We start from the raw sequence: 70847 nt of genomic DNA on the forward strand, positions 1-70847 counted from the left end.
TCCTCTTTGTTTGTTGTATCAGATTTTTATTTAAAGTGTATTTTATCTGGGATCAGAATAGCCACATATGCTCTCTTTTGGTTATCATTTGAATGGAACATCTTTTTCCCTTCTTTCATTTTCAGCCTCTGTATGTTCTTAGATGTAAAGGGAGTCTCTTATAGATAGCATATAGCTGGATCCACATTTTCAAAAAATCAGTTAGCCAATTTATATCTTTTTATTAGGGAGTTTAGTCCATTTAAATTCAAAGTAATTACTAATAGGGAAGGACTTAACTATAGTCATTTTGTTCATTGTTTCCTGCATGTCTTGTACCTTTTTTTGCCCTTTCTTTCCTCTCTTACTGCCTTCTTTTGTTTTTCATTGATTTTGCAGTGGAATCCTTGGATTTCTTTTTCATTTTGTTTTGTCTGTATTTATAGATCTTTTCTTTGTGGTTACCATTGCAAAAATACCTTAAAGTTATAACAATCTATTTTATTTTATTTTTTTAATGTTTATTTATTTTTGAGAGAGAGAGACAGAGACAGAGACAGAGACAGAGAGGAGAGAGAGAGTGAGATGAGGAGGAGCAGAGAGAAGGAGACACACAGAATCTGAAACGGGCTCCAGGCTCTGAGCTGTCAGCAGAGCCCAACACAGGGCTCGAACTCATGAACTGCGAGATCATGACCTGAACTGAAGTCAGATGCTTAACCGATTGAGTCACCCAGGCACCCCTACAACAATCTATTTTAAACTGATGGCAACTTAACTTCAATTGCATACAGAAATGCCACCACTTACATCTCCACCACCCCAACTTTGTTACTGATATCACAAATTACATGTTTATATATTGTATACTCAATATAGATTTATAGCTTTTTGTTTTTCTCACTTAAATTCTGTACAAGAATTAAGAGTGAACTTATGCACCAAAATTACAATAATACAGATTACTGTGTTTGTACATGTATTTTCCTTTTACTGGAGAACTTTATAGTTTTGTATAGCTTCATTTTGCTGTCCAGTATCCTTTCTTTTTAAAAAAAATTTTTTTTAATGTTTATTTATTTTTGAGAGACAGAGAGACAGAATGAGTGGGGGAAAGGCAGAGAGAGAGAAGGAGAGACAGAATCTGAAGCAGGCTCCAGGCTCTGAGCTGTCAGCACAGAGCCCGACGCGGGGCTCAAACTCATGAACCATGAGATCATGACCGGAGCCAAAGTCGGACGCTCAACCGACTGATCCACCCAGGCGCCCCTGCTGTCCATTATCTTTTTACTTAGACTTGAAGGGTTCCCTTTAGCATTCTAATAGGGAAGCTCTAGAGGTAATGAATGCTTTCTACATTTGTTTAATTGGGGAAGTCTTAATATCGCTTTCATTTTTGAGGGACAGTTTTGTTAGATATAGTATTCTTGGTTGACAGATTTGTTCTTTCAGCAATCTGAATATATCATTCCATTGCCTTCTGGGCTGCATGGATTCATCCAAGAAATTCACTAATGATCTTACAGAAGCTCCTTTTTATGTAATGAGCTGCTTTTCTCTTGATGCTTTCAAGTTACTCCCTTTGTCTTTGACTTTCAATTGTTTGATTATAATGTTTCTCCTTGTGGGTATTTTTGGATTTATCCTGGTTGGAGTTATTTGAATTTATATGTCAATTTATTTCTTCAGATTCAGAAAGTTTTGGGGCCATTTTTCCCCCCAAATAAATTGTCTGCTTCTTTCTCTCTCTCGGGATTCCTATAATGTGTATATTGGTCTGTTTGATGGTAACATAAATGTTTTAGGTTGTCTTCACTTTCTTAACTCTTTTGTCTTCTGTGACTCAGTGATTTCAAGTGAATTGTGTTAAGGTTCTCTGGTTCTTTCTCTTACCTCATCAAGTCTGCTGTTTAACCCCTCTGGTAAATATTCAATTCACTATTGTATTTTTCAGGTCCAGAATTTGTTAGGTTCTTTATTACAGTTTTTGTTGTTGTTGTTGTTGATATTCTCATTTTGTTCATATGTTGTTTTTTTTCATATGTTGTTTTCTTGATTTCATTTCATTGGTTATCCATGTTCTCTTTTAGTATATTGAGTAGCTTTAACATAGTTGTTTTGAGTTATTTGGCAGGAAGTCCAGCCATCTGAGTTTCTTAAGTGGGTTGGCTTCTGGAGTTTTATGTTTTTCATTTCATTGGGCCATGTTTTCCTGGTTCTTTGTGTGTTTTTTTTGCTCTTTTTTTGGGATTTGGGCATTTGAAAAAACCATGTTTGCATCCTCCCCCAAATTCATATGTTGAAATTCTACTCCCCAAAGGTGATGGTATTAGTAGGTGGAGCTTTCAGGAGGTGCTTAGGTCATGAGAGTGGATGCTTTATGAATGAGATTAGTGCCTTATAAAAGAGACCCCACAGAGGTCCCTAGCCCCTTTTACCATGTTAAGCCACAATGAGCCTCACCTGACCATGCTAGTGCCATAATCTTGGATTTCCAGCCTCCAGAACTGTAGGGAACAAATTTCTATTATTTATAAGCTACCCAGTCTGGTATTTTGTTATAGCAGCCTGAATGGACTAAGATAACCACCGTTTTATGGACTGGCTTACTTCCTCAGTCAGCCTGGCAAGAAGTTCTGGGACCTTTCAAATGTTTTCTGGGGATGTAACTTCTCTGGGCTTGTGTATGGTTTTTTAGCTGCCTGAAATTCTCTAAGCAGCTTGCCTTTTCTTCTCGAAAGATCACAGTCTCTTATTCTTCCTGGTGTCTTCTTGTGGAGCTGCATAACATGTGTAGCTCTAATAAGCCATTTTGATGGTCTCTGTTTTCAGCACTTCTAACCTGCACTGCTGTTCCTTTTAGTGCACTGAATCAGATGAGACAGAAACCATCCCCTCAGGCAGTCCCCAGACAATCCAGAGTGTTTGATGTATGATCTGTTCTGTTTCCATCCTGAGGGTGAAACATGTATGGGAGGTTTCCTCCTTAACTGTGCCCTATACCAGGTTGGGAGTGGGGTATGAGTATACAAAACATCGCAAACTTTACTACAGCTTTCACTGGAATCCCTTCCTGGTTTTCCATTGGTCTGGGGGCTGCTGCTTCTCAGCTGATTTCTAACATTCTTACAAAGGTATTCTGGTCCATAGAGGGTTGTTGTTTGGTTGTCTCCATGGGAGAGGAAGGCTTGGGGACTTCCTAGTCTGCTCATCTTGCTGATGTCACTACTTTAAATGATTAAAAACAATTTCTTTTCACCAAATTTTTTTTTTCTGGGAGTAGAGGCACAGAGCTCCTCACACTGTCATACCACTCACACAGGACTATTTCTGTTTTAAACCCCGAAGTTTGTGACAGTTAGTTATAACAACTACAGCAAACTTATACTCAGCTCAGTATTTCAAAACTGTATGTATACATGCTTTTTATTTATTATGTAGAAATGGTATAAATTAATACATTTCTGACTCTGGCTTTTAACAGGGAGCTTGAACTCATTCACAGTATTTTTTTGGTAAATTATCTTTATGCACATCCACACCCCCACTCTAACTCAAGTCTTCTTATTAGGAAGAAGATAAAGTCATAAACCCAAGGATTATGGGAGTAAGAGATCAGAGTTCTGTTAACCGTTGTGACTTTAGGCAAGCCCAATCTCTGGGTCTCAACTTCTTAATATGTTACATGACGGGTTTGGACCTTGGTGGGGACACACATCGTCTGTTGGACATTCATTTCATTGGGTTGGGTTGATGGATTCCCTACCTAGCACCTTCTTTCCTTTGTAATAATGGGTAAGTGGAAGGCACAGGAAAGGCAATTTCAAATGATTCTCTGGGATTCATTTGTGGAAGCTGGGAAGAAGAAGCTCTCTTCCCATCCTGGCCGCTGAGATGACATAATGAATGTCAACATTTATCCCTTATCCCTTCCGTTATACAGATACTTATCCCTTATCCCTTCCGTTATACAGATAAGGCCTGTGTGCATCAGGAGAGACAAAGCCAGGCAGAGATGAATAGAGATGAGAGAATTTAAAAGAATAAGATTCTTGGTGGCCCTGAGTCCTTAGTCCTAAAGCTCTGCCTTGGATGCCGGGAGGAACCTAGAATCCTTCTCAGCTACTGGATCACTTTAAACCAATATTTTGGGTTCTTATTTCTTGTAAGGAAAGGCTCTTCACTAATAGGTAAAGTGAAGAGAGAGAGCCGAGACCAACCTCACCTCTTTCTCCTACTCTCTGTACCCCTGATTCCTCTGGAGCCCCAGTTTTCACATAAGTACAAAAAGGACAATCCCTCTTCTATTCAAGTTGCTATGTAGGTGAAGGCAGTAGTATGGGAAAGGTAGATCCTTGATATATAGTAGATGCCCCCAAAATAGTAGTATTGTAGTATCACCAATATAACCATTTCTCAGGCTGGGTATTACTCAGAGTTCAGAGATTATCACAAAATAGAAAAATAAAATTAAAAAGTAAGGCTTTAGGAACAGAAAAAAACCATGATTTGAAATCGTACTTTAGTGCTCTGTGGACGTGGGAACTTTATCACCTGGCATCCCTTAGGACGGTGCTAACTTTCAGCAAACTGGATTAACAAGGAGATGTTTTCTCTCCCATAACTGGAGGTCCAGAAGTGGGGTTGGAACCAGGAACAACATGGCGGTGCAATGTCATCAACCCACATTCTTTATATCTTTGCACTTCTCTAGAGCAGATTTTTCCTCAACTTGGTTCCCCTCATGGTCATAAGATGTCTCTCAGGAGCACCTGGGGCAATATGACTGCTTGTTCCTAGCCAACAAGAAAGAGAATTGCATTAGTTTCCCAGATTTCTCTGCAAGCCTATTCTTTTCTCTTAGGGACACAAACTGGCTTAAGACAGTCTCATATTTGAGTTAATCACTGGTAGGGAGTCATGAAATTACCCTTAACTGGTTTAGTCTAGGCTATTGGGGGTGGGTTGAATATTGGGATGTCAACCAAAATGTCCTTCATCACTCAATTGACCTTTCTGAATCCGTTTCTTCTCCTGTAAAACACTTAATTCACAAGTTGCTGAGAGAATGACAGAAGAATGTATATTGCACCTTCAATAATATTTAGCATAATCTAGTTGTTCGATGAGTAGAGGACTTGGTTAACTGAGATAGCAGCCCATAACAGGGGAAGGAAGAGACAAACTTACTAGTCACAAACACCTCAGTGCCTGGACCTGACTGGAACTCCAGGTCAGGTTTCCCCTCCTTGAACTTCACGCAGTAGTAGGTGCCGGTGTCTGCAAGAGAGATTTCACTGATGTGGATGGAAAAGTCTGTGTTGCCAGCTTTGGTGGTGCGTCCAATTTCTTTTACTCTGGGAAAGATGCCTCCTTTGAAATTGTAGATTAATTCCCGGTGTGGCCCAGTTCCCTTGAACCATAAGACAGGTCCTTTGGGGAACGAATCTGGTACCCTGCAACTCAAGGTGACTGTGTCTCCGGTCGATACAGTCTGTGTCATCTCAGCTTGTTGCACCTGGAATAGCTCATGTGAGGCTCCTGCAAAGAAACTCAAGATCATTTCTTACTTCCCATGCTCTGACCTAGAGAGGATGGGAGAGAACTTGGATCCAGATCATGGTCGGACCTCATTCATTAATTAGTTCTTTTAATGCCACATGGGAGCACGCACACGCTGAGTTTAGAGGGGCCTCTGCAAGTGGTGGAAGCTCCTGACCTCACCGACTGAGGGGGGGTCAGTGCAGGGGATCAGATGTGTCACCTCCCCAGTTCCACGTCTCAGCCCCTAATCAAGGTAAGAAGACAGGGAGGAAGAGGGCTGGGATTATGAATTGGTAGTGTTCATGGAGAGAGACTAGTCCCTCCCCCATCTAAATGCCAAAGATCACTCAGTACATTTGGAGATGGGTCCAAGTACTCTCTGCCCACCTCATACTTACAGTGAGTTTGGGATTGACCTTCATCTCTTTTCTGAAGGGTGAGCAGCCACGGAATTTGTGGAGATATTAGTGCTGACGGGTATGGAGAAAGGGGAAGTCGAGAGAGAGTAAACCTAAAGAATTGGGGGGGCATTTAGGATTACTATATGTGCATGCAGGCAGGGTGTGGTTCCTCTGCTTATCTCTCAAGATAGAAAAGAGAGACAGTTTCCTCTTCCCAACAAAAGAGAGTAGAGCCTCAAGGGACCTTGTCAATTTTGAAGGGTCCACGACTGACCCCTGACACCCACTGCCACCAACATCCCTACCACATGCTGTGTCAGGTCCTGGTAATATCTCTCCTTTCAGGTTGGCAAACCATCAACGTCACTGATGGGGTGAGGTGCAGGTTAGAGAGACAAGGGAACTCCTGGCTGGGGAGGCTGGGAGAGAATGGCAGGTAGGCTGCCTACACTCACATTTTCTAGCTTGAGGGAAATGTGTAAATGTTCCATGGCCAGTTGGATGGCCTAGAACGTGGGTGGACTTGAGGAGAACATGACTGGGGAAGACTGGTTTTCCTAGCAGAACAGATGGATACCCTAATCTCACTGTATTTAATGGAATTAACTCAGAGAGTAGGAAGAAGCAGGAAACACTGCTTGTCCTCAGAGAATCAGAGAACAGCAGAGCTGAGGGTAGCCCAGGGCAGACCAGGGAAGGATCAAGTGTGAGGAGAGTGAGTCAACCCCGTCAGGACAGCTTTTCCAAACAAGACCTGGGAGTGGGTGACACACAAGGACACTCCGATTGGTCCCTAGGTTCCCCAGAAGCCATAGTAGGAGACCACACTCACTCATGGACTTCCTGTGTGGGGAATGAAGTCCCTGACTGCATTGTGGTGGTTGCTCAGGAACCTTCCACCAGGCCCCAGTGACATTCCAGTTAGAAATGGGCAAGTGGAATTGTGCAGGCTTGTAGAGGTTCTGCCTGGCTGTGGCAGAACCTTTGTTTTGGCTCAGGAGATATTAGGCTTGGGGCAAACTTCAACTGGGTTGAGATTCCATCCAAATCCGGAAGCTAATATGTGGCTGCAACTGTCTGGGACTGATGCTTAGAGTCAGGATATAGGCCACAAGAGACACAATGCATATTCTTGAGCTCAAGTTTGTCCCTAAACCTCTGAAAGGGCACTCAGACTTCTAGGCCCATTTTACCAAGTTTTTGGACGATGAGGTACACACATGTAGTTGCATTTTACCTACTGAACATCTTTTTATTTTGGAGTATCTCTGTGTTCGGGTTTTAGTGGTTGGGTCATCAGAGAAGGACCTGGTCTGTAACAAGGCTTGATTCAATAGTGGGCTCAGGGTCCCAGACTAACAGAAGAGCCATGTATAGAATCCCAGCCTGCAGGGTTGTTTGTGGATGAAGGGACACAGTACCCAGTGTGTTGTGATGATTTGGTACATGTTTCAGATTTTGGAGAATTTAGTTTTACAAACCAAGGGGATGGAAATCGTCAGACCTGTACTCACCATTCACAGACACATAGGTGCCTGAACCAGATACATACGCCATGTCAGGATGCCCTATTGTTAACTTCACACAGTAATAGGTGCCCGTGTCCTTGGGTGACACATCACTGATGCGGATGGAATAGTCTGTTTGATTGACCTCTGTGTTTTCCACTTGGTTTACTCGGGGGAAGTGGCTGCCATTGAAACTGTAGATTAATTGTTGTTCTGGCCCATTCTTCCTGAACCACAAGACAGGCCCTGCTGGGGAGTGAGCAGACACGTTGCAGGCCAGTGTTAAGATGTCTCCAGCTCTGACTGACACTGAACTCTCAGGCTGGTTCACCTGGAACTCTTTACCTGCAGTTCCTGGAAAGAAACTTTGCATCATTTCTCGTGTTCTTTGTCTTGGCCCAAGATGTTCTGAGTGTCTGGTTCTAGGTCAAGGTGGAGTCTCATTACACACTCTTTCAGCTGGCACCAAAGTATGACAATTACAAATTGGGTTGCCATATGGGATGAGGGGAAGGGGACCATTGCACAGAAAGGGGGCAGGTACCTTCTTTTCTGCATCACGATATGAGGATGCGCTGGAGCATAGTAGGCTCTAATAAACAAGGGAACTTGCTGAAAAGCAAATGACCCAAACTTAGTGGTTTAAGAAAATACATACGGTTTCATAGCTCATGTGATCCAGGAGTTGAAGCGCAGCTTAGCTTATCTGTCATGCCCAGAGGGAAGAGGGTGTGAAGTCACAGGGAGAATGCCGTGTACCCTCTGAGGACCATCTGAGGCTACCAGAGGTTAGGAGTGAGACCGGGAACAGATTCCACCTCATAGTTTATAGCAGCTTTATTTATAATTGCCAAGCTTGAAAGCAACCAGGATGACCTTCAGTAGTTGAATGGATAAGGAAATTGTGGTACATCCAGACAGTGGAATATCATCCAGTGCTATAGAAAGAAATGAGCTTTCAAGCAAGCCCTGAAAAGATGTGAAAGGACCTTGAAAGCTTATCATTAATGCAAGAAAAGCCTACATACTACACGATTCCATCTGTATGACATTCTGGAAAAGGCCAAACTATAGAGACTGTAAATACATCAGTGATTGTCAGGGGTTAGGGTGGAAAGAGGTAAATAGAGCACAGAGGGTTTTTAAGGTAGCAAAACTATTCCGTAAAATACTACAAAGGCGGATCTCACTATACATTTGTCCAAACCCATAGACTATACAATACTAAGAGTGAACCATAATGTGTGCTATGGTCTTTGGGTGTTAATGACATTAGTGTAGGTTCATTGTTTGTAATATACGCACCAGTCTGGTGGAGGATATTGATAATGGGGGAGGCTGTGATGTGTGGGGGCAGGGAATAGTAAGGGAAATCTCTGCCCCTTCTCCTCCATTTTGGTGTGAACTTAAAACTGCTTTAAAATACAAACCCTGTTTATAAATGAAAGTCATTTCCATATCAAAGATCATCTAGATTTTCTTCTAGGATATCTTCTAGGAATTTTATAGTTTTGTGTTTTACATTATTTTTATGAAGCCTGTTAGGTCTGTGTCTAGAATTTTTTTTTTTTTTTTTGCACGTGGATGTGCAGATCTCCAATTGTTATAGCAACATTTGTTGAAAAGATTATCTTTGCTCCTTTCCAACAGATCATTTGGCTGTATTTATGTGAGTCTATTTCTGGACTTCCTATTCTATTGCATTGATTTGTGTGTCTATTCTCTCACCAATGCCACTGTTTCTATTACTGGAACTTTCTAGTACGTCTTGTAGTCGAATGGTGTCAGTCCTCTGACTTGTTCTTCTCCAACGTTGAGTTGGCTATTCTGGATCTTTAACCTCTCCATATACACTTCAGAGTCAGTTTGTCAATATATGTACTTTGCTGGTATTTTGATTGGAATTGCATTTTTCCATAGATCAAATTGGGAAGAACTGACATCTTGGCAATATTGAGTCTTCCTATCCATGAACATGGAATGTATCTCTATTTTTTCTTGATTGCTTTGTTCAGTTCTCTAGCTTTCTTTATATAGATCTTGTGTGTGTATATATATATTTTAATTTTTTTAGTGTTTATTTTTGAAGGAGAGACAGACAGAGCATGAGTGGGGGAGGGGCAGAGAGAGAGGGAGACACAGAGTCTGAAGCAGGCTCCAGGCTGTGGGCTGTCAGCACAGAACCTGAGGTGGGACCCGAACTCACAAGCTGTGAGATCATGACCTGAGCCGAAGTCAGATGCCCAACCGACTGAGCCACCCAGACGCCCCTAGATCTTGTATATATTATATGAAATTTATACCTAAGTATTTCTCTTTTTTTGGGTGCTAATATAAATGGTCACGTGTGTTTTTAGTCTATGGAAATACACTGATTTTTGTGCGTTGATCTCGTTTCCTTGTTGAACTTGCTTATTATCCTGAGTTTTTTGTTGTTTTATTTATTTTTTTTTAGGAGATCCTTTTGGGATTTTCTATGTAGGCAATCATGTCATCTGTAAACAAGGAGGTTTTATTCTTTCCTTTTCAATTTACACTCTTTTCCTTTCCCTTCCTTCTCTTCCCTTCCTTCCTTCTTGTCCCTCTTTCTGCTACAGCTTCCAGGACTATTTTGAACAAGAGTTGTGAGAATGGACACCCTTGCCTCAGTCCTTGTCTTAGGAAATACATATAGTGTCTTTCACCATTAAGTATAATGATAACTGTGGGACTTTTTGTAGATGTTCTTTATCACATAGAGGAAGTTCCCTGCTATTTATGGTTTGCCGAGAGGTTTCATCATGAACGGATTTTGGATTTGTCAAATGCTTCTTCTGCATCAAGTGATGCCGCTATGCAGTTTTTCTCCCTTAACGCTTTGATCTGATGGATTACAATGACTGATTTTCAAAAGTTGAAACAGCTTTGCATGCCTCGAATAAATCCTACTTACGCATGGCATATAACTTTGCACATTGTGAAATTCTATATGCCGACACTTTGTTGAGGATTCTTGCCTTTAGATTCGTGAGGGATATTGGTCTGTAGTTTTCTATTTTATGTAAAGTCTATCTGGTTTTGCTATCAAGATAATAATAACCTCATCAAATGAGTAGGGAAGTGTTTCCTCCTCTTCTTTTTTCTGGAAGACGTTGTACAAAATTGGTGTTAATTTCTCTTGAGATGTTTGCTGACATTCTCCAGTGGGCCCGGGTGTCTCCTATACGTTACTCTCAGCTATCCAAGCTTTCTTCCTCTTCCTTAGACTCAGATAATGGTTTTGGCTTCCTCTTTCATCTGATGTGAACCCCTAAGGCCATGTGCTCTGGCACTGGGACTGAAACCTCTGCTAAGATGAACCAATGGCCTTGGGGAAGAGACTCCATATGCTTGCTTGGCTTTTTCAGCAAGCAGAGGAGACCTGCCCAGTCCTGTTGTTGACGCTGCAATGTTCACCTTCCATCAGTGACCCAGACAGACCTCTAGTGACCACTTCTGGCTAAATTCCATGAGCACACACACCTCTGCAAATTTTTAAAGGTGATCATCTTTGGATGGAAGCACCGTGCTTTCTTTCCTTGCTTTATACTTTCATGTTTTCCAACACGTTTTTTTTTTTTTTTCCATTGAGAGGTAGCATCTGTGTAGGGGTGATAAGTGTAAAACTCAGGTTCTCTGATCCTAGGGGCTAAGGGATGAGAACTCTCAGGTATGCTGTGCTGAGCCCTGTGACCGTTGGGGGGGTGTATCCATTACCTGAACAAAAGGGTGTGGAACAGAGATGACCACTGGGAGATGTTGTGAGCTGGGAGCCATTCCAGTCTAGTTCTATAAATTCTGGCTGGGACAGAAAAACCTTCCCCCAAGAAATTCTAGGGTGATAGGTGAGGAGAACACAGTAAACAGGCATAGGGGAGCCCCCCAGAAAACACACCTGAGGCCCCCCTCACCTGTGAATCCCAGAAGCAGAGTCAGCAGCAGGGATGGCAGAGTTGGGCAGTGTAGGGAGGAAAGGACAGGCATCGTCGTGGCCCCTGGAGCCTTCTCTGTCTTGAGTGTTGTCCTGGAGAGGTCCGGGACTCTGTGCTCTGAGGAGAGAAGACACTCCCTGCTTCCATGATGTCAGAGGAAGGGGATTGTGATGAGAGGAAAGACCATGGGACTGTAACACTTTTTAGATGATCAGCTTAACAGACAAGGCGGCTGTAAGCTGAGAAGTTGCTGCTGGAAATGCTTGGGGTTCCCAGAGTTAAGGGCCTGACACCCACAGGCTTGTGCTCATTCCTGAGCCTCGTCCCATCTGAGGTTCTCGCCAACCTGCCCACCTGCCAGTTTACAGATCCCAGAGATACGGTGTGGGAAAGAGGTTAGAGTTTTGGAGATTGTGAAGATGTGTGCTTTAGAAGATGGAGGGAGTCACAAGGGAGATGGGCTGGGGTGATACTCTGCAAGAGGGAAAGCAACACACCTAGACACATACCTGGGCAGTGGAGGGCTGTCCTGCTGTCTGTGTTGGGTCTTGGGCCGGCTCTGGAGGAAAGGAGTGGAGGGACACAAGAAACACTCTCAGAAAGAGAGAGGACCCAGCACGTTTACTTCCTTCTCTCTCACTACTGGATTGCGCTCTACCCAAGCACACAGGTTGTCTCCAGGGACTCTCAGCCCACGCTCCGCCGTTGACCCTTTAATGTCCAGGAATCTGTAGTCACATGCTGGCGGCTAGGGCTATTTCACTACTGCTTCCTTGGGAGCCCCACCTCCTCTTCGGGATCAACAGGATGTTAAGGCCAAGAGAGGTGTTAGAACAAGAGGAGAGTGCAGAGCGGGCTGAACGTCCTGTACGAGATGACAAGACTCCCCCTCCCTTTGTGATGTCACCTCTGCATCATCTTGTTCTGGAAAGATGAATTCCATGCTGGGAGGCCATCCACGGTTCCTGCTGAGGGATTAATGGGATCTTTCCTTCAGTCTCCAGCCTCTTACCCTTTTGTTCACCTCTGGTAGACTTCATACTTTACAGCAGACTCTAAACTCTTCAGAGATGTGGATTTTTAGTGCCTTGAGGGTCAAGAGCAGTGGATTTGCAACCAGATGCAGTCAAGCTCCTAATCCTGAATCCACTTCTTGGTGGCTCAACCTATACATCCTTTGACGTTGAAATTTTCATTTGTAGAGCTCAAGTATTCAAAACTGAGTTCGTAGTCCCAACTCGGGTGTTCTCTTATCCCCTTCCATCCTGTTCGGTACGTGGCACATCCTCTACCCATTTGGTCAAACCAGAAAGGGACCCATGTTCTACACCCTCACTTGTCCACTCTTGTCTGCCTGCTACAGGCCCTGTTTTACCTCCTAAATACCTGTTGAATCTATTTCTCCATGTCCATCATCATCTCTTGCCTGAATGAAAAATCTCCCCACCACTTACATCTTTCCAGTGTCCCCCAAGGGCATGCAAGAGGCAGAGATCAAGTTGAAGACAAGATGTTGAGATTTTTTTTTTAATGTTTATTTATTTTTAAGAGAGAGAGACAGAGACAGAGACAGAGCACAAGGGGGCCCAGGTGCAGAGAGAGAGGGAGACATAGAATCCGAAGCAGGCTCCAGGCTCTGAGGTGTCAGCACAGGTGGGGTTCGAACTCACGCACCGTGAGATGGTGACCTGAGCCGAAGTCGGACGCCCAGCTGACTGAGCCACTCAGGTGCCCCTTGGGATTTTTTTTTTAATGGACTTCAGTTTTGAAATTTGGAGAAACTTGTGACAATCATACAGCGTTTCCAGGCACAGCTGCCCACCGTTTCCCCCTTATTCACTTCTCACAGTAGTGTGGTGGATCCGTTAAAATTAATGAACCAATATTGGTACATTGTTATTAAAGAAAGTCCATAGTTTATTTAGATTTTGCCTTAGCTTGGGCCGCTATAAGAAAACGCCATAAACTGGATGCCTTGAATAACAGGAAATTATTTCTCACAATTCTGGAGGCTGGAAGTTGAGATCAGGGTGCTAGGATATTATGCTGTGATTAGAACACTCTTTCCGTTTGTAGAACACTCTTTCCATTTGTAGAGTGCCCACTACTTGTATTCTCACAGGGTGCACCCAGGGAGCTGTCCATCTGGTATTTTTCATAAGGGCACTGATCTCATTCATGAGGACTCTACACTCAGGACCTAATTAACTTTTCAAAGACCCACCTCTGTATCCAATCGCACTGGGGATTAAATGTCAACACGTGAACTTTGGAGACACACAGACATTCAGTCCAGAGGAGATTTCCTTAGTTTTTAACCATGTATCCATGCAGCATCCCACATTACACTGTCTTGTCATGTCTTTTTAGGCTCCTCTTAGCTGGGACAGCCTCTTAGACTTTGCTTGTTCATGATGGTCTGACAGTTTTTAGGAGCGCCGCTCGGGTATGTTGTGGAATGTCCCTCTTTGCCATTTGTCCGATACTTTTCTCATAATCAGCCAGGGGTGATAGGTTTGGGGAGGAAGGTCACAGAGGAAAAATGCCATTTTCATCACATTACATCCAGGGTGCACAGTGTCACCAATGGTGTATGACTGTTGGGGAGATCGTGATCACCTGACTGAACTCTGTCAACTGTCTCCACTGTAGTTACTTTTTCCTCCTTCCATTCTGTCCTCTTTGGAAGGGAGTCACCACAAGCAGCCCACACTTCAGGAATGGGGAGTTAGTCTTTCTCACCCTAGAGTGAAGTATCTTTGTAAATTATCTGGGACTTTTCTGCCCAGGACATGTTTTCTTTCCCTCCATTTATTAATGTGTTCGGTTATTTGTTTATAGCAATATGGACTCATTGATATTTATTTTACATTGGCCTTATCAGTCGTAGTCTATTGAGGCAGCTATAGCAAAATATCCCAGCCTGGGTGGCTGAACAAAAGAAACATCTCGCTCGCACTTGTGGAGGCTGGAGTCTGAGATCAGGGGGCCAGCATGGTTGGGAGAGGGACCGCTATAGAATTTCTCATTGTGGCCTCACAGGGAAGAAGGGTCTCGGGAGCTCTGGGGCAGGGCGGGGGGGGGGGAGGCGGGCGTCTCTTTTATAAGACTGATCCCATTCATGAGGGTGGAACACTCATGACCTACTCACTTCCAAGAGGCCCCCCCCACCTTCTAACACCATCACGTGGACCAGAGGGATTCTAACACGCGAATTTTCTGGGGACACCAACATTCAGGCCACACCGGAACCAGGCACCACTTTACTTATTTTTCGCTCAGACTCTTGCAGCTTTGGCCCCTGGGGGCTCTTCCGGGTGGTTCCTGTGCTTTACTGTTTTGTTTCCTGAAAATCCGCTCGCTTGCCTCCTGGAGGATGTTATGATATAATGTTAAAACACAAAGAAGACAGAGCAGCGTTTAACAGAATGGTTTTGGATACGTGCACCAGCTGATTAAATAAAGAACAATTTCATTTTAAAATCTGACATCTAGTAGAAAGTGAGGTCCTCCGTGAAGCAGTTGCTAGTTTATTTATTTTGTAATGTGATGGTTTAAGATGTGGCGGTCGTTGTTCTGGGAACTGAGGACACAGAGGCCCTTCTCTGTCAGAGTCGACGTCCTCCTTGCGGAAGAGACGAACACACGGAGGCAGTTCTCGCTTCGTATGGTGTTGATGTGCACAAATGTCAGCCAGTCCTTTGACACACGCTTCCAGTTTTATTTACCCCAGGGAATTTACCACGAACAATTGCATGAAGTATAAACGTTCCCGCTGGGTCTTCTTTAGCCACAGGTCCCTACGTAACTAACAGATGCACATTACGATAAGTCAGCATCACGTCTTTCAAAGCCCACAGGGGTTGATCACTGTGACTCTGTCACTCGGTTTACCACAGCAGCAGAGCAGGTGGTCGTGTTGTCTCCTGGTCTCCCGGCGATGAACCTGGGTGACATCGTGCAAAAGTGAGTGATGGCAAAAAGGGAATGGGCCCAAGGCAGACAGTGCAATGGAGAAATGAGAGGGTTGGAGGGGAAGTTCAAACTCAATGGGAGTGGGGTTCATGAAGGCACAGAGACCTTCATGGGAATGCGGCCCGGGATACTGTTCCCAAGCATCCAGATATGCAGCCAGAGGAGGAGAGTGAGGATAAACTTACCACGTCGCTGACGAAAGTGGGGGAGGAAGGTAGGGTGACAATGTCCCAGACGAAGTGATGCCAGCAAATATTCACATTAATGTTGTAAAGATTTCACAGCATCGGAAGTGCCAAGGGTGGAGTGTTGGAAGCTGATCCCAAGTGAGAAAGGAGGGAGATAATCCAGACGCTTGCTCTATATGGGGAACTGTGCCGTCAGAGGAAGGCAAGCCCTCTGCAAACTACTCTTGATAAGTCTTTGCAAACAAATAAAACTCTTCCCTTTTCAACGTTTCTAATATTTCAAAAGCCCGTATACCAGGTGAATAATAGTTTCACTGTTTTTTTATGTCCCGATACATTCCTAACTGACAGTTGGTGGGCTTCCGATGTGTTGAAAAAAGTTTTTCAAGGACACAGAAAATTGTTATGCTTCCCAGTGATTATTGAGATCCCTTTGCGTGGTTTCAGCTGCGCCGTCATTGCTTGGGTCCTGCATCACCGTGCAGAGCGAGCACTGCCTTGTTTATCGTGTCAGCTGATCTTAAGTTCTAGGGAAACAGCTCAGTTTGGGTATGAGCTGTGAAAACACAGAGTGAGAGTGGAATTGATATTTTGCATGGGGTGGCTTTTGGAAGGTGCTTCTCGTAAAGGGACATATCAGCAGAGCTTGAAAGGGGGAGAGACTGAGCCTTGCACGGAAGGGAGACAATTTGACCTCCATTTCCATAGGATCACTGTGGCGGAACCCGGAGAGTCTGTTAGGCACGTGGCAATAGCCCAGGAAGGGATGCTGGTGGCCGGGACCAGGGGGCAGCCCTGGAGCGAGCAGTGTGCAGGTGCTGGGTGGAGCTCCCTGGTGGGCGGGAGGAGGCTTGCCCTCGCTCCTGAGAGCTTTCCAGGAATTTTGCAAGCTAGTTGTTCCACTGTTGGCAGCTTGAAATTGGCCACGTTGGGAGTGTAGATGCCACAGAAGTGGACAAGCACTACAAATCAGGCTTCTTTTTCTTTCTGAGCATGGATTGTTGAACATTTACCATGTCACCACTGGACATAGCATTATGAAGGCAGAATTGAACATGGGGTATAAAGAAGGAAACCAGGGAAGGGTCCAGGTTTCTGGACTGCCAGCACCTATACACGAGCGGGGGGATCAGGAAAGATGAAGCTGAACGGGGAGCTGGTGTCCCCGTCACAGGGAGAGGAAGGAAACTTCTCTCTACTTTGAGTAGAAGCACATGTAGGCAAAGGGGAAGGAGAATCATTTCTCTTCTTCCACCCAGGATGGGATTCATTTGCATTCAGGAGGCATTGGAGAACCTCACTGAGGCTGGCGAGTCCGGGGGTTGGGAGGAATGGCCCACGAGAGCACGGCCTTGAGTGTGTACTTAATGGCCACGGTCCCCAGGAAATGGATGAGAGATAGCCTGGTACACGTACACGTGACTTGTTTCTCACATTCTAGGAAGATACCCGTCTGTCAGTTTCCAGAGCACGTTCCCATGGCCCCTGCTCAGGACCAGGTATGAAGACCAGCTCTGGGGGCATCAAGGACTGGGAGAGGAGCAGCAGGAACTGTGGGCAGGTGGGTCTCTGGGGAAGCAGGCATCTGGGGCAGGGTTGTGGAAGCTTCTAGTTGTTCCTTGTCTTAGGCTGGGCCCCTCAGGGAAGGAAGGAGGCAGCAGAGACCGAGGATGGCATGTAGCAGGGGAGGAAGGAAGGAGCCGTGGACCCATGTTCACATTTCATTATCTGCTCATCATTCCAGAAATGTTCTCCACGTGTCTCCTATGTCCTCGGTGCTATTTTCCTCCTGGGTCACCTGTAGTAAGAGGACAGGTGGTCCCTGACATGGACTGTGCCTCCTCAGGCTTCTTCCCTAAGTCCTGATCCCCCTTCCCCATCCTCTCCAGTCTGTCCCACGGAGGGTCAGAGCGGGAGCCGTCGTCAGAGCGGCCAGCGGGCACCCGTCAACATTCCACAGCATTCCTGTGGACTCCTAGTGCCCAAATACTCGAGAGATGCTCTCCAAGGGATCATCCCACCCAGGTGGCCCTCATGCAGCCTCTCTGCCCACTTCCTTACCAGAAGCCCTAGGACTCTGTGCATATCTTTTGACAGCCCTTGACCCCCTTCCCCCACTTCCTGCAGGACCCCACACACTTTCTGGGAGTTGGGAACCTCCCAGAGGGATCCCTGAGGCTCCAGAGGGTATGAAGGGAGGTGCGTCACCTGCTCTTTATTCCAGGTGGGCGCTGACCCTGTGTGACCTGTGGGCTGCCCCTTCCACTGACTTGGCTCCTTCTGGGACTGACCTGGCCCTGTCCTCCTTGCCCATAACTCACCAGTCAATCCGTTGCTTCCTGTGGACATAGATGGCAGAGACAGAGATGAGCAGCAGCAGCTTGGGGCCCAAGGAGAGAGCCACCAGGAGTGGAGTGGACAGTTCTCGATCTGGAAATGAAGGGACAGGAGGCAGCATCAGAGAGGGATCCAGGAGTCCACTCCCAGGGGCCTCGACTTACTCCATCTGAGGAGACCTGGTCCCATCAACGCTCTGAAGCTCATGAATTTCCCCTGGGAGAAGCTCGAGGCAGAATTCAGAATAAGAAGTACCTCATCACGCTCACCCCCTCTCAGGCTACCGGGTGTCCTTCCTGAGGGAAGGGGTGGAGACAAAGAGAACTCAACAACACGCAAGTGAGCTTTACTGACTTGTCCCCACACCCAATGGGGCAGGTCTGATGCTCTCTTTCTGAGAAGGGAACAGGCTCATAGTTTACAGAGGGTCATCGGATGAGTGGGAAATCATTCACTGCTGTCCCGTAGGATGGATCTGCGAACTTGTCTTTGGACCAGGACGCATTCAACCTTTCAGGGTCATAGAAACGAATATCAGCCCAGCCTCGAGTACAGTGAGGACAGTGTCATGGTGACCGAGGTGCAAGTCTGCCCAGCTTGTTCCACACTCAGGTCTCGATGTTCTCACGTGCTGAGGGAGCTCTCAGAGTGCCCTGACCTCACGAGACCTGCTGGCTGGACAACACCTGAGGGAGGCAAGGAAACTCTCAGGAGGGCTTTCAAACACCATCCAGCCCACCTGGACCCCAGTGCCAGCATCAGGTAGGATATCTTTCTGTTGGACGTAGATCATTGTATCTGGATGCATAGCTGCAGATTCTTTGCCTTTTTATAATGACTGGTTTTGCTCTTAGATTTGCATCAAGAAATTCAAGTTAAGGGGAGCCAGGGTAGCTCAGTTGGTTAAGCATGTGACTTCTGCTCAGGTTATGATCTCATGGTTTGTGGGTTTGATCCCTGCGTCGGGCTCTGTGCTGACAGCTCAGAGCCTGGAGCTTGCTTCGGATTCTGTGTCTCCCTCTCTCTCTGCCTCTCCCTCACTTGTGCACGCGCGCTCTCTCTCTCTCTCTGTCTCTCTCTCTCAACAATAAATATTAAAGGATAAAAAAAATTCAAATGAGTTTTTGAAATATATGGGATAATCTTAGAGGTAGGAGCAGTGACCCATCATTTTTACTCCTGGTGTGTTGGGGGATGGCAGGTCCCAGCTGGGTGGCCTTCTGCACTTATACTCAGTTGAAACAGGTGCATTGCCCATGTTTGCACCTGCTTCTAGAGGGCAGCCTGCAGCAGAGGCCTGGAGGAAGAGCGGGTACAGAGGTTTCGCCCCTCCGCTCCATTTTAAAAAGTCAAAAATAGCATCCGGCTCGTCCAAGTATGACTCTTCTGTGCTGCCTTGTGTTCACTATCTCCCTTTGCCAGTCTTGCCTCCTTCCCTGTCTCACATGCATGTGAATCGGGCAGCACTCCACAGTGAGCTGTCCCCCTTCTCGTATATCTTAGAGGCTGCTTCCCAAGGCAGGTGACCTGCGGAGTTTGTCTGGGAGGGGTCTGGAAACCCAGCTCTCAGGTGCAGAGACAGACCCGGGTCTCAGTCAGCTGACTGGCCAAGACGTCCCCAGCCTGGTGGGTGGCGGGGCAGGGGTAGGGCCCAGCCGTCCCTGCTATTGTCACTGCTAAAACCTCACAGTGGTGACCTGGGATGATGTGAGCAGAGGATGGGAGTACCCTGGCAATCTGGAAATGAGTTGGGAATTACAGGAACTATGGGATTGGATGGGTGTTGCTGGGCTGATGCCTTTCAGAGAAAGACGATGCAAACTAAGACCAGTGAATCACACCTGAAAGGTCAAGTGTGAAAGAGGACATCTGGGCCACATTGCAGACTCACACCTCCTAGAGCCGGAGGGAAGAAAAAGCTAAGGATATAATTGGGTCCACCATCACCATAAGAGCATCGGCACTAGAGAAGATTGGATTCTCAGCTTCAGTGCACCTGCTTTGCCAGAACAGGGCCGTGATGGGGAACGATGGGAGAAAGATACTGAGATGTGGGATAGGGACTTTGGAGACAGGGCATTCAAAGCCCTCAGGACACTTGTGTCTGCTGAGGGCAAGGCAGCACCTTAGTTACTCATCTCCGAATAGAACTTCTAAACCCAAAGGAAAAAGAATAAAAGGACAGTAAATTCTATGGAAATCTGGTTCTCAATAGTCCTTGAAGAGCAATGCCCAACCTTCAAAATCTCTGGGAGACAAGAGAAAACTCACCAAATCCAAAAGCTCAGTCACTTACACTGCTGTCCTCCTACCCTCACCAGCCACAGGAAAAGGGCAGGTGATGCAAAGGGCAGCGAGTCAAGGAGCCTGAGAGTTATGGAAATATCACAGCCAATATTAAAACCAGCTGAAATTAGAAATTTTTTAAATGTTTATTTATTTTTGAGAGAGACAGAGTGTGAGCAGGGAAGGGGCAGAGAGAGAGAAGGAGACCCAGAACCTGAAGCAGGCTCCAGGCTCTGAGCTGCCAGCACAGAGCCCGATGTGGGGCTCGAACCCACAAGCCGGTGAGATCATGACCTGAGCCAAAGTCGGACGCTTAACCGACTGAGCCACCCAGGCGCCCTGAAATCAGAAAATATTTTAATGTGTCCTGCCCATCAGGACACAGATCTTAGGAATGGGTTTCAAAGTGTGCTTGACTTAAAAAGGTTGGCCCTGAACCTCCAGAGTCTGTGAATATGCGGTACCTTACGTGGCAAGAAAGACTGTGTGGTAATTAGCTATCGTCTTGAGTGGGTCATTATCTGGGACTATTGGAGTGGAGCCAACTTAATTACCGAAACCCTTACAAGCGTAGGAGGCATGCAGAAATTGGGAGCAGGATGCGTGAGGACCACAGCAGAGGTCAAGGGTGCGGGGCCCTTGGCCAAGGAGTGGAGCTGCCAGTAGGAGCTAGAACAGCAAGGACACAGACTCTCCCCGAGAGCCCCCAGAAGGAACGTAGCCCAGCCACCCATTTTAGACATTCCACACTAGAAATGGAAGATCATGAATGTGGGTTGTTTTAAGTCACTAAGCATGTGCCAGTTATCGCAACAGCAGTAGGAACCTAAGATCAGGAGGCAGGGGCGTTTTATTTTATTTATTTTTAAATATTTATTTATTTTGAGAGAGAGAGAGAGCAGAGGAGGGGCAGAGAGTAGGGAGACAGAGAATCTCAAGCCAGCTCTGCACTGCCAGCATTGAGGCCGATGTGGGCTTGAACCCACGAGCCGTGAGATTATGAACCTGAGCTGAAATGAAGAGTCGGACGCTTAACCGACTGAGCCACCCAGGCGCCCCAGGAGACAGGGACATTCAAAAGGGCAGATGGGAGTAAAAAGGAGAGGCATGATTTAAAATGGATACTTCAAGGAGGGAAAGGCAAACAAGAAGGAAGAGGTGCTGTGTCATAATTGAGCGGTGAAGGAAGATGGAAAAATGGGGCAGGCAAACTTGGCATCCTGAAGAAGACCCAGAAAGATCAGAGGACTCAGAATCTCTGTCCAAACAGAGCCAGCCAACCCCAGGCCTCAGCAACACACGCGGTCATGCCATATTGAGAGAAAGGAGGTCCATTAAGCTAGGACTATCATAAAACACCTCAATACCATTGACCGAAAGATGTGCATCTTTACATCAGACGCACTGGACCCAGAAAGGCAGTGGCCGGAGCCCTGGGACGTCCATGGAGTGGCATCCTGGTGCGTAGGGTCACAGAAGCATCTTACACTTGGCTCTGGCCTGCCAGCTTAGCCAACCTTAAAATCCTATTTGCAGCCTTAGCACACTAACAAGCTTGCCAGTTAAGGCACACTAGAAATACCAGAAGTAACAGCCCTCGTGTGTGCCCCAGTGTAAGACAGAAGTCTAAAAACCAAACCCAGGCTTGTCAAGATGAGATGCTGTGGACTTGTCTCCTTGTTGAGTGCATGCCTGACCCCTGGAAATGGCGTGAGGTCCAAGCATAGGAGGGCTCTGAAAGGTGGAGGAGGAAGGCAGGTAGTTAAGTGTCAGCAGACTGGAGGAAGAACACAGCTTAGGTACCCTGGCTTCGCGTTCCTGAATCCCTGGAAACAGAAGCAGGCCAAGGTGTGACATTCAAAGAAAAGTCTAGGATCAATCTCAGTTTCCAAAGAAGCAATCTGGTGAAGAAATGGGGGAACCAAATTAGACTTTTAAATACATAGAACAAACTGAGGGTTGCTGTTGGGGAGGTGGGTGGGGGGATGAGCTAGTGGTAATGGGCATTAAGGAGAGAACTTTTGAGGATGTCACTGGGTGTCATCTGTAAGAGATGAATCACTGGGTTCTACTCCTGAAGCCAAGACTACAGTGTATGTTAACTAACTTGAATTAAAAACAAACCAACAATGGGCAGAAGGCACTAATTGACACTTTTCCAAACAAGACATCCAGATAACTAACAGACACATGAAAAGATGCTCAACGTCACTCATCATCAGAGAAATACAAATCAAAACTCCAACAAGAAGCTACCTCACTCTGTCAGAATTGCTAACACAAGTAACAACAGTTGTTGGCGAGGATTCGGAGAAAGGGGAACCCTCTTGCACTGTTGGTGGGAATGCAGACCGGTGCAGCCACCCTGGAGAACAGTATGGAGGTTCCTCAAAAAGTTAAAAATAGAACTATACTATGACCCAGCAATTGCACTACTAGGTACTTACCCAGAGGATACCAAGATACAGATGCAAAGGGATACATGCACCCCAATGTTTATAGCAACATTATCAGCAATAGCCAAACAATGGAAAGAGCCCAAATGTCCATTGACTGATGAATGACTAAAGTCGTGGAATATATATATATATATATATATATATATATATACACACACATACATATACACACATATGTATACACAGTGGAAAAGTACTCAGCAATCAAAAAGAAAGAAATCTTGCCATTTGCAACAACATGGATGGAGCTAGAGTGTATTATGCTAAGGGAAAGAAGTCAGTCAGAGAAGGACAAAGGCCATATGATTTCACTCATACATGGAATTTAAGAACCAAAACAAATTTGAAAATTTTCTAGCAATTTTGACGGTGAAAAATATGAAAAATAACACATTATATCAAGAATGAAACAGCGTGTCACTACAGACCCTACAGACATCAACAGGCTATCAAGGTAATATTATGAGCAACTCTGTGGGAAGAAATTTGATAACTCAGAGAAAATGGACCAAACTCCTCAAAAGCACAGTGGGTTCCCAGCGTCCTATATAAAATGATGAATCTGAGTAGCCATTCAGATTATTTTCAAGTCAAGAAAAGAATTGTGGAGGCCTAGGTGGTTTCACAGGAAAGTTCTTCCAAGCATTTACAGATGAATTAAAACCAAGCTAGGTGCACAAAATAAAGTTACAGAAGAAAGTTTTGAAAATCTGAATATAGACCCCATTTTAGATGATAGTAGGAAATTATTTTATGAAGTGTCTAATGGTATATTGGTTTTGTAGAAAAGCCAATGTCATTAGTCACATGACTACACAATTATGGACTCCATTTGCAATGCAAATAGATGCACATGGATGTGCATCCATGACTAAGTCATTAGTGGACACAATTCTGCAACTTCTGTATACCTCTAGTTTTGAAAGAAGTTGTTTTCCTCTTCCTATCTATACTCTCCCAGTTGGGAGGGACATGGACACTCAGTGACCCATTGTTGACCCAGCAGTGACAGTGATGTCATAGTGCATATAGAAGGAACATGGGCCTTTGAAAGGTCTTTTGGAGCAAAGACTACTTGAATCCTGGCTCCACCTGCTCCTGATGTTACATGAGAGAGAAATGAGATATACTTCGGTCATAAAAGGGGGACACTGTAGGTCCTTGGGACAATGACCAGTTGCTATATCTAATACGTGTTTGTTCTACAGGCTGGTGGTCCCTGTCCTCAGGGACTCTCTCTCTCTCTCTGAAAATAAATCAATAAACTTAAAAAATATTTCTTTATAAAAACAGAAAACCAGACTCCAGGTCCTCTGGACTTTCTTCCAGAATTTCAGAGTGGTGGATGCAGACATTTGCTGGGGTGACGATAGAATGTTCTGAAGGAATATAGAATAGGCGGGTAAGAGAGATCGGGAGGAGGGGGTGGCTGGCCTGGCATGGTGACTTAATCCCTGTCAGGTGAAGGAGCAGGAGGCAGACCCTAGCAACAAGATCATCTCCCTCCCTCTGTTGTTTCTTTCTCTAATGCGTGGTTATGTCAAAAGATCTAAAGAGATCTGTACCAGTGGTCATTCTTGGAATGTAGGCTTTGGGGGAAGTCCCGGACCTCACAGCAAGTTTCTACTTCGTATCTATAGACTTCTAGATTATTCTATAATGAGCATGAATAACTACTTTACCATGAGAAAAGAAAATATAAAATTAAATGCCAGATTAGTTGACATCAAGGCTCACCCGAGTTTCCATCTGTGCACTGGTCCTTGGTGTAGCCAGAGGTCTTGAGTATATGCCTTTTGGTGACTGCCTGCTGCCCATGATGCTGCACCTGGCAGGTGAGCACCACGTCCTCTGTGTGGGTAGATAAATTCACCAGGAGCCAGCTCGTCCAGTTAAAGGTCCCATCCTTGTTCTCTATGAGGTTCGAGGCCGTCGAGGCCGTTTCTGTTCGGGACACGTTTCCGTTCTCCAACCAGGTCAGCTGTAGGCGCTGGGGGTAGAACTTCTTCACTTGGCAAATGACCTTCACCTGGTCCCCTGTCACGGGTTGCTGGGCAACCTCCAAGGTGGGTGGAACTGAAACAGCACAGAGCAGAAGCTCTGACCTCATGGAACAGACACATCACCGGGGAGGGGCTCGAGAACTTAGGTCCTCCCACGCAGCAAGGGAATCACCCAGATCAGTGCTAGGCATACAGCTGGTGCTCAAACACTGAGGGTAGGCTTTGCATGCGAGTGAAATCCCTAAGCACAGTGCCCAGTACACAGTAGGTGCTCAAGGTACCTACTGGTAGCTCCTATTAGGGTAATGATGAGTGAAATCGAGCCCCCAGCATGCATTTGGAATCGAGTAACTAGCAAAATCCATGAAGTCACCGAGCACACAGTGGCTGGATTACAGTAGGTGCTCAATAATTGGAGTGGCTATGGGAAAGTAAATCGAACTACCTAGCACGGTAGGTGTTCACCCGGAACTGCCGTTAAAACAGGAGGAGGTGACGGTACCCCTGGGTGCCCGGTGATTGGGAGGGTCTGTCAGGAGGCAGGTTCCAGGGGATGGAAGGCTGGGAGCACGGAGTGGGGGAGGGGCAGGCTGGGAGGCTTGGGGGCCGGAGCTGGGCTTGGGCCGGGGGTGACGGGCATCTACCTCGGAGGGTCTCGGACAAGTTGGCAGTCCCACGAAGAGGAGGGCCCCCCTGCAGGGTCACGTGCGCCACCTCGCAGGTGACCTGGGAGCGAACGTCCCCCGGGGCCAGCGGCAGCGTGGTTGTGCTGAAGATGCTGTAGGAAGCGCTGTCTCCCTCTGGGTCCACGGTGGTCTGGGAGGCTGCCAGCTCCTTCCCGTTTTTGAACCATTTCAGGGTGACGTTTCTGGGGGAGAAGCCGTGGGACTCGCAGGTGAAGCTCACAGTCTGCTCAGGTGTGGCCCTGGCCGTGGGGCCCGACACCACGGGGGGAGAGGGTTTGGCTACAAGAGGAGCATTTACGAGCAGTAAGCATGACTCTGGTCATCCTCAGCAACGACAGGTATGTGACACTGTGCAGAACCCTCGCATGGATTATTTTTTAGCCCTGCTGATAGTGTTGGGAGGGCGGTGTCGGAGACTGAGTCAGGGGCAGGGCCCGCGTGCAATTCCAGCCTAAGTTCAAAGTCCCTCTTGTCTTCTCTGCCAGGGGACTTCCTACCAATCTGGGCACAGGAAGGACATTTCTGGTGGGTGTCACTCTCGGTGTCCACCTCCTCCTCCTACAGTACCCAGAACAGAGCTTGCGCATAGCAAGTGCTTAGTAAGTGCTGAGTGTAGAGGATTCTGGACACATCGACATGAGTGCTATTTGGAGGCAGATGTGAGGATGGGCCTTGTGACTAGCATGTCTCCCAGACTTTCAGTCTCTCATCCTGGGAACCAGAGGGCTGGTCAGGATTGAAAAAGGGAAGAGCTGGGAACCTGCAGACCGCGGTTCCAGATTTCCCCACTGTTTGTCAGCCGTGGTGTCTTCAGCAAATAGCAAGGCCTCTCCAGGCCTCAACTTTCCTGATCTGTGGAAGGGGCTGATTCAGGGGCACCCATAACAGCACCTGATCCTTATCTGTTGCTCAGACAGTGGAGGGCATTCTTATTGATTTGTCACAACCAGGGGACGGAGTGATACTCACCGCTCACGGTGACCTGGGTGCCTGGTCCAGACTTAAACTCCACATCGGGGTTCCCCTTCTGGAACTTCACACAGTAGTAGGTTCCTGTGTCTTCTGGGGTGATGTTACTGATGCGGATGGAAAAGTCCATGTTGTTTCTCCTTGTGGCGTCTGAAACATTTGTTACTCGAGGGGAGTGAGGGTCTCCTCTGAAACTGAAGATTAACTCCCGGCCTGGCCCTGTGCCCCTGAACCAGTCGACCTTCCCAGCGGGGAGCACGGAGGTCATGGTGCAGTGAAGAGTGGCCGTCTGTCCGGCCGCCACAGACACCGACTTCTCAGGCTGGATCACCTGCAGTTCTGTCTCACCTGCCACACCTGGAGGGAGAACAAGACAGCTATTTACCATCCTTGTGCGATCCTGTCCGTCCACTGAAGTGTTTATCCACAACAGCTTTCACTGAGTGCACACCTTGAGCCCAGCCCGCTGCGTGTACACGGCATGTAGCCCTCGCGACGAGCCTGTCACACGGGACCCTGTTACAGACGAGCAAAGCAAAACACAGAGAGATTCAGTGATGTGGCACACGGCAGGCGGACGGCCCCAGCCCTCTCTGAAAGCGTCGTGCTTCGCCAAATGATCCTGCTTGTCTACGTTCTGGCCCCTTGGGTGTTACACTTTCTGGTCTCTTGCATTAGGTGTGGCCGTGAGACTTCTTTAGACCATTGTGTGTGAGAGGAAGTGATGGATGTAGTTTCTGGGCTGTGTGTTTAGCTTCTGGAACCTCTATGGATCAACTTCCCTCCTTCACAAGCACGTGCACATGCTGGGGTCTGTCCCAGCAGCCTGGATGCTTGAGAGACAGTGATGGGCAGAGCTTTAAACACACCATAAGCATGTAGTTTCATAAGAAGTAAAACATTCAAAAATATGAGGTTTTTTCCCCCTCATATCGTAATCATTTTAGTTTCTGAATGCTATTGCAACACTTTTAAAAACTTAATGCCAAAACCTACAGAAGCTTATTATCTTACAATTCTTGAGGTCAGAAGTCCAAAATTGGTGTTGCTGGGTTAAAATCAAGGGTCAGCTGAGCTGCGTTTCTTCTGGAGTTATTGTCTTTGTCTTTCCAAATCCTAGAAGCTGCCCACAATCTTTTTCTCATGGTTTCCCATCTTCCAATCACTCCAGATTCTTGCCTTTCTTGCCACCTGTCCTTCTTTAACTTTGATTTCCATGCCTCATTCTTTTTTTTTTATATATATATGAAATTTATTGACAAATTGGTTTCCATACAACACCCAGTGCTCATCCCAAAAGGTGCCCTCCTCAATACCCATCACCCACCCTCCCCTCCCTCCCACCGCCCATCAACCCTCAGTTTGTTCTCAGTTTTGTTTTGTTTTTTTTTTCGATTTTTTTTTCTTTTTATTTATTTGTTTATTTATTTATTTTTATATATATGAAATTTATTGACAAATTGGTTTCCATACAACACCCAGTGCTCATCCCAAAAGGTGCCCTCCTCAATACCCATCACCCACCCTCCCCTCCCTCCCACCCCCCATCAACCCTCAGTTTGTTCTCAGTTTTTAACAGTCTCTTATGCTTTGGCTCTCTCCCACTCTAACCTCTTTTTTTTTTTTTTTTTCCTTCCCCTCCCCCATGGGTTCCTGTTAAGTTTCTCAGGATCCACATAAGAGTGAAACCATATGGTATCTGTCTTTCTCTGTATGGCTTATTTCACTTAGCATCACACTCTCCAGTTCCATCCACGTTGCTACAAAAGGCCATATTTCATTTTTTCTCATTGCCACATAGTACTCCATTGTGTATATATACCACAATTTCTTTATCCATTCATCAGTTGATGGACATTTAGGCTCTTTCCATAATTTGGCTATTGTTGAGAGTGCTGCTATGAACATTGGGGTACAAGTGCCCCTATGCATCAGTACTCCTGTATCCCTTGGATAAATTCCTAGCAGTGCTATTGCTGGGTCATAGGGTAGGTCTATTTTTAATTTTCTGAGGAACCTCCACACTGCTTTCCAGAGCGGCTGCACCAATTTGCATTCCCACCAACAGTGCAAGAGGGTTCCCATTTCTCCACATCCTCTCCAGCATTTATAGTCTCCTGATTTGTTCATTTTGGCCACTCTGACTGGCGTGAGGTGATACCTGAGTGTGGTTTTGATTTGTATTTCCCTGATAAGGAGCGACGCTGAACATCTTTTCATGTGCCTGTTGGCCATCTGGATGTCTTCTTTAGAGAAGTGTCTATTCATGTTTTCTGCCCATTTCTTCACTGGGTTATTTGTTTTTCGGGTGTGGAGTTTGGTGAGCTCTTTATAGATTTTAGATACTAGCCCTTTGCCTGATATGTCATTTGCAAATATCTTTTCCCATTCCGTTGGTTGCCTTTTAGTTTTGTTGGTTGTTTCCTTTGCTGTGCAGAAGCTTTTTATCTTCATAAGGTCCCAGTAATTCACTTTTGCTTTTAATTCCCTTGCCTTTGGGGATGTGTCGAGTAAGGGATTGCTACGGCTAAGGTCAGAGAGGTCTTTTCCTGCTTTCTCCTCTAAGGTTCTGATGGTTTCCTGTCTCACATTTAGGTCCTTTATCCATTTTGAGTTTATTTTTGTAAATGGTGTGAGAAAGTGGTCTAGTTTCAACCTTCTGCATGTTGCTGTCCAGTTCTCCCAGCACCATTTGTTAAAGAGGCTGTCTTTTTTCCATTGGATGTTCTTTCCTGCTTTGTCAAAGATGAGTTGGCCATACGTTTGTGGGTCTAGTTCTGGGGTTTCTATTCTATTCCATTGGTCTGTGTGTCTGTTTTTGTGCCAATACCATGCTGTCTTGATGATTACAGCTTTGTAGTAGAGGCTAAAGTCTGGGATTGTGATGCCTCCTGCTTTGGTCTTCTTCTTCAAAATTCCTTTGGCTATTCGGGGCCTTTTGTGGTTCCATATGAATTTTAGGATTACTTGTTCTAATTTCGAGAAGAATGCTGGTGCAATTTTGATTGGGATTGCATTGAATGTGTAGATAGCTTTGGGTAGTATTGACATTTTGACAATATTTATTTTTCCAATCCATGAGCAGGGAATGTCTTTCCATTTCTTTAAATCTTCTTCAATTACCTTCATAAGCTTTCTATAGTTTTCAGCATACAGATCCTTTACATCTTTGGTTAGATTTATTCCTAGGTATTTTATGCTTCTTGGTGCAATTGTGAATGGGATCAGTTTCTTTATTTGTCTTTCTGTTGCTTCATTGTTAGTGTATAAGAATGCAACTGATTTCTGTACATTGATTTTGTATCCTGCAACTTTGCTGAATTCATGCATCAGTTCTAGCAGACTTTTGGTGGAGTCTATCGGATTTTCCATGTATAATATCATGTCATCTGCAAAAAGCGAAAGCTTGACTTCATCTTTGCCAATTTTGATGCCTTTGATTTCCTTTTGTTGTCTGATTGCTGATGCTAGAACTTCCAGCACTATGTTAAACAACAGCGGGGAGAGTGGGCATCCCTGTCGTGTTCCTGATCTCAGGGAAAAAGCTCTCAGTTTTTCCCCGTTGAGGATGATGTTAGCTGTGGGCTTTTCATAAATGGCTTTTATGATCTTTAAGTATGTTCCTTCTATCCCGACTTTCTCAAGGGTTTTTATTAAGAAAGGGTGCTGGATTTTGTCAAAGGCCTTTTCTGCATCGATTGACAGGATCATATGGTTCTTCTCTTTTTTTTTGTTAATGTGATGTATCACGTTGATTGATTTGCGAATGTTGAACCAGCCCTGCATCCCAGGAATGAATCCCACTTGATCATGGTGAATAATTCTTTTTATATGCTGTTGAATTCGATTTGCTAGTATCTTATTGAGAATTTTTGCATCCATATTCATCAGGGATATTGGCCTGTAGTTCTCTTTTTTTACTGGGTCTCTGTCTGGTTTAGGAATCAAAGTAATACTGGCTTCATAGAACGAGTCTGGAAGTTTTCCTTCCCTTTCTATTTCTTGGAATAGCTTGAGAAGGATAGGTATTATCTCTGCTTTAAATGTCTGGTAGAACTCCCCTGGGAAGCCATCTGGTCCTGGACTCTTATTTGTTGGGAGATTTTTGATAACCGATTCAATTTCTTCGCTGGTTATGGGTCTGTTCAAGCTTTCTATTTCCTCCTGATTGAGTTTTGGAAGAGTGTGGGTGTTCAGGAATTTGTCCATTTCTTCCAGGTTGTCCAATTTGTTGGCATATAATTTTTCATAGTATTCCCTGATAATTGTTTGTATCTCTGAGGGATTGGTTGTAATAATTCCATTTTCATTCATGATTTTATCTATTTGGGTCATCTCCCGTTTCTTTTTGAGAAGCCTGGCTAGAGTTTGTCAATTTTGTTTATTTTTTCAAAAAACCAACTCTTGGTTTTGTTGATCTGCTCTACAGTTTTTTTAGATTCTATATTGTTTATTTCTGCTCTGATCTTTATTATTTCTCTTCTTCTGCTGGGTTTAGGCTGCCTTTGCTGTTCTGCTTCTATTTCCTTTAGGTGTGCTGTTGGATTTTGTATTTGGGATTTTTCTTGTTTCTTGAGATAGGCCTGGATTGCAATGTATTTTCCTCTCAGGACTGCCTTCGCTGCGTCCCAAAGCGTTTGGATTGTTGTATTTTCATTTTCATTTGTTTCCATATATTTTTTGATTTCTTCTCTAATTGCCTGGTTGACCCACTCATTCGTTAATAGGGTTTTCTTTAACCTCCATGCTTTTGGAGGTTTTCCAGACTTTTTCCTGTGGTTGATTTCTTTTTTTTTTTTTTTTTTTTTAATATGAAGTTTATTGACAAATTGGTTTCCATACAACACCCAGTGCTCATCCCAAAAGGTGCCCTCCTCAACACCCATCACCCACCCGCCCCTCCCTCCCACCCCCCATCAACCCTCAGTTTGTTCTCAGTCTTTAACAGTCTCTTATGCTTTGGCTCTCTCCCACTCTAACGTCCTTTTTTTTTTTTTTTTCTTTCCTTCCCCTCCCCCATGGGTTCCTGTTAAGTTTCTCAGGATCCACATAAGAGTGAAACCATATGGTATCTGTCTTTCTCTGTATGGCTTATTTCACTTAGCATCACACTCTCCAGTTCCATCCACGTTGCTACAAAAGGCCATATTTCATTTTTTCTCATTGCCACGTAGTATTCCATTGTGTATATAAACCACAATTTCTTTATCCATTCATCAGTTGATGGACATTTAGGCTCTTTCCATAATTTGGCTATTGTTGAGAGTGCTGCTATGAACATTGGGGTACAAGTGCCCCTATGCATCAGTACTCCTGTATCCCTTGGGTAGATTCCTAGCAGTGCTATTGCTGGGTCATAGGGTAGGTCTATTTTTAATTTTCTGAGGAACCTCCACACTGCTTTCCAGAGCGGCTGCACCAATTTGCATTCCCACCAACAGTGCAAGAGGGTTCCCGTTTCTCCACATCCTCTCCAGCATCTGTAGTCTCCTGATTTGTTCATTTTGGCCACTCTGACTGGCGTGAGGTGATACCTGAGTGTGGTTTTGATTTGTATTTCCCTGATAAGGAGCGACGCTGAACATCTTTTCATGTGCCTGTTGGCCATCTGGATGTCTTCTTTAGAGAAGTGTCTATTCATGTTTTCTGCCCATTTCTTCACTGGGTTATTTGTTTTTCGGGTGTGGAGTTTGGTGAGCTCTTTATAGATTTTAGATACTAGCCCTTTGTCCGATATGTCATTTGCAAATATCTTTTCCCATTCCGTTGGTTGCCTTTTAGTTTTGTTGGTTGTTTCCTTTGCTGTGCAGAAGCTTTTTATCTTCATAAGGTCCCAGTAATTCACTTTTGCTTTTAATTCCCTTGCCTTTGGGGATGTGTCGAGTAAGAGATTGCTACGGCTGAGGTCAGAGAGGTCTTTTCCTGCTTTCTCCTCTAAGGTTCTGATGGTTTCCTGTCTCACATTTAGGTCCTTTATCCATTTTGAGTTTATTTTTGTAAATGGTGTGAGAAAGTGGTCTAGTTTCAACCTTCTGCATGTTGCTGTCCAGTTCTCCCAGCACCATTTGTTAAAGAGGCTGCCTTTTTTCCATTGGATGTTCTTTCCTGCTTTGTCAAAGATGAGTTGGCCATATGTTTGTGGATCTAGTTCTGGGGTTTCTATTCTATTCCATTGGTCTGTGTGTCTGTTTTTGTGCCATCCTGTGGTTGATTTCAAGCTTCATAGCATTGTGGTCTGAAAGTATGCATGGTATAATTTCAATTCTTGTAAACTTATGAAGGGCTCTTTTGTGACCCAGTATATGATCTATCTTGGAGAATGTTCCATGTGCACTCGAGAAGAAAGTATATTCTGTTGCTTTGGGATGCAGAGTTCTAAATATATCTGTCAAGTCCATCTGATCCAATGTCTCATTCAGGGCCCTTGTTTCTTTATTGACCGTGCGTCTAGATGATCTATCCATTTCTGTAAGTGGGGTGTTAAAGTCCCCTGCAATTACCACATTCTTATCAATAAGGTTGCTTCTGTTTATGAGTAATTGTTTTATATATTTGGGGGCTCCGGTATTCGGCGCATAGACATTTATAATTGTTAGCTCTTCCTGATGGATAGACCCTGTAACTATTATATAATGCCCTTCTTCATCTCTTGTTACAGCCTTTAATTTAAAGTCTAGTTTGTCTGATATAAGTATGGCTACTCCAGCTTTCTTTTGGCTTCCAGTAGCATGATAAATAGTTCTCCATCCCCTCACTCTGAATCTAAAGGTGTCCTCAGGTCTAAAATGAGTCTCTTGTAGACAGCAAATAGATGGGTCTTGTTTTTTTATCCATTCTGATACCCTATGTCTTTTGGTTGGCGCATTTAATCCATTTACATTCAGTGTTATTATAGAAAGATACGGGTTTAGAGTCATTGTGATGTCTGTCTGTTTTATGCTTGTAGTGATGTCTCTGGTACTTTGTCTCACAGGGTCCCCCTTAGGATCTCTTGTAGGGCTGGTTTAGTGGTGACAAATTCCTTCAGTTTTTGTTTGTTTGGGAAGACCTTTATCTCTCCTTCTATTCTAAATGACAGACTTGCTGGATAAAGGATTCTCGGCTGCATATTTTTTCTGTCTAGCACACTGAAAATCTCATGCCAATTCTTTCTGGCCTGCCAAGTTTCAAAAGAGAGATCAGTCACGAGTCTTATAGGTCTCCCTTTATATGTGAGGGCACGTTTACCCCTTGCTGCTTTCAGAATTTTCTCTTTATCCTTGTATTTTGCCAGTTTCACTCTGATATGTCGTGCAGAAGATCGATTCAAGTTACGTCTGAAGGGAGTTCTCTGTGCCTCTTGGATTTCAATGCCTTTTTCCTTCCCCAGTTCAGGGAAGTTCTCAGCTATTATTTCTTCAAGTACCCCTTCAGCACCTTTCCCTCTCTCTTCCTCCTCTGGGATACCAATTATGCGTATATTATTTCTTTTTAGTGTATCACTTAGTTCTCTAATTTCCCCCTCATACTCCTGGATTTTTTTATCTCTCTTTTTCTCAGCTTCCTCTTTTTCCATAACTTTATCTTCTAGTTCACCTATTCTCTCCTCTGCCTCTTCCATCCGAGCCGTGGTGGTTTGCATTTTGTTTTCCATTTCCTTTAAAGCGTTTTTCAGCTCCTCGTGACTGTTCCTTAGTCCCTTGATCTCTGTAGCAAGAGATTCTCTGCTGTCCTGTATGCTGTTTTCCAGCCCAGCGATTAATTTTATGACTATTATTCTAAATTCACTTTCTGTTATATTATTTAAATCCTTTTTGATCAGCTCATTAGCTGTTGTTATTTCCTGGAGATTCTTCTGAGGGGAATTCTTCCGCTTGGTCGTTTTGGATAGTCCCTGGTGTGGTGAGGACCTGCAGGGCACTTCCCCTGTGCTGTGGTGTATAACTGGAGTTGGTGGGCGGGGCCGCAGTCCGACCTGATGTCTGCCCCCAGCCCACCGCTGGGGCCACAGTCAGACTGGTGTGTGCCTTCTCTTCCCCTCTCCTAGGGGCGGGATTCACTATGGGGTGGCGTGGCCCGTCTGGGCTACTTGCACACTGCCAGGCTTGTGATGCTGGGGATCTGGCGTATTAGCTGGGGTGGGAAGGCAAGGTGCACGGCGGCAGGGGGGGCAGGCTTAGCTCGCTTCTCCTTAGGTGATCCACTTCAGGAGGGGCCCTGTGGCAGCCGGAGGGAGTCAGATCCGCTGCCGGAGGTTTGGCTCCGCAGAAGCAGAGTTGGGTGTTTGCGCGGAGGGAGCAATTTCCCTGGCCGGAACCGGTTCCCTTTGGGATTTTGGCTGGGGGATGGGCGGGGGAGATGGCGCTGGCCAGCGCCTTTGTTCCCCGCCAAACTGAGCTCTGTCATCCGGGGGCTCCGCAGCTCACCCTCCCTTTGTCCTCCAGCCTTCCCGCTTTCCGAGCAGAGCTGTTAACTTATGACCTCCCAGACGCTAAGTCGCGCTTGCTGTCGGAACACAGTCCGTCAGGCCCCTCCGCTTTTGCAAGCCGGACTCGGGGACTCTGCTTGGCCGGCGAGCCGCCCCTCCGCCCCGGCTCCCTCCCGCCAGTCCGTGGAGCGCGCACCGCCTCGCCGCCCTTCCTACCCTCTTCCGTGGGCCTCTCGTCTGCACTTGGGTCCAGTGACTCTGTTCTGCTAATCCTCTGGCGGTTTTCTGGGTTATTTAGGCAGGTGTAGGTGGAATCTAAGTGATCAGCAGGACGCGTGGTGAGCCCAGCGTCCTCCTACGCCGCCATCTTCCCCTCTGTTCTCAGTTTTTAACAGTCTCTTATGCTTTGGCTCTCTCCCACTCTAACCTCTTTTCTTTTTTTTTTTTTTTTTTCCTTCTCCTCCCCCATGGGTTCCTGTTAAGTTTCTCAGGATCCACATAAGAGTGAAACCATATGGTATCTGTCTTTCTCTGTATGGCTTATTTCACTCAGCATCACACTCTCCAGTTCCATCCACGTTGCTACAAAAGGCCATATTTCATTTTTTCTCATTGCCACATAGTATTCCATTGTGTATATATACCACAATTTCTTTATCCATTCATCAGTTGATGGACATTTAGGCTCTTTCCATAATTTGGCTATTGTTGAGAGTGCTGCTATGAACATTGGGGTACAAGTGCCCCTATTCCATGCCTCATTCTTATAAGGACTCTTGTGAATATATTTGGGCCACTTTGATAATCTCGGATAATCTCCCCATTTAATAGTCTTGAGTTAATCACTTCTGCAAAATCTCTTTTGCCATGTAAGAAAAAACTATTCACAGGCTCTGGGTATTATAATATGGACTTCTTTTAAGGGGGGATATTGTTCTTTTTACCACATATGTATCCCCAGACTATTACAGAAACCAGTTACTATAAAAAACCTTTGTATGAGCCATTGTTATACAGGCTAAGAAGCAGGCAACTTACTGGAATCTGGAAGAAAGTCTTTTCAAGCAGTGAACTGGTGAAATAGTTTGTGAAATAAAATGAGAAATCAACAACAGAACCAGAAACTGGACATTCTCAAATATATAGAAACAAAACAACTCCTTCTTAAAAAATAAAAACTTAAGCAAAAAGGAATCACAAGGGAATTTAGAGAACACCTTGAGATGAATGAAAATGGAAACACAACTTCCCCAAACTACAGTCTGCAGTGAAAGCAGCTCTAGAGGGAAATTTATGGCTGTAATGCCTACATTTAAAGAGAGGAAAGATCACAATTCAGTTAACAACTATGGACCTTGAGAAATCAGAAAAAGAAGAGGAAAAATAAACCAGAAGGTAGCAGAATGTAGGAAATAAAAAGGAGTAGTATCTCTATGCTATATATAAATAAAATGTGAAAAAAAGAAAACAACAGAGGGGAACCCTTTTGCACTGTTGGTGGGAATCCAGACTGGTGTGGCCACCTGAGAAAACAATATGGAGGTACCTAAAAAAAAAATTAATCATAGCACTACCTTATGACCCAGAAATTGCACTACTAGGTATTTATCCAAAGGATACAAAAATGCTGAATCAAAGGGGCTTATGAATCCCAATGTTTATAGCAGCACTGTCAACAATAGCCAAGTTATGGAAAGAGCCAAAGTATCCATCAACTGATGAATGGATAAAGAAGATGTGGTATGTGTGTGTGTATACACACACACACACACACACACACACACACATGCAATGTATATAATACTATATACATATAATACACTAATATATATACTATATAGTAACATACAATATACATAGTAAATACTATAATACAATGTATATGAATACAGGCACTTGTTGGATGAGCACTGGGCATTGTATGGAAACCAATTTGACAATAAATTATATTTAAATAAAAAAAGAATGAAATCTTGCCATTTGTGATGACATGGATGGAACTAGAGGGTATTATGCCAAGTGAAATAAGTCAGACAAAGACAGATACCAAATGAGCTCACTCATACATGGAATTTGAGAAACTCAACAGATGAACATAGGGGAAGGGAAGGAAAATGAGATGAAAAGAGAGAGGGAGGCAAACCATAAGAGACTCTTAAATACAGAGAACATACTGAAGGTTGCTGGAGGGGAGAGAGATGGGGGGATGGGTTAAATGTATGACGGGCATTAAGGAGATCACTCTTTGAGATGAGCACTGGGTGTCATATGTTAGAGATGAATCACTGGGTTTTCCTCCTGAAGCCAAGACTACAGTGGGTGTTAACTAACTTGAGTTTAAATAAAATCTTAGAGGAAAAATAAAACCAATATCAACAGTCAAAACCAATATCAACAGTCAAGACTCAAGTGCATTTCTCTAAGTGAGTGGTGACCAATTCAAAAAGGAAATTAGCAAACAATTCCAGTTGCACTAACATCATACTTAGTAGTAAATTGTTTTCATGGGGATGAAAGGCTGTACACCAAAAAGTGTAAAACAATTTTGCTGAAAGAAATGAAAGAAGACATAAATAAATGGAAAAACTTCCTCTGTTTGTGCATTGGAAGACTTGATATTGTTAAGATGTCAATACTACCTAAAGCGATCTACAGATTCAATACAATTGTTATCAAAACCCCCATGGCAGTTTTTTTGTTTTTTTTTTTGTTTTTTTGTTTGTTTTTTTTTTTGCAGAAATGGAAAAGCCCATTCTAGAATTCATACGCAGTTTCAAGGGTCTCAGATCACCAAACGATCCTGGAAAAGAAAATAGTTGGGAAACTCATACTCCTTGATTTAAAAACCTACTACATAGTATAATAATTAGAGTACTGTAGTACTGAAAAGGAATAGAGATATAGAGCAATGGAATTGAATGGAGAGCCTAACAATAAACCCTCACATATATGGTCAAATGATTTTCAACAAGAGTGCCAAGACCATTCAGTGGGAGAAAGAGTGATCTTTTCAACATGAAAAGAAACACGGGAAAACTGAATATCTACATCCAAATAAGGAAGTTGAACCCTCACCGTACTCTGTATAGAACAATGAGCTCAAATTGGATGAAGGGACCTAAATACAAGAGCTAAATCAATAAATCAATAAATCAAACAAATTTTCAGAGAAAAAACTGTAGGGAAAAATTGTGATATTGGATTTGGCAATGATTTATTGTATAAGAAACCAAAAGCAAACATAACAAACTAAAAAATATTTAAAATGGACTTTATGAAAATTTAAAAAAATTGTTGCAGGGGTCCCTGGATGGCTCAGTCCAGTATGTGCCTAACTCAGGCTCAGGTAATGATCTCATGGTTCATGGATTCAAGCCCTCCATTGGGCTCTGTGCTGGTGGCGCAGAGCCTGCTTAGCATTGTCTGTCACTCTCTCTCTTTCTGTCCCTCCCCTACTTCTGTGCTCTCTCTCTTAAAATAAATAAGTAAATTAAAAAAAAAAAACAACAAAACTTTCAGGCAGCAGAGGACAAAATCAAAAGTGAAAGAGAACTCACAGAATGGGAGGAAATATTTGCAAAGCATATGTCTCAGAAAGGATTAATAACCAGCATATAAAAAGAACTCGTACAATTCAACAACGAAATAATGAACAGCCCAGTTGAGAAAAAGGACCTAGGACTCCAATAGACATTTCCTCAAATAAGATATTCAAGTGGTGAGTAAGCACATGAAAAGATGTTGGACATCACTAGTCATTAGAAAAATGAAAATCCAAACCACAGTGAGACACCACTTTCCCTGAGAATGGCTTTTACCAAAAACAAAATAAAGCAAAACCAAAATACATACAAGAAAGTGAAAAATCAGGATAAAAGGATTGGGTAAGCTGTGGATAAATTGAAACCATCGTACATCGTTGGTAGGAATAAAAAAATGGTGCAGTCACTGTGGAAACTGGTGTTTTCACTAAAATTGAAATATAGAATTTACCATATGATCAGAATGTTCCATTCTTAGGCAAACACCCCCCAAATTACTGGTATGTACTCAGATCTTTGTCCATCCGTGTTCATAACAGTATTTTTCATGATAACCAAAAGGTAGCAGAAAAAATTCATATCTATCCATAGATGAGTGGATAAAAGGTGTTGATGTAGATATATACAATGGACTTCTTCTATTCAACCTTAATAAGCAGTGAGAGTCTGATATGTACTATACAATGGATCAACCTAAGAAAATATCACTTTAAGTGAAATATGCCAAATACAAAAGGACAGGCATATGATTCTACTCACATGAAGTATCTACAAGAGACAGATTCATAGATACAAAAAAATAAAATAGAGATTATCGGTGGCTGTGGGGGAAGACAGAATGGAGAATTCTTGTTTAATGGATGCAAAGTGTCTGCTTCGGTTGTTGAAAAAGTTCCTGAAATGCACAGTGGTGCTGACTTCCCAACTTTGTGAATGTACGTGAGGCCACTGGCTTGTACCCTTAAAAATGGTGAGAGGGTAGATTTTATGTGATGTGTAGTTTAGCATAATTAGAAATATGGCTTCAAAGAAGGTGATCACCCATGTAGAGCCTTTGAGTTGGACTAAATGGCTCAAGGACAAAGAAAATGTATTGTTCCAGGGACTGGTAGATTTGAGAAACATGTCCTTGAAGGAGGACATAGCACCATGGGAACAGCTAAACAAAGGAAATAGTAGTCTGCAAATTTTTCCGTGTTCTGAAAAGAGTTGTGGGAGGTGGCCTATGTCTGGACATTATTCATTGAAGGGACACAGTCATTTTGGGGGCATTCATTTCACTGCAAGTGCAAGACTTTACAGTTGGATTTCACTGCCTAAGTGACTAGCCAATCTCTTGAGACATAGAGAAATACAAAATATTTCCTTCCTTTTGAAGTGTCCTAAAAACTAGGCAGGCATATACATCAGAGGAGAGGGCTACTGGAAACCACACATACATACATCCTGTGTTCTTTTCTATTTCTTAGCTACTCAGGGAGAAAAGGTGTGGTTCGCTCTTACAGAGTGTGAGCTGGTAAAACCCTGCACTGAGCACAATTTGAAACCAACCATGCCTCCTAAGGAGGGTACATGCTATCACAGGCAAGTCTTGGGTGTGCCAAGAGCATCAGGTGGTTTGATCTGTAAGTCTGGAGAGGAAAGTTGGGGTCAGGAAGCTGAACTGCTAAGACAAATGGGAAGAAATAGGCATGCATCTTGGGGAAGGAAATGGAGGGAACAGGGGAGGGAGGAGGTGAGAGGGATTAGAGGGTCAAGAGGAGCCAGGGAGAGGTGTAAACTCTGCCATCTGTGTATCTGTAATCCTCATATTTCCATGTCTGGCCCAGGCCTTGCCCTTGAACTCTGGATTTGTATGTCTGACCAGCCACTCACCACTTTACTTCGATAGAGGTAAACTTCTCACAGTTAACTCGTCCCAAACTGAACTCGGTTTCCAACACGTCCTTGTACATCTCAGCTGAGGCACCTTTATTCTCCCAGACGCTCAGGTCCCAACCCTCGGGAGCCTCTCTTTCCACCCCAAATCCTATGTATCAGGAGATCTCCTTCTGCATGCACCCACAATCTGACCTCTTTCCCCTTTCTGTCCTGGCTGCAGTCCTGGGGCACACCATATGTCCTTGTTTGCACGACTGTGGGAAGCTCTTGAATGCTCTAGTTCCTTCTATGTATGCCATGTGATAGTCTAATCTCAACCAAATCCTAGAATAAGTTAAAATGCATGTCGCATCATGCCACTTGTGTCTTCAAAACTTTGCAATGGCAACTGTTTCACTCAGAGTAAAAGCCCAAATCCTTGAACAGAGCGGGAGGGTCAGGGCATGTGCACATGCTGTTCCCATGCTGTTCAGGAAGGCTTTTCTTCCAGAAGATCACATGGCCCACACCCTCACCTTCTCATAATCTTGCTCAAATCTCCCTTCTCAGTGATGCCCACCAAGGCTGCCTCTTTATTTAAAAAAAATTTTTTTTAATGTTTTTATTTATTTTTGAGACAGGGAGAGACAGAGCATGATCGGGGGAGGGGCAGAGAGAGAGGGAGACACAGAATCCGAAGTGGGCTCCAGGCTCTGAGCCATCAGTACAGAGCCTGACGCGGGGCTCGAACTCACGGAGTGTGAGATCATGATCTGAGCTTAACTGACGCTTAACCGACTGAGCCACCCAGGCGCCCCCAGGCTGCCTCTTTAAATACACCCTACCCTAAAGAGTCTCTCATTATCTTAGCCAGCTGTACTATTGTGTTTCTTCTAACACTCATCGCTTTCTGGTATGTTGTGTTATTTGCTTAATTGGTATATCTATCGTTTCCAGTCTTTTTGTTCATCATGATATAACTTCCACGAGGGCCACTACTTTCTCTCTTTTAATAACCAGTACTCCGTAAGCTCATGTAACAGTTCTTGGCACCTTGTAGTTATCCAGTTAATATTTATGCGATGTGTGAATTTGCATAGGGCAATCCCTTTCTGAGAACTTGGAGTCTATTTTCGGTGGAGAATTTCTCAGGAAATTATGAGAAGCCAAGTGTCCCATGAAGATGTCTTGGTGAAAACAATCATTTGCATATACCCAGGAAGCAGAAGAGCCCCAGAGAAGCAAACCACAAATGCTGTCACCCACATCGCCTTCCCTACACCCACTGGCAGATCTGCAAACTTCAAGGGATGGATGTGGGGCCACAGGGTTTGAGAAGAGCAATGGTTAGACCCGTGAGATCTAGACTCAGACTGCCTGAGTTGAAACCATAGCCCTGCCTTCACCACTGAGTGACCTTGGACTTTTCTGTGCCTACTTTTCTTATCTGTAAGCTAAGGGACAAAAATGTCTACCTCGGATACAAAGATCCTAGGAAATAACAGACGCGTGCATTTCCAAGTGTGTGTGGCACAGGGTGAGTGCTCAGGAAATTGGAAAGTGATTATGCACGAGATTTCCTGAGGCCTGGAGGCATCAGCCGATGCTAGATAATTGGGATCAGGATATAAGTACCAGTGTAGATCGCATAGGCAGGAATCTCCACTTCTTGTATCCCCCTTTCCCCTCTTCACTCTGATTCAGCATGGAAGAGAGCCACCAAGGCAGTAATACACAAAGTTCTCATCGTTTTACCCAGAAAGAAGTTTACTTGCCTTAAGAGCTTGGTGGAGAGTGAGCAGTAAGTTTAAAGAAGTAGAAAAAGAGGGTGACTAGCTGAGAGGCAGCTAACCAAACGTGTGTTCAGTGTACATTTCATGTAGAGTGGACGTGATATGAAGGCAACAGTAAGGAAAGTGCTTTCAAATATGCTGTGTGTGTGCACACGCCCGTGTGTGTACCCTTCCTCATGCCCACTCCTACGTGTACACACACAAGTGCATTCCCAAGTATGCATGAAGTGTGGCCCAGCATGCTAGCATACAGATCACTTTGAGGATTTCATGAAATTGTCATACATGTTGAAAGCTCAGTAAAAGATTTGGTGCATAAGGATCACCCAACACATCGTTAACCAGAGTTTGGGAGGACACACGGCAGAACTGGAACTCTGGAGACCTCGGAGTGTGCTAAGTGATGCCTCTTCTTCTGTTTCCCTCTCTGTATTTTCTGATGTTTGTTTAGTTAGCCTCCACCGAGAAGCTGAGCAGCATAACACGGTGAAAAGAATGAACCGTGGAGCTGGGTGGCCTGGACGTGAATCCCGGCAGCTGTACTGACTTAGGTAGGTGACACTGGGCCAGTTCCACTCTCTGCCTGAATTTCTCCATCTGCTGATCAGGAGTACAGTCCTAGCTATCAGGCGGGGGTGTTGTGAGGATTAAATAATTTAATACATACACTTGTCCTTGTGGCTGATGAAAGCACCCGCTGTTTGGATATCGCTGGTAACCAGCTTCAGGTGATGGATCCATACACACAATGCTCCCATCCCTGATTTCCTGCTCTCAGATGACACCCAGTCCTTGGCCTTCTGTGGCAGCCCCGCACAGCACACCTGTCCTTACCTGGAGGCCCTTCAGGTCCAGGGATAGGGGGAGGTGAGGAGGTAGGGAACGGGGATTATACCTCAAGGCAATGCTTACCTGTGAGTCCCAACAGCAGAGGCAGCAGCAGGTAAGAAGGAGGATGGGGCCCGGAGGCAGGGGCTGACATTGTGGAGGTCTGGGGATCCTGCCCTGTGCAAATGAGTGTGCTGGGGAGAATAGGCCCTCTGTTCTGTAGAGAGGAAAAGCCTGCCTCCTCCCATGATTAAGAGGAAGTGCCCATGATAGGGTGATGTGGCTGTGAGTTAGCAATCTGCTTCTAGATTGTGAAATAGAAGTCAGGCAGAGAAGGCCTCCCTTGCTGAGGGATCCTGTCACATTTCAGAGAGAGTGGAGAGGCCCGGGAGAGATCATGCTTCCTCCCTGCACGGGGCCTCTCCCCGCTCTTGAGGCCCCAAGTTGGGTATAGAGATTACCGAAGTCAAATGGAGCAATGTTTTCTTTTATAGATTGTGCTTCCTGTGTCTGATCTAAAATGTCTATGCTAAACCAAGGCCATGAAATTCAGTTTTGTTTTTTTCCTATAGTTTCTTCTAGAAGTTTTATAGGTAGCCTTTCAATTTACGTCTATGATCCATTGATCATATTAAGTTGTTCTTAGTATTTTTGTGTATACTGCATAGTCACATTATGGTAAAGTAATATTTTTTAGACAATATTAAGTTTTGTTTATGTTATAAGGAAACAGTCAAGAATCTTCTCCTTCTTTCTACATATGAATATCTAATTGTTTCAACACCATTTGTTGTAAAGACTATCCTTTCCACATTGAGTTGCGTTGGCACATTTTTCAAACATCTCTTGACCAAATACATATTATGTATGGGTCCAGTTCTTTTTTTTTTCATGCCAGGGCAAATTTTATTTTGGAAATACTTAAAAAAATTTTATTTTTAGGGTTGACATACAGTGCTGTATTCGTCTTAGGTGCACAACACAGTAATTTGACGATTCTATGCATTATGCAACACTCACCATGGTATGCATAGTCACTATCTGTCATCATGTAACATTATTCCAGTACTGTTGACTGTATTTCCCTGTGCTGTTCACTTATCCCTGGGGTTTATAGGGCAAGGTAGTTTTTTGTTTTTTAAGTTTTATTTAAAGTGTAGTTAGTTAACATACAGTGCAAGATTGGTTTCAGGGGTAGATTTCAGTGATTCATCAATTATATTCAACCCCCAGTGCTCATGATAACAAGTGCCTTCCTTAATACCCCAAAGCCATTTAGCCCACCCCCAGCCCACCTTCCTTCATCAACTTTGAGTTTGTTCTTTATCATTAAGACTCTCTCATGGTTTTATTCCCTCTCTTTGTTTTTCCTTCTGCTCATATATGTTCATCGCTATTATTTCTTAAATTCCACATATGGGTGAAATCATATGGTGTTTTTCTTTCTTTGACTTTCTTTAGCTTAGCATAATACATCTAGCTCCATCCCCATCATTGCAAATGACAAGATTTCATTTATTTTGATGGCTGAGTAATGATATTCCACTGTGTGTGTGTGTGTGTGTGTGTGTGTGTGTGTGTGTGTGTGATCTTTTTGGTTTATATTTGCAACTTAATTGTGTCAAGTATTTAAAAATTGATATTGAAGGATTTAACACAAATACAGACTCCTTACCAGTTTATTAATCCCAGAAATGATAAAGGTTAAAGGAATAGAGGAGAAATTCTTTTCATATATGTGTATATATTGCATAGTTATTACAATATTGAATAGTTTACTCGAAAACAGTTACTGAAGTCCTTCTATACCTAGACCATATACTAGATTAATAGATACACAGAGAGAAATCGAGTAATAGTTCTGTTCTCCAAAAGAATCACCACCATATGACAAACTTCCAAGATATATCACTATATTTCTCTATTGGCTTTTTGACAGTTTGCAAGAAAACACATCACCCCTGGAGAAGTGGCACTTACGCGTCTGACAGAGCTAGACAAATAGATTCAGTCATATGCTTGGTTCAAATGTGGATAGAATCTCTGCACATGGCAGGTAATAGCTACCAAGTCCAAGGAGGGTGAAGACTGGGACATTGTCCCTGTAGGGGGAACTGACACAGCCCAGGGAAAGCAGACAATTACTATAGAAAGTCCACTGTGAGAGCCTGGAAATTCCTGGAGATGGGTCATCTGCCCAGGGTCTGCCCCAGAGGAGGATTCAGGTACTTGTTAACAGATTCCTGCATAGGTAAATGCATGGCTGAATGAGAGTGTGCTTTGAGTGAATGCATGCTTGATGCATGGTGGATCGAGGAATGCATGCAGAAAAGAATGAATGGGATTGACGAAAGCCTCAAAATCTTGCTCTCTTTTTTTTTTTCCACTTTGGCCATGTAAGATGCAAAGATGAACATTAAATACCATTTAAAAACCTACAGGTCAGGTGACTCACTCTACGATTTGGTAATTCTAATATTTTAAGATTCACAGACTCTACATCTTTTTGACTCCAAGAGACTGAGATTTTTACATAGGAAGGAACTAGGATTTGGAGAGTTTCAGTAATCTGCCCAAGGTCACAAGTGGCAAAGCTGGGGTTACACCAGACACAGCGTGTTTTACTGTCATGCTAGTCAGACACCCCAACTTTCAGGCTCTATGCATTTATGATTCCTGGCTTCTGAAATCATGATCTAACGACTTCTAGAACTCTTTGCAACTGGGTTTTCAGCTGTGCAGTAGAATGAGGAAAAACAATGAGGAAAAACGGCACGATTGTTAAATACTATAAGATGTTATATATTTCAGTAGAATTCATAGGAAGTCACAGTATGACATAGGCTAACACTAAGCCAAAGGCAGGGAGAGTGGGTTGTGGTCCCTACACTGACACCACAGCCCAATGCAGGGGAATGGCAGGGAAGCCACATGTTTCAGCTTGAGCGAAAGATGTGAATGTTCCATAGCCAGTGGATGGCATGGAATGTGATTGGACTTGAGAACATTACTGAGGAAAGCTAGTTTTCCCAGAAGAACAGATGGACACCCTAATGACACTGTATTTGACGAAATTAATGCAAATTGAGCAGCAGGAAACACTGGTTGTCCTCAGAGAATCAGAGAACAGCAGAGCTGAGGGTAGACCAGGGCAGACCATGGAAAGATCAAGTGCCAGGAGAGAGACTCAACCCCTCTGGGACAACTTATCCAAATGAGACCTGGGAGCGGGTGACACACAAGAACCTTCCTGCTGGTGTCTCGGCTCCCCAGAGCCATAGGAGTAGACCACAGCCACGTGTGGATTTCCTATGTGGGGATCGATGTCTTGACTGCATTGTGGTGACCCTTCAGGGAGCTGTCACCAGGCCCCGATGACATTCCAGTTAGAAATGAGTGAGTGGAATTGTGCAGGCTTGTAGAGGTTCTGCCTGCCTTTGGATCCCTTTGTTTTGTCTCAGGAGATACTAAGCTTGGGGGCTACCTTTCCCCGTGTTGAGATTCCATCCAAATCCAGAGGATTATATGGGGCTACAGTGTCTGTGATTTAAGTTTGGAGTCAGGAAGTAGGCCAAAAAAGACACAATGCATATTTTCGAGCTCAGCTTTGTCCCTAAACCTCAGAAAGGCCAGACAGAGTTGTAGGCTCAGTTTAACAACTTTTTGGACCGTCTGGTGCACACATGTAGTTATGCTTAACCTATTGAATACCTTGTGATTTTGGAGTTTTTCTGGCCCTGTGTTCATGTTTTGGTAGTTGGGTCATCATAAAGGGCATGGCCTGTCACATGGCTTCATTCAAGAGTGGGCACAGGGCCCAGACTGAAAGAAGAGCCATGTATAGAATCCCAGCCTACAGGGTTGCTTGTGGGTGAAGGGGCACGGTATCCAGTGTGTAGTGATGATTTGGTACATGCTTCAGATTTTGAAAAATTTAGTTTTACAAACCTAGGGGATGGAGTTTCTCAGGCTGTACTCACCGTTCACAGACACAAGGGGCTTGAACCAGATACCTACGCCACATCAGGATGCCCTGTTGTTAACTTCACATAGTAATAGGTGCCCCCATCCTTGGGTGACACATCACTGATGTGGATGGAATAGTCTGTTTGGTTGACCTCTGTGTTTTCCACTTGATTTACTTGGGGGAATGGGCTTCTGGAGGGAGTGGAGAGATTCTAGAAATGCTCTCAGAAAGTGATGGAACCAGCATGTTGGCTTGTATGTCACACCGGAATGGGCTCTACTCGAGCACAATGCTTAATGCTTGTGTCTGGAGACTCTCAGCCCACACAAGACTGATGACCCTTCATGTCCACGAGTCCATTGCGATGCACTTACTGCCAGGGCTATTTTGCAACTGGTTCATTATGAGCCCTGTCTCCTCTTAGGGATCTACAGGATGTTAAGTTCAGGGGGGTGGTTGAGCAAGAGGAGCATGCAGAGCAGGCCCAAACTGCCCTTAGGAGATGACAAGACTCCCCTCTCCCAGGGATGTCACCATCCTCTCACATTGTCCTGGAATGATGAATTCCATGCTGGGAAGCCATCCATGGCCCCTACTGAGCATCTTTCCTGCAGCCTCCAGCATCTCTCCCTTCCTCCAACCTCCGGGAGACTTCACACCTTCCATCAGACTCTAACCTCTTCAGAGACTGGGATATTTCATGCCTTGGTGGTCAAGGGCAGTGGATTTGTAACCAGATGCAATCAAGGTTCTACTCTTGAATCCACTTCTTGGTGACTGACCTATATATCTTTTGACTTTGAGATCTTCATTTGTATAGTTCAAATATTCAACCCTGAGCTCATAGTCTGCACTCAGACATTCTCCTACTCTTTCCACCCCGTTCAGTATGTGGCACATCCTCTATCCATTTGGTCAAACCAAGAAGTAACCCATGTTCTGCATCCTGACTTGCCCACTCTCGTCTGCCTGCTAGAGGCCCTGTTAGTTTTACCTCCTAAATATCTATTTTACCTCCTAAATATCTATTTCTCCATCTCTATCATCATCGCTTCCCTCAGTGAAAACTATTACTTCCTAATAGGCTACCCCTGTCTTGTTTTGCCCGGTGTAAGCTCTACCTTCTCCTTTATCCAAGATGGTTTCTACAACACACATCTGATTATACCCCTTCTTGCATAAACAGTTTTGTGGTTTCTCATTGCTTTTATATACCCAGAGTGTTTGGTATAAGATATATGGTATATTGTGTATGGTATATGGAATATGGGATGTGGTATGTGTTATATGTATATGGTATGTGGCAGTGTAAACAATCCATTCTTCCAGGAGTGGCTTGGCCCCTAGAGACAAAAGGATCCCCATCTTTTTCTGGTACCGGTCACAATCTCTTGTTCACCTTGGCTTCCCTGGGCAACAGATGTTGCGATGGATATTAACAAGCAGGTCATTTTCAGGGAGTACTTTTAAGAACAAACCTGTGGAGGGGAGCAGAAGGGAGCAAGAATGTTTAGAAGAAGCTGAGCTGCAGTGAGGTCTCAATGGCAACCTCAGCTGATCTCCCGTGTGTTCCAGAGTTAGGATGTTACCAGGGATGACCTTGGGCATGGTAGCTCTCCTCACCTGAGGCCATCCTAAAGAGGGTGACAGGTGAGGGCCACGTCCTGAGACCTGGTATATCACAGCATCCACCTTGCTCTGCAGAGCCCCTTCCAACTCTGTTCCGTGGGTTCAGGACATGGATTAACTGCCCCCCACATCAGGTCTTAAAACTACCCTGGGGACCAGAGTTCTCTGTTCACACCTGGACTGACCTGGGCTTTACTACTTGGAAGCATTTAGAATGAGTATCATGGGGGACTGGGATTCAGCTCCTTCTGAGATCTCGGAGTGCCTGGCTCTCGAGTGAGCTCTGGCAGAGGACAGAGGAAGGAAGAGAAGGAACCTCAAACCCGAAGTGAAATAAAACCTGAATATTAACACGAAATCCCCCCACCATTTGTTTCCTTAAATTTTCCCCCAAGGGAGCTCAAAAGGCAGAGAGTCAGCTGAAGACAAGAGGTTGCAATTTTTTTTTAATAGACTTAATTTTGTGAAACGGTTTTACATTTAGAAAAAACTGCCACAGTCATACAGAGTTGCAATATACAGCTTCACACAGTTTCCCCTCTTATTAATGTCTTACAGAAGTACAGTACATTTGTTATCATTAATGAGTCAATATTGGTACCTGCTCATTAAGCAAAGTTCATAATTTATTAGATTTTGTCTTGGCTTGTGCTGCTATAAGAAAACACCATAAACTGGATGTCTTGCACAACAGGAACCAATTCCTTCCGTTCTGAATCCTGGAATCCTAAGATCAGGGTGCCAGGATATTGGGGTTGTGATGTTTGTTTACCACAATTGCAAAGCAGGTGGTTATGTTGTCTCCTGGTCCCCCTGCTGCGCGATGAACCCGGGTGACATTGTATGAATGTAAAAAATGAAAAAAGGGGATGGGGACCAAACTGAACGTGTGTAGGAGAAATGAGAAGAGCTGAGGCTGGAGCTGAAGTTCAAAGTCAATGTGAGTGGGGTTCATCAAGACACAGAGACCTTCTTGGCAGTGCTGCCAGGGATACCGTTTCCAGAGTCTAGATATGCAGCCAGAGGAGGAGAGTGAATGCAAACTTACCACGTCACTGAGGAAAGTGGGAGGGGTGGGGAGACGATGTCCCAGAAGACGTGACACCAGAAAATGTTCACGAATATGTTGTCAGGCGTTCACAGCATTGGAAGTGCAGCAACGTTGCAATCTAATCCCAATTGAGAAGCAGGTGAGATAATTGAGATGCTCGTTTTCTTGTAAACTGTGCAGTTAGTTACAAGAAGGCAAGCACTCTCCAAACTACTCTAGGTAAGTCTTTAAAAAAAATAAACCACTTCCCTTTTCAAGGTTTCTTTTTTTTTTAATTAAAAAAAACTTTTTAATGTTTTTTGTTTTATTTTTTTAAGACAGAGAGAGCAAGCCAGGGAGAGGCAGAGGGAGGGGGAGAGAGAAATCCCAAGCAGTCTCTGTGCTCTCCAGCCAGAGCCCAATGAAGGGCTCGGAAACCATGAACTGTGAGATCATGACCTGAGCCAAAATCAAAGAGGTGGACGCCTAACTGACTGAACCACCCAGGCGCCCCATCTTTCAATGTTTCTAATGTTTCAAATGAGTGTTTACCAAATGGATAATAGTTTTACTGTCTTTTCATGTCTCTGTACATTCATAACTGGCAGTTGGGGGGTTCCCAATGTGTTGAAAAAAGTTTCTAAAGTTCACAGAAAAATTGTTGCTTTTCCCTCTGATTATTGAGATCACATCGCCTGGTTTCAGCTGCACCCGTCATTGTTTTGGTCCTCCATCACTGTGCAAGTGAGCACTGTCTCCATTTATCATGTTGGCTGGTCTTAAGTTCTAGGAAAAGAATTCAGTTCAGGTATGAGCTGTGGGAACAAAGAGTGAGAGACAGAAATTGATATTTTATGTGGGTGGTTTAAGGAAGGTGTTTTTAATAAAGTGACATGACTGGCGAGCTTGAAAGAGGGAGAAACCGAGCCATGCATATCTGTAGGGGGAAGAAACAGAGGAAGGATACAATCGGACTTCCGTTTCCGTAGGATCACTGTGGCTGAACCTGGAGAGTCTGTTAGGGACGTGGCAATGGTCCAGGAAGGGATGCTGGTGGCCAGGACCAGGGGGCAGTCCGGGAGCGAGCAGTGTGCAGGTGCTGGGTGGAGCTCCCTGGTGGGTGGGAGGAGGCTTGCCCTCGCTCCTGAGAGCTTTCCAGGAATTTTGCAAGCTAGTTGTTCCACTGTTGGCAGCTTGAAATTGGCCACATTAGGAGTGTAGACGCCACAGAAGTGGACAAGCACCACAAACCGGGCTTCTCTTTCTGTCCAGACGTAGATGGTTTAACACCGTCTGGTCGCTGGACATACATTAGGAAGGCAGATTTGAAATGGGATATAAAGAAGGAAATCAAGGAAGGCTCCTGTCTTCTGTACTGCCAGCGTGTGTACATGAGCAGGGGGCTTGGAAAGGATGAAGGTGACAGAAGAGCCAGTGTTCCCATCACAGGGGGAGGAGGGAATCTTCTCTCTGGGATTGAGGGATAGGGCGGGTAGGCAACGAGGAAGGAGGATCCTTTTTTCCCCTTCAAACCAAGATGGGATTCGTTTATATTTAAGAGGGACTGAAGAACCTTACCAAGGCTGGGGAGACGGGGGTTTGGCAGGAATAACCTGTTGGAGCATGGACTTGAATGTGTAGTTCATTACCACCGTCCCCAGAAGATGGATGAGAGATAGACTGGTGTGTGTACCAGGACTTGCTTCTCTCATTCTAGTAAGATATCCATGTGTCAGTCTCCACAGATGTTCCCATGGCCCCTGCTCCGGAATAGGTGTGAAGACCCAGCTCTGGGGGCATCGAGGTCTTTGAGGAGGAACAGCAGGAACTGTGGGCAGGTGAGTCTCTGGGGAAGCAGGCATCTGGGGCAGGGTTGTGGAAGCTTCTAGTTGTTCCTTGTTTTAGGCTGGGCCCCTCAGGGAAGGAAGGAGGCAGCAGAGACCGAGGATGGCATGTAGCAGGGGAGGAAGGAAGGAGCCGTGGACCCATGTTCACATTTCATTATCTGCTCATCATTCTAGAAATGTTCTCCACGTGTCTCCTATGTCCTCGGTGCTGTTTTCCTCCCGGGACACCTGTAGTGAGAGGGCAGAAAGTCCCTGACATGGACTGTGCCTCCTCAACCTTCCTCCCTAGGTCCTGATCCCCCTTCCCCATCCTCTCCAGTCTGTCCCACGGAGGGTCAGAGCGGGAGCCGTCCTCAGAGCAGCCAGCGGGCACCTGTCACATTCCTCTAAATGTGGACACCTTGCGCCCAAATAATCTAGAGATGGTTTCTGTGGGGTTTCCCACCCAGGTGTTGCTCACTTAGCCCACTCCCTTCCCAGAAGCTGTAGGTCTCTCTGTACATCCTTTCATAGCCCTTGACCCCATCCACCTCTTACAGGGCCCAATAGTCATCCTGGGAGTTGGGAACCTCCCAGAGGGATCCCTGAGGCTCCAGAGGGTATGAAGGGAGGTGTGTCACCTGCTCTTTACTCCAAGTGGGCGGTGACCCTGTATGACCTGTGGGCTGCCCCTCTTGCTGACCTGGCTCCTTCTGAGACTGACCTGGCCCTGCCCTCCTTGTCCATATCTCACCAGTGAATCCATTGCTTCCTGTGGCCATAGATGGCAGAGACAGAGACGAGCAGCAGCAGCTTGGGGCCCAGGAAGAGAGCCACCAGGAGTGGAGTGGACAGTTCTCGATCTGGAAATGGACAGGAGGCAGCATCAGAGAGGGATCCAGGAGTCCACTCCCAGGGGCCTCGACTTACTCCATCTGAGGGAACCTGCATCCATCTATGCTCTGAAGCTCATGAATTTCCCCTGTGAGAGGCTCGAGGCAGAATTCAGGATAAGAAGTACCTCATCTTGCTCACCTCTGCTCAGGCTACTGGGTGTCCTTCCTGAGGGAAGGGATGGAGACATGAGCACTCAGTAACATGTAAGTGAGGTTTGCTGACTTGTTCCCCACACCCAATGGGGCAGGTCTGACACTCTCTTCTGAGGAGGGGACAGGCTCATAATTTACTGAGGGTCACAAGATGAGTGGGACTCTGCTGTCCTTAGGATGAATCTGAGACCTTGTGTTTGGACTAGGACAGTCCAACCTCTCAGGGTCATAGGAACGAATGTCAGCCTGGCCTCAAGTAGAGGAAGGACAGTGTCAAGGTGAGCAAGGTGCAAGTCTGCCCTTCTTTGTTCCACACGCGAGCCTCGATGACCCCATGTTCTTGTGCTGAGGGAGCCCTCGGGGTGGCCTGACCTCACAAGACCTGCTGGCTGGAGAACACCCTGGTTAGGAAAGGAAATGGGGTCTAAACCTGGGAGGGGCTTCAAACACCATCCCGCGCCCCTGGACCCCAGTACCAGCATCAGGTAATAACATCGTTCTTTTGCACGTAGATCATTGGGTCTGCATGCATAACTTCAGATTCTTTGCCTTTTTACAGTGACTGGATTTTGCTCTTAGATTTACATCAAGAAATTCAAATACATTTTTGAAATATATGGAATAATCTTAGAGGAAGGAGCAAAGACCCACCATTTTTACCCCTGGTGTGTCGGGGGACGGCAGGTCTCAGCTGGGTGGCCCTCTGGAATTTTTTCTCAGTTGAAAAAGCTGCATTGCCCATGTTTGCACCTGCTCCAGAGGGCAGCGTGCAGTAGAGGACTGGAGGAAGTTGGGGTACAGAGGTTTTGCCCCTCCGCTCCATTTAAAACAAGTCAAAAATAGCATCCAGTTCGCCTGTTCTTTGTGCAAGTATGACTTTGCTGTGCTGCATTGTGTTCAATATCTCCTTTTGCCAGTCTTGCCTCCTTCTCTAACTCATACCTGTGAATGGGCACCACACCACAGTGAGGTTTCTCCCTTCTCATATGATGTTAGAGTTTGCTTCCCAATACAGTTGACCTGTGGAGTTTGTCTGGGAGGGGTCTGGAAACCCAGCTCTAATGTGCAGATACCGACCTGGGTCTCAATCAACTGGCTGGCCAAGAGGTCCCCTGCCTGGAGGGCAGAGGAACAGGGGAAGGTCCCAGCTTTCCCTGCTATTGTCACTGCTAAAAGCTCACAGTGGTGACCTGGGATGGAGTAAGTAGAGGTGGGGGGTAACCTGGTAATCTGGAAATCGGTTGGGAATTGTAAGAACTATTGGGTGGATGAGTGTTGCTGAGCATCAACCCTTTAGGGAAAGACAATGCAGACAGAACTCAGACTGGTTGATCTCTCATGATCGGTCATGTGTGAAAGAGGACTTTTGGGCAACATTGTAGACTCCCACCTATTAGATCCCGAGGGCAGAAAAAGCTGAGGACATAATTGGGTCCAACATAATTATAAGAATATTGGTGCTACAAAGAGGATTGAATTCTCAGTTTCAGTAAACTGCTCTGCTAGAACAGGGCCGTGATGGGGAAATACGGGAGACAAGTACTGATGTGGGATAGGGACTTTGGGGACAAGGCATTCAAAGCCCTCAGGGCACTTGTGTCTGCTGAGGACAAGGCAGCAGCTTAGCTACTCATCTCTGAATACAGCTTCTGAACCCAAAGAAAAAACAATAAAAAGACAGAAAATTCTATGGAAACCTGGCTTTCAGAAGTCCTTGAAGAGCAATGGCCAAACTCCAAAATGTCTGGGAGACAAAAGGGAAATATCACACAATCTGAAGGCACAATATCTTACACTGCTGCCCTCCCACCCTCACCAGCCATAGAAAAGGGCAGGTGAAGAAGACAAGGGCAGTTATACAAGATGCCGGAGAGTTTTTTAGAAATCCTACTGCCAATATTAAACCCAACTTCAATGAGAAAATATTGGAAATGTGTCCTGCACATCAGGACACAGATCACAGAAAATAATTCCAAAGTATGCCTGACTTAAGATGGTTGGCCCAGATTCCCCAGAGTCTGTGGTCCCTGACATGGCAAGGTAGACTGTGTGGTAACCAGCTATGGTCTCGAGTGGGTCATTATCTTGGACTATCGGAGTGGAGCCAACAGAATCACAGAGACCTTTACAAGTGAAGGAGGGAGGCAGGAGAGTGGGAGCAGGAGGCATATTGACCGCAGCAGAGGGTAGTCTGGAACGGGACCCTAGGAGCTGGAAGAGCAAGGACACAGACTCTCCCCCTGTTCGCCCAGATGGAATGAAGCCCTGCCAACTCATTGTAGACTTTCTGCCTCTAGAAGTGGAAGAAAAAAATTGTGTTGTTTGAAGCCACTAAGCGTGTGCTAATGATTACAGCAGCAATAGGAACCTGATGCAGGGAGTCAGGGAAATTTAAAAAGATAGATGTGCATAAAGGGGGCAGGCATGATTTAAAATGCATAACTTTGGGGGAAAGACAAACGAGATTCAAGAGGTGCTGTTTCAAAGTTGAGCAGTGAAGGGAAGAAGGAAAAATGGGACAGGCACACGTGGCATCCTGAAAGAAGAACAGAAAGATCAGAGGACTCAGAACCTCTCTCCTCCAAGTGCCCAAACCGGCCAACCAACCCCTGTAACATACCCGGTGATGCTATACTGAGAGAACAGAGGTCTCTTAAACTAGAAGTGTTATAAAATACCTCAAAACCATAAACGTGAACCGAAAGATGTGCATTCTTATTCCAACCCATTGGGCCAATTATCGCAGTGACTGGAGCCCTGGGATGCCCAGGGGAGACTGTGGCATCCTGGTGCAGCAGGGTCACATAGGCATCCAGCTCTCCAACCCAGACAACCCTAAAGTCCATTTCCGGTCTTAGCACACAAGCAAGTTTGCTAGTTCAGGCACACTGGAAGCACCAGAAGTAACAGCCCTAGTATGAGTTCTAGTGCAAGGCCAAAGACTAAAAACCTAACCCAGGCCAGTCCAGAAGAGGTGGTGTTGATTTGCCTCTTCCTGCCTTCCTGGTTCAGTATAAGACTGACCCCTGGAAATCATATGAGGTCCAAGAATAGGAGGGCTCTGAAAGGTGGAAGAGGAAGTCAGGCAGTCTAGATGCCTGCAGTCTGGAAGAACACAGCACCAGGTATCCTGGCTCCACACTCCTGACTCCCCAAGTGCAGAAGGAAGTCCAGGTGTGGCATTCAAACAAAGAAAGACTAGTATCAATCATCCTAGCTTCCATTTCAAAAAATGAGGAGGAGCAAAATAAACCCCAGTCAAGCAGAATGGGGAAAAAAAAGAGGAGAAAAAACAATGAAATTGAAAATACACAATAGAGGAAATCACCAAAACAAAAGAGTTTGTGGAAAAGATCAATAAAATGGAAAAACTTCTAGTAATTCTGACAATGAAAAAAAAGGCAAGTAGTTCTGATATCAGGAAAGAAATATGATATCACTACAGAGCCTACAGACATCAAAACGATACCAAGGTAATATGATGAGAACTCTGTGGATAGAAATTGGACAACTCAAGAAAATGGACCAGCTTCCTCAAGCATCCGCAAGCATCCAATATGAAATGAAGAATTTGAGTAGCCCTAGCTATTCATACTTTCTCTCTGTATATATATATCCATATATCCATATCCATATATATATATATATATATAAAAAGGAATTGTGGAGTCCCATGTGGTTTCACAGGAAAGTTTTTGCAAGCATTTCAAGATGAAGTAAAACCAAGTTTGGTACACAGAATAAAGTCTTAGAAGAAATTTTGGAAAATCTGAATATAGGTTCCATTTTAGCTGATAGTGGGAAATTACTGTTAATTTTACAAAGTATGTAATGGTACTGGCTGTGTTGAAAAACGAAAGTCATTAATCACATGACCACACAATTATGGACTCCATTTGCAACTGGATGTGCATCCATGACTGAGTCACTAGTGAACACAGTTAGGCAGTACCTCTAGTGTTAAGAGAAGTTGTTCTCCCCTTCCATTCTCTCCTCTCCTAGTTGGTAGGGTCATGGACACTCGGTGACCCAGTGTTGACCCAGCAATGAGGACAGTGTCATGGGGTATGTTAGAAGGAAATGGGCCTTTGAAAGGTCTTCTGGAACAAAGACTCCTGGAAACATGGCTCAAACTCCTCCATATATTATAAGAGCGAGATAAGATATAATTTGGTCATAGAAAGGGGACCTGTAGGTCCTTGGGACAATGCCCAGCTGTTTTCTCTAACACGTTTGTCATATAGGCTGGTGGTCCCTGTCCTCGGGGACTCAGGTTTCTCTTGATTGGTTTAGCCCATCACCTGGACTAAGGGCAGGACATCTTCTCCATCTGTCCCCCATTGCTCCCTGAGTCGGTTCTGTAAACTTCCAAGCTCCCAGGGTGGTTGTAGCAGGAAGAAGACCAGAAATGAACTGGAATTGACATCAAGTAAATGTGCAGTGAGTAATCATGATTATTGCTGGCCTGTTGTCCCAAAGCAGGGGACAAAGGTGGTTTGTGCTGTGAGCACCCATGGTCACCAGGGAGTCTGGTCCAGACTCAACACTCTGTCCTCAGGGTTCCCTTCCAGAATTTCAGAGTGGCAAGTGCAGACCTTTGCTGAGAAGGGGATAGAAGGGTGTAAGAAGGATCGATATGAAGCCCAGGTGAGAACGAACAGAAGGAGGAGGTGGCTGGCCTGGCGTGGTGACATAATTACTGTCAGGTGAAGGTGCAGGAGGCAGGATGCTAGTGACAAGATCATCTCCCTCCCTCTGTTGTTTCCTTCTCTAATGCATGTTTCTGTCAAAAGATCTAAAAAGCTATGTACCAAAATCTTAACAGTGGTCACTCTTGGAGCATGAGCTTTGGGGAGGGAAGCTCATATCAAAATTCTACTTTATGTCTGTAGACCTCTAGATTATTCTATAATAGGCATGAATGACTGCTTTTCACATAAAAAAAGAAAAGATAGAATTTAAAGTGCCAGGTCAGTTGGCATCTCGGACTCACCGTGGGTCGTATGGGCTTCCTGGTCCTTCTGGTGGGCAGAGACCACAAGGGTATCGGTTTTGGTGACCACGGGCTGCCCGTCTTGCTGCACCTGGCAGGTGAAAACCACATCTTCCCTGTGGGCGGATAAATTCACCAGGAGCCGGCTCGTCCAGTTAAAGGTCCCATCCTTGTTCTCTATGAGGTTCGAGGCCGTCGAGGCCGTTTCTGTTCGGGACACGTGTCCGTTCTCCAACCAGGTCAGCTGTAGGCGCTGGGGGTAGAACTTCTTCACTTGGCAAGTGACCTTCACCTGGTCCCCTGTCACGGGTTGCTGGGCAACCTCCAAGGTGGGTGGAACTGAAACAGCACAGAGCAGAAGCTCTGACCTCATGGAACAGACACATCACCGGGGAGGGGCTCGAAAACTTAGGTCCCCCCACGCAGCAAGGGAATCACCCAGATCAGTGCTAGGCATACAGCTGGTGCTCAAACACTCAGGGTAAGCTTTGCATGCGAGTGAAATCCCTAAGCACAGTGCCCAGTACACAGTAGGTGCTCAAGGTACCTACTGGTAGCTCCTATTAGGGTAATGATGAGTGAAATTGAGCCCCCAGCATGCATTTGGAATCGAATAACTAGCAAAATCCATGAAATCACTGAGCACACAGTGGCTGGATTACACTAGGTGCTCAATAATTGGAGTGGCTATGGGAAAGTAAATCGAACTACCTAGCACGGTAGGTGTTCACCCGGAACTGCCGTGAAAACAGGAGGCGGTGACGGTACCCCTGGGTGCCCGGTGATTGGGAGGGTCTGTCAGGAGGCAGGTTCCAGGGGATGGAAGGCTGGGAGCACGGAGTGGGGGAGGGGCAGGCTGGGAGGCTTGGGGGCCGGAGCTGGGCTTGGGCCGGGGGTGACGGGCATCTACCTCGGAGGGTCTCGGACAAGTTGGCAGTCCCACGAAGAGGAGGGCCCCCCTGCAGGGTCACGTGGGCCACCTCGCAGGTGACCTGGGAGCGAACGTCCCCCGGGGCCAGCGGCAGCGTGGTTGTGCTGAAGATGCTGTAGGAAGCGCTGTCTCCCTCTGGGTCCACGGTGGTCTGGGAGGCTGCCAGCTCCTTCCCGTTTTTGAACCATTTCAGGGTGACGTTTCTGGGGGAGAAGCCGTGGGACTCGCAGGTGAAGCTCACAGTCTGCTCAGGTGTGGCCCTGGCCGTGGGGCCCGACACCACGGGGGGAGAGGGTTTGGCTACAAGAGGAGCATTTACGAGCAGTAAGCATGACTCTGGTCATCCTCAGCAACGACAGGTATGTGACACTGTGCAGAACCCTCGCATGGATTATTTTTTAGCCCTGCTGATAGTGTTGGGAGGGCGGTGTCGGAGACTGAGTCAGGGGCAGGGCCCGCGTGCAATTCCAGCCTAAGTTCAAAGTCCCCGTTGTCTTCTCTGCCAAGGGACCTCCCACCAATCTTGGCACAGGAAGGACATTTCTGGTGGGTGTCACTCTCGGTGTCCACCTCCTCCTCCTACAGTACCCAGAACAGAGCTTGCGCATAGCAAGTGCTTAGTAAGTGCTGAGTGTGGAGGATTCTGGACACATCGACATGAGTGCTATTTGGAGGCAGATGTGAGGATGGGCCTTGTGACTCGCATGTCTCCCAGACTTTCAGTCTCTCATCCTGGGAACCAGAGGGCTGGTCAGGATTGAAAAAGGGAAGAGCTGGGAACCTGCAGACCGCGGTTCCAGATTTCCCCACTGTTTATCAGCCGTGGTGTCTTCAGCAAATAGCAAGGCCTCTCCAGGCCTCAACTTTCCTGATCTGTGGAAGGGGCTGATTCAGGGGCACCCATAACAGCACCTGATCCTTATCTGTTGCTCAGACAGTGGAGGGCATTCTTACTGACTTGCCGTCACAACCAGGGGACGGAGCGATACTCACCGCTCACGGTGACCTGGGTGCCTGGTCCAGACTTAAACTCCACACTGGGGTTCCCTTTCTGGAACTTCACACAGTAGTAGGTTCCCGTGTCTTCTGGGGTGATGTTACTGATGCGGATGGAAAAGTCCATGTTGTTTCTCCTTGTGGCGTCTGAAACATTTGTTACTCGAGGGGAGTGAGGGTCTCCTCTGAAACTGAAGATTAACTCCCGGCCTGGCCCTGTGCCCCTGAACCACTCGACCTTCCCAGCGGGGAGCAGGGAGGTCAGGGTGCAGTGAAGAGTGGCCGTCTGTCCGGCCGCCACAGACACCGACTTCTCGGGCTGGATCACCTGCAGTTCTGTTTCACCTGCCACACCTGGGGGGAGAACAAAACAGCTATTTACCATCCTTCTGCGATCCTGTCCGTCCGCGCAAGTGTTTATCCACAACAGCTTTCACTGAGTGCACACCTTGAGCCCAGCCCGCTGCGTGTACACGGCATGTAGCCCTCGCGACGAGCCTGTCACACGGGACTCTGTTACAGACGAGGAAAGCAAAACAGAGAGAGATTCAGTGATGTGGCACACGGCAGGCGGACGGCCCCAGCCCTCTCTGAAAGCGTCGTGCTTCGCCAAATGATCCTGCATGTCTGTGTTCTGGCCCCTTGGGGTATTACACTCTCTGATCTCTTGCATTCAGTGGGGCCGTGAGACTTCTTTAGACCATTGTGTGTGAGCGGAAGTGATGGATGTAGTTTCTGGGCTGTGTGTTTAGCTTCTGGAACCTCTATGGATCAACTTCTCTCTTCCACAAGCACATGTACAGGTGGGGGTCTTATCCATCAATCTGGATACGTGAGAGACAGTGATGGGAGGAGCTGCCAACACATAATAAACATGTAGCTAGCTAAATGAAAGGTAAAGGAGTGTTTAAAATACCTAGGTTTTTTTTTTTTACTAGAAAGCAATCATATTATATTAAAATATTTCCTAACGCAATGAAACAAATGATTAAAAATGTAGTGCCTGAAAACTGCATAAAGGTACGATTTTGTTATTCTGGAGATTAAGAGTCCAAAATTGGTGTTGCTGGGCTCAACACAAAGGGCAGCTGAGCTGTATTTCTTCTGGGTATTGTTCCTTGCCATCCAAATTCCAGAAGCTGCCCACAATTCTTTTCATCTTCCCAATTTTCTATCATTCCAAATTCTCGCTTGTATTGTTACTTGTCATTCTCTAACTTTGATTTTCCTGCCCCCTTCTTATAAGGACTCTTGTGAATAAAGTGGGGCCACGGTGATAATCTGGGATAATCTCCTCATGTCAAGAGTCTAACCTAATCATTTTGGCAAAATTTCTTTGGCTGAATAAAGAAAAATATTCACATTTTATGTATATTAAGATGTGGTCATCTTGGAGAAGCCATTGTCCTGTCTCCCACACATGTCTCCCCAGATTGTTACAGAAACCAGTTACCATAAAAAATGAAATGAAACAAAACAAACAAATAAACAAACAAAACCTTTGTATGAGTCCAAATTATACAGGCTGAGAAGGCACCATACTGCAATCTGGAAGAAGGGCTTTTCAAGCAGTGAACTGGTGAGAGTTGTGAAATAAAACTAGAAATCAACAACAGAAGTGAAATTGAATCTTCTCCAATGTATTGAAATAAATCTTCACACTGTATTCTTTAAAGCAGTAAAATAAAATCTTATCCTCTTCTTTTGTTTGAATATTATAGTTTTGTATAAAACTAAAGCTAAATGTGACAGTTCATCCAAAAAGGTATAACAGATAAAAAAAAAAAAAAAGAAATACAAGGACACACTCTTAGGGAAATTAGAGAACACCTTGAGATGAATGGAAATGGAAATACAACATGCCAAAACCTACACTCTGCACTGACAGCCACCATGGAGGGAAATTTATATTTGTAATGCCGACATTTAAAGAGAGGAAAGATCACAAGTCATTAACAAGTATACAGCTTAATAAATCAGGAAAAGAAGAAGAGTTAACACAAAGCAAGCAGAATGAAGGAAATAAAAAGGACTAATGTAGAGATAAGTAAATTGTGAATACATGAACAACAGAGAAAATCAGTAAACCCAAGAGTAGCTCTTCAGAAACCAACATAGTTGACAAAACTTTAGCTAGATTGAGTAACAGAGAGAGATTGAGAAGATTTCATTAACTGAAATCAGATATAAGAGAAAGACATTATTAAGTATTTTTTCTATAAATGCACAGGATTCTAAAAGAGTACATCGAACAATTGTACACTGATAAATTGGAAAACCTAGAGTAAATGGAAAAATTTCTAGACACATACAATTTAGCAAGACTGAATAATGAAGACTAGAAAAATGAATAGAATATCGCTAGTAAGGAGTTTGAATCAATCAACAATTTCCCAACAAAGAAAAGCCCATGATCATGAAGATTCACTGGTGAATTCTTCCAAACACTGAAAGATAAACTTAACACTGATCCTTTTCAAAGTATTCCCAAAAATAAAAGCGGTAGGAAGACTCCTAAGTTATTTTGGGTCATCCTGAGACTCATTCTCAGGGCAGCGTTATCCTGAGACCAAAGCCAACAAAGGCACTACAACAAAACTACAGACCAGTGTCTTGTCTGGATATTGATGCGACAATGCTTGACAAAACATTAGCAATTACAACTCAACAGCATATTAAAAGAATTATACACAATGACCAAGTGGGATTTCTTTCTGGAATGTAAGAAGGATTCAACATATGAAAATTATACAGTGTGATAGGCCACATTTATAGAATGAAAAAAATAACATAGTCATCATTTGATGCAGAAAATTATTTGGCAAAAGTCAACCTTTTTATGATAAAAACAATAAAAAAAACTCGGAGTAGATGGAAGCTTACACAAAATATAAAGTCATACATGAAGAACCTATAGCTGACATCACCTTTGATGGTGGAAATCTGAACAAGGCAAGGATGCCTGCTTTCAGCACTTCCATTGAACATAATACTAAAAATCCTAGAGAATGCAATTAGGCAAGAAAAAGAAATAACATTCAAATTGCAAAGGAATAAGTGAAAGTATCTCTTTGCACATGACATGATTTCATGCGTTGCAACCCTAAAGTTTCCACATGTAAAAACAAACTGTTAGAGATAATAATGAAATCAGCTAATTTGTGCTATACAAAACCAACAGTCAAAAATCAGGTGCATTTTTATATGCTATTGATGAACAATTGTAAAGAATTTTGCAAACCATTCCACTACGCAAACATCAAAAAGTATAAAATATATAGGAATAGTTTGTGCACGGAGATCAAAGGCCTGTATGCCAAAAAGTACAAAACATTGAGGAAAGAAATGAAATGTGATATAAATAAGTGGAAAAACAAATACCATTTGTGGATTGGAAGAGTTCATCGATACTACCTAAAACGATCTCCAGATTCAATACAATCACCTTTTTTTTTTTTTTTTTTGCAAATTTCAGAAGTCCTTAAAAATTCATATACGATCTCAAGGGAGCGCAATCATCAAGCAATCCTTAAACAGAACATAGTTGGAGAACTCATATCCTTTTTTAAAAAATTTATTGATTCAAATTCAAGTTAGTTAATATACAGTGTAGTGTTGTTTTCAGGAGTAGAACCCAGGGATTCATCACTTACATATAACATTCAGTGCTCACTCATCCCAACAAGTGCCCTCCTTGTTGGCCCTCACCCATTTAGCCCATCTCCCCACCCACCACCCCTCCAGCAATCATCAGTTTGTTCTCGGCATTTAAGAGTCTCTTGAGTTTTGCCTCCCTTTCTGTTTTTATCCTATTTTTCCTTCCCTTCCCTATGTTCAATAAATGTGGAATTTATTTCTTAATTTCCACATATGAGTAAATCATATGATACTTGTCTTTCACTGCCCGACTTATTTTACTTAGCATAATACACCTAGTTCCATCCACGCTGTTGCAAATGGCAAGATGTCATTCTATTTGATCACCCAGTAATATTCTATTGTACATATATACCACATCTTCTTTATCCATTCATCAGTTGATGGACATTTTGTCTCTTACCATAATTTGGCTATCGTTGATAGCGCTGCTATAAACATTGGGGTGCATGTGTCCCTTTGAATCAGCATTTTTGTATCCTTTGTATCAATACCTAGTAGTGCAATTGCTGGGTCACAGGGCAGTTCTATTTTTAATTTCTTGAGGAACCTACATACTGTTTTCTATAATGGCTGCACCAGTTTGTATTCCTAAAAACACTACAAAAATGGTCCCCTTTCTCCACATCCATCCAACATCTGTTTTTTCCTGTGTTGTGCATTTGAGCCATTTTCCCAGGTGTGAGTTGGTACCTCATTGTGGTTTTTGATTTGTATTTCTCTGATGATGAGTGATCGTTAGCATCTTTTCATGTGTTTGTTAGCTATCTGGATTTTTTTTTTTTTTGAAAAGTATCTATTCATGTCTTTTGCCCGTTTCTTCACTGGGCTATTTGTTCTTCTGGTGTTGAGTTTGATAAGTTCTTTATAGATTATCTGATATGTCACTTGGAAATATCTTCTCACATTCTGTCAGTTGCCCTTTAGTTTTGTTGATTATTTCCTTCACCGTGCAGAAGATTTTTATCTTGATGACGTCCCAATAGTTCATTTTTGCTTTTATTTCCCTTGCGTCTGGAGACGTGTGTAAGAAGTTGCTGTGACTGAAATCAAAGTGGTTGCTGCCTGTTTTCTCCTCTAAGATTTTGATGGTTTTCTGTCTCGCACTTAGGTTATTCATTTATTTTGAATTTATTTTTTTGAATGGTCTAAAAGTGGTCCAGGTTCATTTTTTTGCACATCGCTTTCAAGTTTTCCTAGCAACATTTGCTGAAGAGACTGCCTTTTTTCCATTGAATATTCTATCCTGCTTTGTCGAAGATTATTTAGCTATATATTTGTGGGTCCATTTCTGTGTTCTCTATTCTGTTCTATTGATCCATGTGTTGGTTTAATGGGAGTACCATAGTGTCTTGATGATTCCAGGTTTGTAATAGAGCTGGAAGTCTGGACTTGTGATGCCTCCAGCTTTGGTTTTCTTTTTCTTTTTTTTTTTTTTTTTTTTTTAATTTTTTTTTTTTAACGTTTATTTATTTTTGGGACAGAGAGAGACAGAGCATGAACGGGGGAGGGGCAGAGAGAGAGGGAGACACAGAATCGGAAACAGGCTCCAGGCTCTGAGCCATCAGCCCAGAGCCCGACGCGGGGCTCGAACTCATGGACCGCGAGATCGCGACCTGGCTGAAGTCGGACGCTTAACCGACTGCGCCACCCAGGCGCCCCTGGTTTTCTTTTTCGACATTACTTTGTCTATTCAGGGTCTTTTCTGGTATCATACAAATTTTAGAATTGTTTGTTCTAGCTCTAAGAAGGATGCTAGTGTTATGTTGATAGGAATTGCATTAAATGTGTAGATTGCTTTGGGCAATATAGACATTTTGATAGTATTTGTTCTTCCAGTCCATGAAGATGGAATGTTTTTTCATTTCTTTGTGTCTTCTTCAATTTCTTTCATAAGCTTTCTATAGTTTTCAGCAAATAGATATTTTATCTCTTTGGTTAGCTTCAGTCCTAGGCACCTTATGGTTTTTTTTTTTTTTTAAATACAATTGTAAATGGTATTTATTCTTTGATTTCTCTTCTGCCGCTTCATTATTGGTGTATAGAAATGCAACCGATTTCTGTACATTGATTTTATATTCTGTGGCTTTGCTGAATTCATGATCAGTTCTAGCAAATTTTTGGTGGTATATATCAGATTTTCCACATAGAGTATCATGTTGCTCTGAGAAGAGTGAAAGTGTGACTTCTTCCTTGCCAATTTGCACGTCTTTTATTTCTTTTTGTTGTCTTATTGATGAGGCTCGAAGTTGAATATTATGTACTATGTTGAATAACAGTGGTGAGGGTGGACATGCCTGTCGAATTCCTGACTTTAGGGGAAAGCTCTCAGTTTTTCCCTACTGACAATAATACTAGCTGTGGGTCCTTGTATATGGCCATTATGATGTTGAAGTATGTTTCTTTCTCTACTTTCTTCAGGGTTTTTATCAAGAAAGGATGTGTGTTTTGTCAAATGCTTTTTTTGCGTCCATTGGGAGGATCATATATTTTTCATCTTTTCTTTTATTAATGTGGCATATTATGGTGAATGATTTGTGAGTATTGAACCAGCCATGCAGCCCAAAAATAATTCCCACTTGAGCAGGGTGAATAATTCTTTTAATATACTTTTGAATTCAGTTTCCTTGTACCTTGTTGAGACATTTTGCATCCAGGTTCATCAGGGCTATTTGGCCTGTCATTGTCCATTTTAGTGGGGTCTTGTCTGTTTCTGGAATAAGAGCTATTGGCTTTGTAGAATGAGTTTGGAAGCTTTCCTTCCATTCTATGTTTTGGAACATTTTGAGATGAATGGGTGTTAACTCTTCTTTAAATGTCTGGTAGAATTCCCCTGGGAAGTCATCTAGCCCAGGAGTCTTGTTTTTTGGGAGATTTTTGATAACTGATTCAATTTCTTTGCTGGTTATGGATCTGTTCAAATTTTCTGTTTCTTCCTATTTCTATTTTGGTAGCGTTTGAGTTTCTAGGAATTTAACCACTTTTTCCAGATTACCCAGTTTGTTGGCATATAATTTTTCATAGTATTCTCTTATTATTGTTTGTATTTCTATGCTTTTGGTTGTGATATATCTTCTTTCATTCGTGATTTTATCTGTTTGGGCCCCCCCTTTTTTTCTTTTTAATAAATCTACCTAAGGATTTATCAATTTTGTTTATTCTTTTTTCTAAATTTTTTTAACGTTTATTTATTTTTGAGACAGAGAGAGACAGAGCATGAATGGGGGGAGGGTCAGAGAGAGAGGGAGACACAGAATCAGAAGCAAGCTCCAGGTTCTGAGCTGTCAGTACAGAGCCCGACGCGGGGCTCGAACTCACGGACCATGAGATCATGACCTGAGCCGAAGTCGGACGCTTAACCGACTGAGCCACCCAGGCGCCCCCAATTTTGTTTATTCATTCAGAGAACGATTTAGTTTCAATGACCAGTTCTACTTTTTTGCATATTTGTTTTTTTATAATTTATAGTCATTTTTGAGAAACAGAGTGCAAGCTGGTGAGAGGCAGAGGGAGAGAGGGAGACACAGAATCTGAAGCAGGCTCCAGGCTCTGAGCTGTCAGCACAGAGCCCAATACTGGGCTCAAACCCACGAACTGTGAGATCATGACCTGAGCCAAAGTCAGACACTTAACTGTCAGCCACCCAGAAGCCTCTATCTGTTCTACTTTTTTATTTGTTTGCTTTTATATCATTTATTTCTGCTCTAATCTCCATTACTTCCCTTCTTCTGCTGGTGTTAGGTTTTATTTGCTGCTCCTTTTATGTCTCCTTTATGTGTAAGGTTAGATTGTGTATTTCGGACCTTTCTTCCTGAGATAGGCCTGCATTGCAGTGCATTGTCTCATTCCAAATGGTTTGGACTGCTGTATTTTCATTTTCATTTGCTTTCATGTATTTATTTCTTCTGTAATTTCCTGGTTAAACCATTCATTCTTTAGTAGGATGTTCTTTAATCTCAGTTTATTTAAGAGCGTTCCAAATTTTTTCTGTGGTTGATTTCAAGTTTCATAGCATTATGATTTGAAAATATTCATGGTATGATCATGATCTTGTTGTACCTGTTGAGGGCTGATTTGTGACCCAGTGTATGGAGAACATTCCACGTGCTCTCAAGAACAATGTGTATTTTGTGATTTTAGGATGAAATATTCTGAATATATCTGTTAAGTCCATCTGGTCCAGTGTTTCATTCAAAGCCATTGTTTCCTTCTTGATTTTCTGCTTAGATGATCTGTCCATTGCTGTAAGTGAGGTATTAAAGCCCCTACAATTAAAGTATTATTAGCAATGAGTTTCTTTATGTTTGTGATTAATTGATTTACCTATTTGGGTGCTCTCAATTTGGGGGCATAAATATTTAAAATTGTTAGAACTTTTTTTTTTTTTGATGGATAGATCCCTTAATTAGGATTCAATGCCCTTCTGCATCTCTTGTTACAGTCTTTGGTTTAAAAATCTAGGGGCGCCTGGGTGGCGCAGTCGGTTAAGCGTCCGACTTCAGCCAGGTCACGATCTCGCGGTCCACGAGTTCGAGCCCCGCGTCGGGCTCTGGGCTGATGGCTCAGAGCCTGGAGCCTGTTTCCGATTCTGTGTCTCCCTCTCTCTCTGCCCCTCCCCCTTTCATGCTCTGTCTCTCTCTGTCCCAAAAATAAAAATAAACGTTAAAAATCTAGTTTGTCTGATATCAGTATGTCTACTCTGGCTTTCTTTTGATCTCCATTAGCATGCCAGATGGTTCTCCACCTCCTCACTTAAAATCTGCAGGTGTGTTTTGGTCTACAGTGAGTCTCTTCTAGGCAGCATATAGATGGAACTTGTTTTTTTTTTTTTAACCCATTTTAATCCATTTGATTGGAGCATTTGGTCTATTCAGAGTCATTATTGAAAGATATAAATTTGGTGCCATTGTGCTACCTGTAGAGTTCGTGTTTCTGGTGATGTTCTCTGGCCCTTTGTAGTCTTTGTTGCTTTGATCTTTTTATTTTTTCTTCCACTCAGAGAGTCCCCATTAAAATTTCTTGCAGGGCTGGTTTAGTGGTCACAAACTCCTTCAGTTGTTGTTTGTCTTGGAAAGTCGTTATCTCTGCTGCTGTTCTGAAAGACAGCCTTGCTGTATAAAGAATTGTTGGCTGCATATTTTTCCCATTTAGCACATTGAATATTTCTTGCCACTCCCTTCTGGCCTGCCAAGTTTCAGTGGACAGGTGTGCTACTACCCTTATGTGTCTACCCTTGTAGGTTAAGGACCCTCTGTCCCTAGCTGCTCTGAGAATTCTCTCTTTCTCTTTGCATTTTCCAAGTTTCATTATGAGCTGTTCAGGTGTTGACCTGTTTTTGTCGATTTTGATGTGCGTTTTCTGTGCCTCTTGGACTTGAATGCCTGTTTCCTCCCCCAGATTAGGGAAGTTTTCAGCTATAATTTGTTCAAATAAACCCTTTTCTTTTCTTCTTCTTCTGGGACTCCTATTGGGGAGTAGGGATATGGCCTTGCTTTATGGAATTACTAAGTTCACTAAGTCTCCCCCTCATGATTTATTGATTTCCTTTCCTTTCTCTCTTTTTTGGTTTCATTATTTTCCATACATTATCTTCTATTTCACCTATTATCTCTTCTACTTCTTCAGTCCTCATTGTGACTGTATCAGGTCGGCTTTGCATCTCAGTTATAGCATTTTTTATTTCAGCCTGATTAGATTTTAGGTCTCTGATCTCTGCAGCAAGGCTTTCTTTGGTGTCTTCTATGCTTTTTCCAAGCCCGGCTGGTAGTCTTATGACTGTTATTCTAAATTGGGATTCAGAGAAATTGCTTACATCTGTTTCCAGCAAGTCCTTGCGTGTGATTTCTTCTTGAACTTTCTTTGGGGAATATTCCTCTGTGTTGTCATTTTGCTAATTTTCTGTTTTTTGCATCTTTTAAAAGCTTGTAAAGTGTCCAGCACCTAAGAGTACTGCTATATTCAAAATATGTCATACACTGTCCAGGGCCTAGAACTTCATGAAATGTCTCTGGTGTATGCTGTGTGCACTCTGACATTGTGTTTTGGTTGCTCTTTCCCACTGTTAAGTCTTCCGCAGAGCTCCTCCTTGCTTGTAGTGGGGATTCTTTAGACCTTTAACTAGGTATGCTTTGATTTGTGTGTTGAAGTAAGCCTGGAAAAGTCAGGGGGAAAAAAAGCCTGAAAACAAACCAAAACAAACCCAAAAGGCTGATCTCCTCCGAAAATAAAAGGGAAGGTAAGAAAACAAGACAAAAATAAAGAAACAAAAAAAGGGGGGGAGGAGAATCAAAAAACTAAGACTGATTCCAAAGGAAAAGAAAGGGGAAAAAAAGAAAAAAGAAAAGAAAAAAAATAAAAAGCCTTATCTAAAAACGAAAGAGCTAGAAAAGTAAATGGAAAAAAAAAAAAAGCAAGAAATCATGAGGCTGACTCCAAAAGAAAAAAGGAAGAAAGAAATAAAAGGAAAAATGTAAGCCTTATCCTATTTCCAGAAGTACTGGAAATACTTGGTGTCATGTCCAAGAAATCATTCCCTAATCCAATATCATGACCTCAATATAGCTGTGTTTGAGCCAACTATGAAAGCCCAGGGTCCCCCTACTTCTCTGCCATCTTAACTCATAGTAACTATTGGAAATCGTAGGTGTCATTTTGAAGCACTTAATCTTTAGTACAATTCGTGTCTGGAGGGAGCTGGCTAAGCTGGTCTTGTGAAGGAGAGGCTGGCTGCCTGGGTCAGACTCAGTCTTGCCCTAGTAAATAAGCATTTGTCATACCCAGAGCCGGGGTGGGGACAGACGGGGTTTTGTGTGAGTAGGTCCCGCTTCCACTGGCGGCCGCTGCACTGCTCTCTGAAGTCCCACCGTGTTCTCGTGGGGAGAAGGGGGGAGGGAATTGCACCACCCCAATCTCATCCCAGGACTGGGGATCTCACACTTCCCGCTGTTCAGGCAACCCTCACAGAATAATGAAGGCACTCAAATTGCCCTGCACCATAGAAATCCTTTTTTTCTTTGGTATGGGACTGGGATTCAAAACCTGAAGTCTTAAAGGACCCAGCACTATGCTGATCCAGTCCTGTCCTCCAGGGGTAGAGCCTCTCCAGACTGTATCTGGAGTCCCTTGTCCCTCAAAAATAGTCCCCTGCCTGCACAGTGCATGAAATCTATGGTGCAGCACAGCAAAAAGCAGCAAAAGTTACATTCCCCTTGGATGTATCTTTGTCCATTGATAATGAAAGGCCTTTCACTGATGCATGCAGGGTCTTTGGTGCTCGGAGAAGCAATATACCCTCTTCCAAAAGTGCTCCAGGAAGGGGAATGTTTTTTTTCCAATGCACCTTGGAGATCCCTACGCTCCCAGGCCAAATCCTTTCTCCCCAGGAGCTCACACCACACCTCCACCCAGAGGAAGTCATGCACTTCCAAAACCTCAGAGTTTGAGTTCCAAATGCTGTTTGCAAAAAATCCCTGTGACACTCAGTACATCCTTCTCCACAGTCCATGCTCCAGAGAGGTTTTCCTCTTGTGCAAATTCGATGCTGCACTTTTTCAACCCATCTCTCTTTCCCTTTTCTGTCTCCGTGGAAAGGGTTGCCCTCCTCTCCATGGCAACACTATTTTTCTCTCACCCACTTCACCGTCCACATACCTCACACCTGCCACACTGTCTCCTTGCAACTGAGGAGATCCTTCTGCCACTGCACGGATCAGTTTCTTGGGTGTTCCAAGTGATCTGACCTCAATATAGGTGTGTTTGGAGAACTATGAAAGCCCAGGGTCTCCCTACTTCTCTGCCATGTTAGTTCCTCTGAGAACTCACACTTCTTGATTTCAAAACTTACTACAAAGTGTTATAGTCAGATTACTGTGGTACTGAAAATATCATAGAGATATAGAGCAATGGAATAGAATAGAAAGCCTAGCAATAAACCCACACATACATGGTCAAATGATTTTCGACAAAAGTGCCAAGATCATGCAACAGGGGAAAGAACAGACTTTTCAACACAAGTTGCTGGGAAAACTGGATATCTACATGCAAAGAATGGGGTT

At 44.3% G+C, this 70847-nt stretch overlaps 3 protein-coding genes across 5 annotated transcripts in view; all 3 read right to left on the reverse strand.

Moving 5' to 3' along the window:
* Positions 1 to 4482: 4482 nt before the first annotated feature.
* LOC124503800 (signal-regulatory protein beta-1-like) lies at positions 4483 to 12963 on the reverse strand. Of its 2 annotated transcripts, XM_047069077.1 has the most exons (5): positions 11892 to 12963; positions 11362 to 11499; positions 7439 to 7786; positions 5170 to 5520; positions 4483 to 4775 (listed from the first exon to the last, which is right to left on the reverse strand). In XM_047069077.1, the coding sequence occupies exons 2-5, from the start codon at positions 11432 to 11434 to the stop codon at positions 4690 to 4692; spliced, it is 858 nt and encodes a 285-aa protein (XP_046925033.1). In that variant the 5' UTR covers positions 11435 to 11499; positions 11892 to 12963; the 3' UTR covers positions 4483 to 4689. The 2 variants fall into 2 exon arrangements, with proteins under 2 accessions (XP_046925033.1, XP_046925032.1); XM_047069076.1 differs by having other exon boundaries at positions 11362 to 12963.
* Positions 12964 to 13281: 318 nt separating this feature from the next.
* LOC124503136 (signal-regulatory protein beta-1-like) lies at positions 13282 to 42914 on the reverse strand. Of its 2 annotated transcripts, XR_006960119.1 has the most exons (7): positions 42800 to 42914; positions 26286 to 26642; positions 25275 to 25595; positions 24365 to 24703; positions 17867 to 17975; positions 15543 to 17343; positions 13282 to 15328 (listed from the first exon to the last, which is right to left on the reverse strand). XR_006960119.1 is itself a non-coding variant. In XM_047067970.1 (6 exons), the coding sequence occupies exons 1-6, from the start codon at positions 42867 to 42869 to the stop codon at positions 17340 to 17342; spliced, it is 1200 nt and encodes a 399-aa protein (XP_046923926.1). In that variant the 5' UTR covers positions 42870 to 42914; the 3' UTR covers positions 13282 to 17339. The 2 variants fall into 2 exon arrangements, 1 of the variants encoding a protein (XP_046923926.1); XM_047067970.1 differs by having other exon boundaries at positions 13282 to 17343.
* Positions 42915 to 50115: 7201 nt separating this feature from the next.
* Positions 50116 to 70847, reverse strand: part of LOC124503022 (signal-regulatory protein beta-1-like) — a 25688-nt gene continuing 4956 nt past the window's right edge. The window contains exons 2-6 of the mRNA XM_047067736.1: positions 59134 to 59490; positions 58120 to 58440; positions 57210 to 57548; positions 51922 to 52030; positions 50116 to 51416 (exon numbers count right to left, since the gene is read on the reverse strand). Of these exons, the coding sequence (XP_046923692.1) occupies positions 51383 to 51416; positions 51922 to 52030; positions 57210 to 57548; positions 58120 to 58440; positions 59134 to 59490 (1160 nt within the window). The 3' untranslated portion in view covers positions 50116 to 51382. The remainder of the gene's footprint in view (positions 51417 to 51921; positions 52031 to 57209; positions 57549 to 58119; positions 58441 to 59133; positions 59491 to 70847) is intronic.

The sequence above is a fragment of the Lynx rufus genome, unplaced genomic scaffold (assembly GCF_022079265.1).
Source record: "Lynx rufus isolate CCGP_SWC_20201006 ecotype Redwood Valley unplaced genomic scaffold, mLynRuf1.p SCAF_8, whole genome shotgun sequence".
Taxonomy (NCBI): domain Eukaryota; kingdom Metazoa; phylum Chordata; class Mammalia; order Carnivora; family Felidae; genus Lynx; species Lynx rufus.

Excerpts from the sequence above, each read along its gene's own strand:
- LOC124503136 (XM_047067970.1), bottom strand. The coding sequence starts at position 42,869 with ATGTCAGCCCCTGCCTCCGGGCCCCATCCTCCTTCTTACCTGCTGCTG. Across the intron at positions 26,643-42,799 it reads TCTGCTGTTGGGACTCACAG|GTGTGGCAGGTGAGACAGAA; the intron begins GTAAGCATTGCC and ends TTCTCCCTCCAG. Across the intron at positions 25,596-26,285 it reads CACCCAGGTCACCGTGAGCG|CCAAACCCTCTCCCCCCGTG; the intron begins GTGAGTATCACT and ends CTCCTCTTGTAG.
- LOC124503800 (XM_047069077.1), bottom strand. The coding sequence starts at position 11,434 with ATGCCTGTCCTTTCCTCCCTACACTGCCCAACTCTGCCATCCCTGCTG. Across the intron at positions 7,787-11,361 it reads TCTGCTTCTGGGATTCACAG|GAACTGCAGGTAAAGAGTTC; the intron begins GTGAGGGGGGCC and ends GTTTCTTTCCAG. Across the intron at positions 4,776-5,169 it reads CACTGAGGTGTTTGTGACTA|GAACAAGCAGTCATATTGCC; the intron begins GTAAGTTTGTCT and ends CTTGTTGGCTAG.